The 65,973-nt window shown below is 42.5% G+C and overlaps 1 pseudogene; it reads right to left on the minus strand.

The window, feature by feature from the left end:
• Window positions 1-11,435: 11,435 nt before the first annotated feature.
• LOC131422510 (acyl-coenzyme A synthetase ACSM1, mitochondrial-like) lies at window positions 11,436-60,602 on the minus strand (annotated as a pseudogene).
• Window positions 60,603-65,973: the final 5,371 nt, after the last annotated feature.

A 65,973-nucleotide genomic window follows, 5' to 3' on the forward strand; every position in this document is an offset into this window, starting at 1 on the left:
CCCACGGAAGCTTAAAGTCATTGCTTTAAATCCCACAATTTTTTATGATTACATTTAGTAAATTTACGTGTATAGTAAATAGGAAGCATTCCATCACTATTATAGTGGAAAATCAGTGTCTTTTACCATAAATATAAGGAAACCATAAAAAACAAGCAAAACAAAAACCAAACAAGGACAACAAAACAATGGTGCATATTAAATTCTGTTTACATGTTGTTGCCTGCCTAAAACGCCCCAGAGGGGGTCTGTCCTGTTTACAAAAGGAGAGACCAGTACAGGAGGGGTGGAAGTCAGACTAGCCCAGAAGTGAATGGGAGAGAGGCCCATCCTTCTCAGGGACTGAGGACTTCTATGAAGGGTGCCAGGGTCACCCAGATCATAGTTCCAGCAGGGAGGAGGGAAAGAATAAGAAGTGACAGAGGTTAGGGGCTTGGAACAGGTGAGATCTTTCCTGCAGCCCAGGAAGCACTTGCTCCCAACGCCAGTGTCAGCCTCCCATGCAGGGGAGCCCTTCATGAGCCGTGGAGGCCAGGCCAGGAGCCTTGGGCTTAAGACCCAGCTGTGCTGCTTCCCAGCTGTGTGACCCTGAGCGGGTTTCCTTCATTAAAATGAGAGTGTCCACGCCTGTGTCCAAAGACTGTCACAAGGACAAGAAGCAGCCACTTGCTGAGCCCCTGAGCACATCAGCCTCATCATCTCCCAGGGGCATCTGTCCTCCCAGACCTGGTGCCTTAGAAGGTGTGCAGCCATTAAAGGGAACAATGATACAACCGAAGGCCCCTCCTGTTACGGGCCTGTGCTAAGCACAGCACTTTGCAGGCACCATCTGATGGCATCCTGAGGTCAGTACCATCTCTATCCCCCTTGCACAGATGGGGAATCAGGTTCAGAGTGGTCAGGAAGAGGGTTATACCGAGGCTGAGGAAAAGGTCAGAGGTGACGGGTCTTGGAGGGGATTTTAGGAGAGGGGGAGGCTGAGGCCTGGAGACTCCAGAGGGAGATGGGGCCAGAGAGAAGCTTTGCCCAGGGCCCAGCTTTGCTTGGGGTCTGCCCTGCTCTGAAGATGAGGACAATCCAGCCAGCCATGGTCACACCCTAGCTCTTCAACCTGAGACTGATGGTCAGTCATTGCTGTGGTGATGATATTATTGTCATATAATAGTCCTGCTGATGGCATTATTGTTATTGTTGTTATTGTGGGAGAGGGTGAAGCCCACTCTGACACGTGGCAGGGTCCTGGGGACGTTCGCCTCTCTCTCTCTCTTGACCTCGGGATCTTCTAAACTGGGCCAAGATCCCTACCCTGGGCCCCTGTCCTCAGAGCCACCCTTCACTGGTCACTCTCTGGTATCTCAGGACCCAGACACAGGCTTCCAGAAGGCCCTGGCATGGGGCAGACGCCCAGCACTCGGGTTGGAACCAGGGAAACACCTCCTTCCATGACAGCTTAGGTGGGGCGGGTCATACCAGGGTCTATTCACCCCGTCTGCCTGCGGTGGCCTCCACTTATTGCCAGTGTTGCTGAACCAAAATGAGTTCATTTCCTGGTGAGTTAAAAATCAGACTCTCCACCAGAAGTAGTTGTCTCACAGACTATGGTATATTAGCAGGAAATAGGAGACCATGCAGAGTCATTTCCAAAGTCATGGCTCTCCCCGAACAAAGAGAAGCAGGTCCTTTTATTTCAGGTGGGGAGTGAATATTTAAAAGGGAAGTTGTGTCATCACATGTAGAGGTGGGTAATTGCGGGTGCAGGCGCAGTCTGAAAACATGTTCTCCCAGACATCGCGTGGTATGCCAATAAGGCCTAGGCCCCTCCCAGGGCGGAGATTCTAGTATTAAGATGAGGAAAAGGGCATTTTCTGGTCATCTTCAGGTCGTCTGTGCCGGCGCTGCCCTTGCAGTGGGGCTCAACCTGGTTCGGGCCAGTTGACGCTGGTATCTCTTCCTGACAGTTCTGAAAAACAACCTCGAGGGAATGTTAAGCACCTTTCAACTTCCTTCAAGCTGCTTAGAGAAGGAACTGTGACAAAAATCCCTCCTCTAGCTTTTTTATCCTGCTTCTCAGTCTTGAGGGGCGTGGGCTGGAGGTCCATCTTTGGTAACTGCTTCCTGCTGGGTATGGGCCTTGTCGTTGTAGGGACGAGTAGAGGAGCAGAATTTTTGCCTACCTAATCTAAGATGTGTTTGTGGGTCCCCAGGCATTGCCCTGAGCTGCTCATATCCCTGTGTAACCAGCATTTGTCATTTTATTTCTTTAATGCTCTTTATCGCAAACTGCACCAGACAATTAGATATATGAGGTCCAAAGAGCAAGAGAAGAAGCGTAGCTGTTAGGGGGCCCAAAAGTGGGAGGAACCAAGCTAAGCTGGGGAGGGTTTGTTTGACCCCACTCCAGATTTGTTCTGTGAGATCTGGTTGACTCTTTTCTGTTAGCCAAGTAGCTGTTTCCAGCCACCTGGTTGCACTTTCTTCTATGGTTCCACTAGCATTAACATAGAAACAGCAAGACATGTCTGCTAAGGCACAGACTCCTCCTGGTCTGCCAAAAGATAATCTAAGGAATTCTACGATCAAGAACCATTTTGGCTAAAGAGTCAATGGACTTTTGTAACACGTTAAAGTCTAGGCCTGATTCGCTGGCCTCCATGGCCGTTGTGGCAGTGACTTCCTTAATAGTGACTGCATTATAAATGGTACCTCCCACCAATGCCACCAGTGGCCCAATTAGGGCAATTACTCCTGCCACCACTAGGCCACAACTCATTTTGTATGTCTATGGTGAGTTTCTTGTGTGTGTGTTTTATTTGTGAGAACTTTAATCTCATTTGTAGGTGGAGTTACATATCCTATCGTCCATGTACCTCTCATTTGGGTGGTATCTAGACATCTGACCTCCCATCCCTGGCTTTTTTGACCCCCAAGGAACATGAGTCCCAAGGGTGAACAGACAAGGCTGGGTTCAGGAGGGGTAGTCTTATTTGGTAGGAGAGTTACAGTGGACTGTAACCACGCTTTGAGACCAGGCATCCTGAGTGGATCACACCCAGAGTAATGACTTTTGAGTCTGGGGTTAATGTCACCATCACCTTTAATCTGGTTTACCTACATACTCCATTTGGTCCCCGTATTTTGGCACTCTAATGGCCAGCTTACAGTCACCCATTTTCCCCCGGAAGAAGAGTTTCAAATCAGAGAGCAGTTTGCAGGAAAACTCAGAGTCATCAGTTGTCTGCAACAACCTCTATTGATATTTTAGGCGTGGGCACCCTTTTTACTTGTGTGTGGTGAACCCAAAGGGATGACTCCTTCTAATTTTAGGGAAGAGTGTGTGGTTAGTAAAACCAAGCGAGCCCTACCCAAATAGGATTTATCTGATCTTGGGGTGAACTGCTTCTCCAAGTTTTAAGATAGACCCAATCTCCAGGCCCATAAGGGTGGAGTTTGACCTCTGTCGGCATGGGAGGACAGAAGTTTCCACATTTATTGAGGGCACCTACCACCTGTTTCTGATTGATTATGTGTTTGATTGCCATGGAAACCTCTGGGTCTGGGTTTATGAGTGAATCTGAGTCCTTAAGGAATGGCCTCCTATAGGTCATTTCAAAGGGGCTGAGCTTCGGTTTGTCTTTGGAGCTGCCCTCATCCAAGTGAGGGCTATTGGCAGTAGTTTTAGCCAATTTTCGCACATCTATTGGAACAGTTTAGCCAAGGTTTTCTTCAGAGTTTGATTGGCCTGCTCAGTTTTTCCAGACGATTGTGGTCTCCAGGCAGCATGGAGCCTCCATTTAATTCTTAAAACTCCGGCCACTTCAGAGGTTATCTTTGATATCAAAGCTGTCCCATTGTCATTCTGAATTGATCTGGGCAACCCCAAATGGGGAATTATCTCTTTTAACAACAACTTTGTTACCTCACTTTCCCTTTCTGACCTACAAGGAAATCCATGCAGTAAATGTATCCACAAACACAAAAGGTATTTATATTCCCTGGGGGCCATGGACATAACAGTAAAATCAACTTGTCAATCTTCCCCTGGTAAAGTTCTCCTGATCTGAGTTGCTCTGGCTAGCGTGGGTACAGGAGGTCTAGTCTGCATGTTGCTGTTTTGGCAATAAACACCTTGTTCAGTTATTTTGTCAATAAGTTCCTTCATACCTGGGGTGCTTATGACTTTCATCAGCCACAGGTATCAGGTCTCTTTTCTGTAATGTGTAGAATCATGAGCACTCTTAAGGAGCCCCCAAGCTGTTTGTTTGGGGACCCATACCTTCCCTTGTTGGTATCATCCAGCCTTTGATTATTGGGGACCATTGGTAACCCTTTGTGGTGGCTTCCCTCGCTTCATCAGAGGAATACACTGGCACAAACTCATAGAAGGGTAGAGTGGGAATTATTGGGAACTGCAGAAGCTCTCTGGATATGACCACTTTTCTCACAGCTGCATCTCCCAAGTTATTTCCTCTTATGGCCTCTGATTCTCCTCTTTGGTGGCCTTTGCAGTGGACCACAGCTACTATCTCTGGGCCCTGTACCACGTCTAGCAATCTAAGGATCTTTGGCCCATGTTTAATTTCTTTACTGCTGCTGTTAAGAAGTCCTCTTTCTTTCCAAATGGCCCCATGGGCGTGAACTATAGAAAAAGCATATTTAGAGCCTGTATATATTGTTATTGTTTTTCCTCTTCCCAATTCCAAAGTTCTAGTTAATACAGTTATTTCTGCTTTTTGAACCAAGGTGTCTGGTGTTAGCCCCTTGGCTCCTATGGTTGCATGCAGGGACACTACTGCATAACCTGCTCTTCTTTTTCCATTATGCAGGAAGCTGCTCCCATCTAAAAACCATACTTCCTCTACATTATGCAATGATTCACTCTGGAGATCTTCGCAGATAGAGTAAACCTGATCAATCACTTCTAGGCAGGCATGGGTAATAGGCCCATTGGAATCAGGGAGTGGGGTAGCTGGGTTTAGAGTATGACAAGGTTTTAAAGAAATCTGAGGAGAATCTAGCAGCATAGCTGGATACTGTAGGACTCTGTTTTGAGATGGCCAAAGATGTCCCCTAGTCTCTAGTGGGCTAGAGACTTGATGGGAGGTCCACACCATCATAGACTGGCCCATCATCAATTTCTCTGCCTTCTTGGTTGATATGCATGTGGCAGCTACAGCTCTCAAATATGAGGGCCATGCTTTTACCACAGTGTCTAGTTGTTTTGAGAAATAGGCTACCACTTTTTTTTAAGGGTCCCAACATTTGGGTTAACAATTCTATGGCTATTCCCTGTCTTTCCTGAAATATATGTTGAATGTCTTGCTTAGGTCTTGTAGGGCCAGCGCAGATGCTTCCATTAGCAAGTTTTTATGCTTATTGAAAGCTTGATCACACAACTTGTCCCATTCAAAGGGGTCCGTTTCTGGCCCTGTTTATCATAGAGAGGCTTAGTAATCAATCCAAAGTTAGGGATCCAAATGTGGCAAAAGCCAGCCACCCCTAAGAATCCTCGTAGCTGTCTATGAGTCTTTGGTGGAGCAAGTTGACACGTTGCCATTTTTCTCTCTTGAGGAAGGCTACATTGCCCCCTTGAAATGATAAACCCTAAATACTTTAAAGTTTCCTTAAAGATTTGCGCCTTCTTTTTAGACACTTTATATCCCTTATTGGCTAAGAAATTTAACATAGCTACAGCATTTTCATCAAAGATTTTCTTAGTAGGGCTGACTATTAGGATATCATCTACATACTGTACGTTACACAGTACTCTGTTCTAATTTTAATTTCCTTAAATCTCAGCCCAGAATTTCCCCGAAGATAGTAGGGGAGGATTGAAACCCTTCGGGTAAGACAGTCCAGGAGTACTGTTGCCTTTGGTGGGAGTCTGTGTCCTCCCATGCAAAGGCAAATATTTCCTGGGACTCAGGATCCAATGGAATACAGAAAAAAGCATCCTTTAAATCCAGCACTGTATAGAATCTGCTCTTTCCAGGGAGATTAGCTAGCAGGGTGTAAGGATTAGGTACTACAGGATGTATGTCTCAGACTGCTTCATTGATAGCCCTAAGGTCTTGAATAAATCTACATTCTCGCATTCCTGGCTTTTTAATGGGTAAAATGGGAGTGTTCCATGGGGATCTACATGGCCTGATCAATCCTTGTTCTAAAAGTCTGTTAATTATAGAAGGGATTCCTCTTATGGCCTCTGGCTTCAAGGGGTATTGTTTTACCCAGGGCCAATGATCTATTTGCTTTAATTCCACATTTACAGGCATGGCACTGGCTGCTTGTTCCACCTGCCCTTGTGCATATACTTCTGAATTAACTTGGCTTAAAACATTTAGGGGAAATTCTTCCTTTTCAGGTGCTGGCGTATCTTGCAATAGGGCCATGAGCTCAACTCTCAGATTTTAGGGACTTGGATCTCTGTTCTATCTCGTTCTGAGCTTACTGAGGCCCCTAGCTTAGATAATATGTCCCTCCCTAAAAGGGGAACAGGGCATTCTGGTACATATAGAAAAGAATGCCTTAACATTTTAGGTCCTATTTCACAGGTCAAAGGCTCCAGAAACCTTTTAGTTTCTCCTCTTCCTGACACTCCTTTTATATCACACGTTTTCTTAGAAAGCTTTCCCTTCTGGGTGTTCAACACTGTGAATGTGGCTCCAGTGTCTAGCAAGAATTCAACTTGCTCTCCTCCCACTGCCAAAGTTACCTGGGGCTCCTCAGGGGAGATGAGGATTTGGTTGCCTGGAGACAACTGGGGAGCCACACGGCCCTGTCACATCTCATCTGTAGTCAAGGGAAGTTGGCAGGACCCAGTCCTGTTCAATCCCCTCCCTCTCTGGGGATGGTTCTGACAGTCCCACTGCCAATGCCCTTCCTGCCAGCAGTATGCACATCAATTAGCCCCCAACTTAGTTTGTAGCCTTCTGGTCCCTCAGTGGGGGCTGGGGTTGCTCACCAATGGTGTCTTCTTCCCTCTCAGGTTTAAGGTAACCTGAGGGCTACCGTGAGTAGGGCTGCCTGTCTCTGCATCTTTTTATCATCCTTTTTTTCCCCACCTTCATCCTAGTTGTTGAACACCCTGAAAGCAGCCTCTACTAGCTGTACAGAATTAGTATCAGGACCTATAGCCAATTTTTGGAGCTTCCTGCAGATATCTGGAGCACTATGAGATATAAAATAGGTATTAAGAACCACTGGGTTGCCTTGGGCCTCAGGGTCCCAATTGGTATACTGCCTGAGGCAGTCCTGCAGCCTCTGTAGAAAGGCGAAGGGGTTTCCTCAGGACCTTGCTGGATCTCCCTCAGCTTAGACCAGTTAACGGGTGGCTGACTCACCATTCTCACAGCTCTCAAAAGCAGACCCTGAAAATGCTCTAGGTTTTCCTGGTCATCTGGGTCATTGGGATTCCATCCAGCATCCATCCTTGGTACTGCCCATTAATTAGGCCTGTGGATATCTGACCCCGGGTCATATTCATTGCCTGCTTGCTCCCATGCTTTAACAGAACAGCTGACTTTTCTTCAGCCATGAGGAATGTAGTTAACAGGCTTTGGATATCTGCCCCGGTTGGATTATGGGTGGAGAAGGTTCCCTTTGTCAAGTTGATGAAGTCCTCTGGGTCTGCCCTCAATCCTTTAGTGTGTGCCTTCCAATTATACAAATCAGAGGTGGGAAAGGGGATGTGCACATTAATAAGTCCCCCATCACCGTTAGGCACCTGTCTCACCGGGTAGATCCCAGGCTTCTAACTAGTTCCCAATCTAGTTGTACTATCTGGAAGAGGAGGGTAAAGAGTGTTGGGTTGCTGGAGAGTCAAATTCCCTGTAGGGGAATTACCTGGTGGGGACAACAATGGGGTAAGGGACTTTGGGGTTATAACTTCTGGCTTGAGTGGAAGTGAGGTCTGGGTATCAGGAGAATATGGTGGAGGCCTTGCTGGGGTCCCCGATTGGCCCGATGGTGGGACTGAAGCTGGGGTCAGAGAGTGAGGTGGACTCTGAGGTGGGCTTTCCTTGACCCCAAGTTTCCTGACTTGAAGGAGCAAGTCCTCTTCATCAGAAGGATCCTGTAATATGGGCAATATTTTTGAAACCTTTGGTTCAACTTTAATTTGTAAATTTTACGTCTTTTGGTAACCCTTCATTTTGATAAAGTGCCATAAAGCACTGGATATAGGGGATTTATTCTCATTTCTTGGTTCTTTTGCAAAATATATCTAATTATAATGTGGTGTTGAAATTTAGGGTTCCATTTTCTGACCACTTTTCCTCATCTTCCAGTGAATATCATGGCCAGGCCGTATTGTAGAAAAAGATTAACTGCTTTCAGGTCAATGAGGAATGCCTGAAAACCTTCCAGTTCTGGAGGATGGAGCCCAGTGGGCTCTCCTCTGGGGTAAAGTTTGCCCCCCTCATATTCTGGACTCTTTTCTTATGATCTGTTTCCAACTTCCTGGGGGCAGTCTATAGTAATTAGTGGTGACACAGATCACAAGATCTTGCCCAGATGATATGTTGGACTCTGTTGGCCTGGAACCAAACACACACTGACCAAGGGTGACAATCTGGGTGCCCGAGTGGGTCTGGGCAATTGAGTTGGGGGTGCTGAGTAGGCAGGGTACTGTAGGATTCACTAATCCCTTCAAAGGCTAGACAGTCCCACAGGAGGGGACTGGCTAGGAGCTCCAGATAGCCCTGGCTGGAGTGTAAAAGTTCTGATTGAATTTCCTTTTTTAAGAAAAAAAAGAAGATTAATAGCAAGAAACACCTGTGGGTTGGTCAGAGTGTCCAAAAGAAGGTCCTCTGTGTTGGTGATCAAATCATGCAGCGGGATAAGACAGACCAGTTCACCCCACTGAGATCTAAGGATGTGGTCTGGGAGAGAAAAGGAGACTGGCAGGAATTCCTTAGCAGAGAAAAAAAGAGAAAGCAGACAGGTTGGATGTGGGGTCCTCCCTAGAGATCACTGATAGAGGAGACAGGAAAAGAAAACGGGATTTTGGAGTCCAGAATGTCAGAAAGGCAGAGGAAGTAAGATCAGTGCTGGGCGTCCCCAGTCACACAAACACAGACATAACACAAACACACAAGAGGCTCAAATTCAGTGACCTCTGGAGGGAACTCCAACCCACACCTTATCAGCTCTGATACAACTAGGCAACACAAGGATGGCTCCCATCCCCTGGGCCTTGCAATCCCGGACCTGACTAGTCAACAGACTTCGAGAGACAACTTAAAGAAATAGCTCTTATAGCTATGCCATGGGCTTGGTGCTACTTGCCTCCGTTGGGAGATCCTCTGAGCAAGGCACTCGGCGTGGCTGCTGGGTCTCCCGATGGGGCAGCAATGTCAAGCCGGCGGCACAAGCGCCAGGAAGGGAGCCCCCTAGTGAGGCCCAATCCCCGTCCCCCAGTAGCGTGAACGGGTTAGTGGTGGTGAGCTGCCACTGCCCACTGCTCCATCCATTGGAGAGCAGGGTGGCTGGAGGACGTATTTATATGAGAAGTTTATTTAATATTTAATCTTTAATTAATATTCAAAAGGGAAGTTTTGTCATCATATAGAGGCAGGTATTAGCTGGCAGAGGTGCTGTCTCAAAACATGTTCTCCCAGACATCGCGTGGTATGCTAATAATGCCTAGTCTCCTCCTAGGGCAGAGATTCTAGTATTAAGATGCAGAAAAGGGCATTTTCTGGTCATCTTCAGGTCATCTGTGCAGGTGAAGCCCTTGCAGTCGGGCTTGCTCTGGTTCAGGCTGGTTTATGCTTGTCTCTCTTCCTGACGTAGTTCTGAAAAACAAGCTTGAGAGGGTGTTAAGCACCTTTAAACTTCCTTCGAGCTGCTTAGGGAATGCACTGGTGACACAAGGGCTGTCTGTTTGTCTTATGGGCTGAGGTGGGGAGTGAGGGCCTGAGAGTGTGCATGTTTGGGTGTGTAAATCTGCGTTATGGACCTGAGAGTCTGAGTTTCTGTGTGTGAGTATATCAATTGTGGATGTGAGTTTTCCACTGTGTGGCACTCTCTGTGTGTCTCAGTATGCATTTGTGTGTCTGTGTCTGTATCTCCGAATGAATGTATGTTGCCTGTGCAAATCTCTGTGTGTCTCTGGGCATGTGTATCCTTGCTGGATCATCTATGTGTGTCTGTTTTATATCTCTGTGTGTGCTGGTTGTGTGTGTGAATTCCCCGCCCCTTTGTGTGTTCCTGATTGTATCTGTGCATGTGTGTGTGTCTGTGTTCTGTGTGTGTGTGTCCACTGTGTGTAGGGTCTGCCCTGTGGGGCTGTCTCATGTGGCCCTGAGTGTGTGTGTCTGTGTTCTCAGGGGTCGTTGCCTGTGTCTGCAGTGTGAGTCTGTGTGTGAGCCTGTCCATGAGCCCTATGCCTGAGTCCCCAGGTGAGATGGGGGTGATTTTGTGCCTGTGTTTCTAGGTGCTTGTGGTGTCTTATTTCCCTGTGAGTGTGTGTCTGTGAACCCCAGAAATGGGCAGCTGCAAAGGGGATCTCTCCAAGGGTGACCCAGTGGTGGGTGAGAAGGAGAGAATATGTGCTTCTCCCACCCCCAGGCCTGGCCCCTCTGCCCCTGCTCCTCCCAGCCTCTGATTTTCCCCCCAGTGGTCCCATCTCAGGCCCCAGGGAGAGATGGAGTAAAGGATCAGTTCACAGGACTCCAGACCAGGGGGTTCAAGAGGGCTCTTGATAGCAGGAGGGAGTTATAGAACGTGGGGGAGGGGTGTGTGGGGAGGACATTGGGCGCCTGGGAAAGGGCTGGGGGAGTCCTGGGCCCTGGGAAGAGAAGAGCGGGTGGGCGCAGATGGGGGAAAGCTGAGGAGTGAAAGTCCCTGGGTATGAATGAGGGACTGGGTACCTCTGGAGAGGTCTGGAAGAGTCCTACGGGACTCCTGGGTTCCCAGAGAGCAGGTCCCTCACTCACCCATGCGGGACCTAGGCTGGGACCTAGGAGAGGCAGGTGCCTGGGGCTGCTCAGAGCATCTCTCTGGACCTCTGTGTCCTGGCCATCTACTGGGTGCACAGGGCCACCCAGGAAGCTGGGGCCAGCAGGGAGAATCAGGCCCTGGGCTCTCTCTGATGGGGACTGGGGAGAATTACAGAGGGACTGCACTTAGCACAGGTTCATCCACAGAATTAATGCACAACACAGGCACACCATTGATGTTCATATTCGTATTTTATTACCTCCAGCCCCAATCTGTGGGCTCATCTGGGCAATCCAGAAGGAATAGGAGACTTGGAGGAAGAAGAGTGACTGATATTAATTTGAAAGAAATAAAAACGCTGAAATATTGGCACTCCTGATACCCTTCCAAATCAACTCTCTCAACACCCCCATCCTCACCCTCGCCATATGGGGAAACTGAGGTGGCCAGGGATTTGCCCAAAGTCACACAGTGGTTTCTGAGTTTATTGATGGTCACAGCTGACCCAACTCCTTTTTCCGAAGTTCACTCCTTTTACTCTTGCCAGTGACGGTTTTGGGCAGCTCTGGGACAAACTCCACCTGGTTGAGCAGAAAGAAAATCCATCCTGACTTAGTCCAGCCGTCACTTCCTACCAGTCCCCCTCCCCTCCTTTGCCCCTGCACAGTCCCCCAGACAGGCTGGCACCATGTGGTGGCCTTAAGGGGGCCCACCAAGGATGCCAGGTTCCCCTCCTGACCCCCTGAAGTTGGATGCAGCCTTGGGACAGGCTTTGACCAGTGAAATGTGAGTGGGAGTGAAGTGTGCCACCTCTAACAGAAGAGCTGGGAACCAGTGAGCCTGGCCGCCAGCTCTGTCCATCTCTTACGGCACCTGGCAGATACCTGTATGGTGGCTGCTCCGTTATCCTGGTCCCGAGATGAGGGGTGTGGAGCAGAGGCCCCAGGAGAGCCTGGACATGGTGAACATGTGACATGAGCAAGGAAGACACCTTCCTCGTTATAAGCCGCTAAGACTTTGGGGGGTCTTTGTCACCCACAGTAACATCTAGCCCATCCTGCCTGCTGCGTGCCCTCTGTTCTCCTCTCTGTGAGGCCGCAGAGCCTGATGTTAGAAGCAGGAACTCCATTGTCAGATACACAGGGGTTTGAGTTGCTGCTCTGCTTTTTATTAACTCTAATCTCAGGCAATTTACTGGGAGTCTCTGAGCCTCAGCTCCTCTCTGTGAAGCAGAGTGGTGAGACCATCTCAGGCTGTGGGGACGATGAAATGAAATAGTCACGCGTGTGCAGCACTGAGTCCAGGGCCCGACCCACATGGTGCATGTTCACTAGACGTGAGCTCTGCAGCTTTCTATCTGGATGGATTGTCAGCGCTCAGACGACGGAGCAAAGCACTATCACAAAAGAAGGGAATGCGGACTTCCCACGCATGTATCCGTTCAAACTCTTTTAAACTAATAGGATAATATCATGTACATTCTTTCATTGCCTGCTTTTTTCTCTTAATAATACATTATTGCCATATTTTAATGTTAAAAATAAAAGATCTGCAATATCATTTTAAATTACAGGATAATATTAAATTTCATGAATAACCATCATTTCTCTATTGTTGGACATTTACGTAGTTTGCACACAGCATTGAAAACAGATGAAGTAGAATAAAAAATATCACAATGTATTGCATGTTGTAAGGATAAATATCATTTTATTAATTTTTGTTCATTATGTATGTGTATATATTGAGTTGCAATATAGAATGTATTTCTTAGCATGAATTATGTTTAAAAAGTTTGGAAGCTGCTGATTTGGATTTCTTTCTCAACTTTTGAAAGATTTTAAATACCCTTCTTGGATATCTTTGGGCACGTGTCTGATTTTTTTTCTTTAGGTTAACGTGCCAGCAATGGATTCCTTTTGGGTTTCTGCCACAGGATACAGCTTCCATCTAAGTTGGCTCCACCCCACCCCTATGCCAGTGATTTATTCTGAGAAGAAAAATGCTAGTTCTACTGGCTGTTTAAGCTTCAGCCCAGCCACCCGACGAGACTCGGGGCAGCGGAGCGCCAGGACGGCTCAGGGGGACCAGCCCCGTCCACCCGCCTCACTCACCTTCCTTGGGTACTTGTACGGGGCCGTCACTGACTTCACGTGCTGCTGCAGCTCCTTGGTGAGCTGGTCCCTGTCCCGGGACAGGAACTGTGGGGCCAGGACAATAAAGGCCTTCACCACCTGCCATGCAGAACCAGAGTGGAGGCTCAGGGTAAGCGCCAGTGAATTGTCTAGTTTACAAAGTGAATATTTATTTAATGAGCGAAAACACCAAGCTGACACTTGAGCCTTTGGAAAAGGACAGATCAGGTTCTAATGTCAATACTCCAGTCTCCACTCTATGATTGGAAAGTTACTCAACCTCTCTCACCCTCAATTTCCTTCCCTGTGAAACAGGGACAGTACAAGTTCATTCCTCACTGGGTATATGTAAAGATTTCACGAGATGAAACATGTAAAACATGAAGCTAGTTTAACTTTATTATTATTCCTATCATCATCATTATCTTCATCATTTTTACTATTGTTGTATGTATATTTCTGTGCCTGGAACTTTGTGGGCATTTATTAATTGTTGGTAATTTATTATTCTTAGGTTATTATTTATGTCTCGACTTAATTGCACAGGGCCTTGCACATAGTAGGTGCTCAGTAAACACCTACTGAATCAATGAATGCATGCTCTGGAGCCAGATTGCTTTGATTCCCGTTCTGGCTCCACCACTGTGTCATCTGGGCAACTTAATAACTTCTTTAGGCCCCTGTTTCCTTATCTATAAAAGGGTATAATGAGAGTCCTGAACTCATTAGGTTACTGGGGAGATAAATGAGCTGGCACATAATAAGAGCTCATTGAATGTTGGATGTCAGCAGCAGCAGCAGCAGCATTTTCAGTCACAGATGAGGCCACAGTGCCCCCTGGTGACCACACAGTGTAAGTGTACACACACACTAACTGTGCCCCCTCTCCACCCTAGGTCCTGGGTAGACATGGCCTCGAAGTTTCCCCTGCACCTGCCTTCCCAGTGCCCACACACAGGCAGGATGACCCCCGTGTCCTCTTCCTCACCTCCCCTCGAATTGGGTCCGGGCTGCTCACCACAGCTGACTCAGCCACTGCTGGATGCTCGGCCAGGGCATTCTCCACCTCTACTGGCCCGATGTGATACCTGCAGGATCAAAGGTTCCTTCTCTGGTTCTGAGCAGATACCAGGGCTGGGGTGACCAGGCCCTCAAATCTCATGTTCTGGAGGATCGTATCTTCCCTTGGCACAGAGGGAAACTGTCACAGGGGGTCAGAGGCCTGTGACAGGCTGTGTAGTGAGACCACTGCAGGAAGACCTGGACGCTCCATGCTAAGAAATACAAGGCGTAGATGCCTTCTTCTCTCCTCACTGCCTCTGGTAGGAGGAGAGGGAGAGCTCCGTCCTCCCAGAGCTCTGCGGCCTGGCTTCAGGAGCTTCCTCCAGCATGGAACCTCTTGGAAGCCCCAAACTTGATCTTAAACATTCATGAAAATTCTCCATCATATTCCCCACTACGTCAGCATTTGTTTTAGAAATTACAAAATAAAACAAACTCAATTTCTCTGAAATAACCAAGAGAACTTGTTACTTGTGTCATTTTTTCCCCTTAAATCACGTAAGGGTTAGGGACAACGGGTTGGGAGCCAGACCACATTGGTTCGAATCTGGGCTGCAACCTGTACTGTCTTTGAAACTTTAGGAAACTTACTTCACTGGCCAGTGACTCAGTTTTCTTCTGTGTAAAATGGGTGTAATAATCACATCTACTGGGTTATAGAAAGCACTGAGGAGAGTGCTTTCACCTAGTAAGCACTCCATAAAGGTTAGCTATTATCATTATTATTATTATTATTTTCTGTGACATGTTGTGCCCCATCAGAGGAGCACAGAGAATAATTTCCTCCCACTGATAGAGGCCAAAGCAAGGTCTCCCTTACCATCCCATCCCTCCTCTTTAAATTGCATGGTGTCTTATTATGGTTGTTCTTCCAGACCTTCCTGAACTTCATTTTGACTGTTTCTTCTGGATGCAGGGGTTGGGGGAGGTGCACAGACACCCCCGGGCCAGGGCCCTGTAGACATGGCTCTGTTCAGAATTAGGCTGAGGGTCCCATGGCCAATGCATGGAGGAACGTCTGGGCCAGCTAGATCCCACCAGGCGTGTGAGGGTGACACCCCCTGGCTCAGGGTCAGCCACACCTACCCAGAGGCGTTGATGACATCATCGCCCCTCCCCAGGAACCAGATGTGGCCCTCTGCATCCATGGTTGCTCTGTCCCCAGTGCTGTAAAAGTCCCCACACTCCGCTTCGGCTGTCTTCACCGGGTCATCCTGTAAAGAGAACAGCACCCCTCTGTGGAGAAGGCAGCGAGTCTAGAGACGAAGAGCCACAACCTGGGGCTCGGATCTGGGTCTGAATCCTCCTTCTCACGCCACCTGGCACCTGGCAAGTTTTGTCATCTCGCAGAGTCTATTTTCTTTACACGCAAACACTCAATGCACTCTACTGCTGAGTTAGTGGGCAATGTTACGCCAATTTCAAGGATAATTTTTTAAAATAACACCTCGCTTTTGTGTGGCTCTCCAGCAGAATACGATTTCCTAGACCATGAACTCCGTGTTCATGAACTCGTTCATGAACGCTGTGAGAAGCTCAGCATTCACACACTGCCTGCACAGACGAGAGGTGTCAATCAACATTTGCTGAATGAATTTTCTTCCCAAACACCACCTCATTTGATCCCCACAGAAAGCCTGTGAGGCTGGTATTACTTTAATTACACTTTGATTTTAGGATAATGGTAGATTTGCATGCAAGTTGTAAGAAATGATACAGAGCGATCCCGTGTGCCCTTTACCCAGTTTCTCCCGACGGTAACATCTTCCAACACTACGCAGTTCAACATCACAACCAGGATACTGACATTGATGCAATCCACCGATCTTACTCAGATTTCCCCAGTTTTTCACTTGTACTCATTTGTGTGTGTGTGTGTGTGTGTGTATGTGAGTGCATTTAGTACAGTGCAATTTTATCACACGTGTAGGTTCGTGTATCCACCACCACAGTCAAGAGACAGAACAGTCCCGTCATCACCAGGAGCTCTCATGTTGCTTTTATACCCACGTCCACCTCCCTCCTCCTCCTTCTCTCCCTCCCTCTCCATCCCTAACCCCTTGGCAATGCCTAATCTATTCTCCGTTTTTTTGCCATTTTAAGAGTATTACATAAGTGGAATCATATAGTATGTAACCTTGGGGACTGGCTCTTTTTTATTATCTCATTCAGTGTAATTCTCTGGAGATTCATCCAGGTTGGTGTGTTTATCAATAGTTCAGTCTTGTTATTGCTAAACATTATTTCATGTTATGGATGAGCCACAGTTTGTTTACCCATTAACCCATTGAAGGGCATCTGGGTTGTTTCCAGTTTTTAGAGATTATGAATAAAGCCACTATGAACATTTGTGTACAGGTTTTGTGTGAGGCTGGCATTTTTTATAGCCCATGTTACAGAAGAGGAAACTGATGTTCAGAGAGGCACAATCACTTGCTCAAAGCCACTCAGCTGGTCGGTGGAAGGGCTGGTATTTGAATTTAATTCTTGCTCTACAGCCCATGAACTTGACCACCAAGTAGTGTGTTGGGATCTTCCCTGTTGTGGAACATGACATGATTTTAAGAGGTTCCAGAAAAAAACATTTTAGAAATGTTGAATCACATCCCTTTTTAGACTCCCTTACAATCGTTCTGATTTGGCTCCAACATGTTATAAAAAGCTCGGGAACTACCAAGAGGAAGGTAAGTTTCAAGATCAGAGTTTTTAGTGGGAACAGGATGAAGCTAAAATTTAAGAAAATTGTTTTGTTTGTATTATAGTTGTGGTTACAATTGCCTTCTGCTTTTGGCAAGTGATACTGTTTTCCACTTGTGATACCAGATCAACTTTTTTTTTTTAAACAAATGTTTTAAAGTAAAATAATAAGTGGATTTAGAGAGAAAAATTAAGTAAGTGATAATATAGATGGTGCACAGATAAGGTAAAAATAGTGGATATGGACATGGATGACTGAAATTTAGGAAACACTGCATCAAGGTGTATAGCAAAGTCCCACCCCCATTCATGCACCACTTGAACTACTGTCCAGCTCAGTGTGCTGGGTGTTGATACAGTTGGCCTGACACACCCCTGTGGACAGGCCTTCCAGGAGGGAATGAAATTTCTTGATGCCAATCATCTGAGATAGGGTCAGAGACTGGAACAGGGACGATGGGACTCACACATCCAGGGAAGTAATCATGCTCCCAGGGCCAAAGAAAAGCTCCTGAATGGTAGGGGCACAGTATCCCATCTACCACACAGACGTGGGAGAGTCCACACAGAAACCCAAGTGGGTCCTTAACCTTGGCTGCTTTCAAAAACTGCTATGGAGGGTCTGGCCCTGTGGCATAGTGGTTAAGTTCGTGTGCTCTGCTTCGGCAGCCCAGGTTCATGGGTTTGGATCCCAAGCACGGACCTACACCACTCCTAAAGCCATGCTGTGGTGGTGACCCACATACAAAATAGAGGAATACTGGCACCGATATTAGCTCAGGGCCAATCTTCCTCACCAAAATAAAAAAAAATAGAAAAGAAAATAAAGTGCTACTGGGGAGTGATGTAAAGAAAATGGCCTACTAGGAAGCTGTGAGCTCTTGTTCCCCTACAAAACATCAAAAACAATGAATCAAGCAAACAAACTACCAGGAGCTGTCTGAACTGACTTTGTAGGAGCTCTGGAAGTGTCAAAGGTTTACAACAACCGTGCAAATACCCAATCAAGAAAAGCCACCTTCAAAATGGTAGGGAAGTTTCATGTCATTTTCACTCACCCTTGCCTCACCTTTCCCCAGCATGGCAGAGTTGGTCTTGAGTAGACAGCAGCCAGGTTCCCATTCCCCCAGCTCCCACCAGAGGGAGCAGAGCAGATTTTATTTGCACATTATTGTATAATCTGTTCTAACCTCTCTGGGGACACCTGAAGGGCTGATGCAAGGCCTCATTTCACACGACTCAGAATGCAGACGGGAAGAGCAGCAGACACTGCTCGTAAAAGCTACACGGTGGACTACAACTGAAGACGCTTGAGATGAGAGACTGTGGGGGAGATACACATTAGACCATCAAGGTCTGGGGGAGAAGCTAGGGTAGACTTTCCAGGAAATTGAGATATTCAAGACAGCTGTGAACATGGGGGATTTAGAAAGCCATTACACACCCAGGCAAGACGCATGCTCAGAACTTCCTGAGAAGACCTGAAGCTTCCACCTCAGGCTGATCCTCAGGCTCAGAGCAAGGCTGGCCAAGTTGTGGGGGAGCGCCTCACACAGAGCCAGTCTGCACAGGGGACGTCCTCTGTTGTTGTTGCTGTTGTTGTTGATGTTTGTGTTTGTTTGTTTGAGCTCCTGGCACTCAAGGAAATCTCTGTCAAAACATTAGCTGAGGGGATTGCCGGGAAGATGGCAGCGTAGGAGGACTCTGAACTCACCTCCTCCCACAGACACAACAAATTTACAACTACCTGTGGAACAATCACCTCTGAGAGAGATCTGGAAACTGGATAAAAAGAACCCCCACAACAAGGGACAATACTGACAGAGGTGGAAGAGGCAGAAATACCTTTCTCCTGAGGAAAAAACCCTATTCTAGCTGCAGCACTTCACAGCTGGGAGCAATCTTAAGGTAGGAAGTTTTACCTGGAGAAACAGGGGTCTGAGCAGGAGAGCTATGCCACAATAAGAAGCCTTTGAATTCAGCACAACGGAGATGCCTGTCATAATACTCGGCTTTGCTGGCTAGTAAAACCAATGGGGAATACCTCCAGAAGAGGTATGGAACATAAGAGAAAGAAAACCTTGCTCTTAAAGGGACCACACACAAATTCACCATTCTAGAAACCAACAAAAAATCACCAGAAAGAAAGGTGCATAGTCCTTTGGTAACAGAGACTCACTTGAAAAGCTCTGAGCATGCCTCAGAGAGGAAGAAGGTGGCTGGGCCACATCCCCAGGGACTAAGTCACTGGTGGCAGCCATCGCTGTGACCTAGTACAGGCGTGCTCACATAGATGCTGGCAGATGCCATTGGAGTTCTTCCCCTGGTCTGTTAGCACAAGAGTTTGCCCTGCCCACTAGAGCACTGATTTAATCCAGCTCAGCCAGGGCAGACAGCCCACCCTAGGGACTGGCGCCACCTACCAGCAAGCCCAGGGAGCTTGTGGGCTTGCATAGGCGGGGTGTGTGGGACCTCTGCAGTGGAGCAAGTGGGTCCACCTTTGCAGGGCAGGGCATGCATGAGGGGTGGGACTGCATTGGCAGAGTGTGTGGGACCTCTTCAGTGGGGCAAGTGGGTCCACTTCAGTGGGGGAGGGTGTGCGCATGGGGCAGGACTGCATTGGCCAAGTGTGTGGGCCTGCAGGTGGTGGGGCTTGTCAGCTGCAGCAGACTTGTGCCACTGGCCTCCTTAAACAACCGCACAGGAGATCTGTCCCACCTTCCAATACCTGAAATGATTGCATGCTGCCATGCCTGGGGCCGGCCCCACCCAGCTGCACTCCTGAGAGAGCTGACAACAGCATCATGTCCCAGAGGCGTGTGGCAGCTGTGAGCCCCTGAGCCTAGCAACCAGCCACCCTGGGGGCCTGACTCACTTAACACCAAATCAGTAGCAGGTGTGTGCTATTAGACCTTGCAGCCAGCTGTGCTGGGGTTGCCCCTGCACAATAAAGTGACTAAAGTGACCATAGCAGCTGCACACAGCTGAGCCTTACAACCAGCTGGCCCGGGGGTCAGCCTAGCCTACCCATGCACCTGCAGCGAGAGCAACCCTGCCACAACAGAAGGGCACACACAGCCCACACAAGGGACACTCCCAGAACATTTGGAACTGGTGAGGAGAGGGAAGCACATTGCTGGGCCCCATAAGCCACCTGTTACATAAGGCCAAATCTCTAAGATTGGGAGACATAGCTGATCTACCTAACACATAGATATAGGCACAGAGAAGTAAGCTAAATGAAGAGACAAAGGAATAGGTTCTGATTAAGGGAACAGGACAAATCCTTAGAAAAAGAACTAAACAAAACAGAGATAAGCAATCTACCTGAAAAAGAGTTCAAACAAAAAGTCATAAGGATGCTCACTGCTCTTGGAAGAAGAACAGATGAACACAGGGAGTACTTCAACAGAGAATTGGAAAATATAAAAAAGAACCAATCAGAACTGTAGAATACAATAATAGAAATGAAAAATTCACTAGAGGGAATCAACAGCAGAGTAGACGACACAGAAAAATGGATCCGTGAGCTGGAGGAAAGAGTAGAGGAAATCACCCAAGCTGAACAGAAAAAGAAAAAAGAATTAAAAAGAATGAGGACAGTCTAAGGGACCTCTGTGACAACATCAAGCATACTCACATCCATATTATAGGTGTCCCAGAAGGAGAAGAGAGAGACAAAGGGGCAGAGAACTTTTTTGAAGAAATAGTAGCTGAAAACTTTCCTAACCTAAGGAAGGAAACAGACATCCAGGTACAGAAAGCACAGAGACCACCAAACAAGATGAATCCAAAGAGGGAAGCTCACACCAAGATACATTTTAATTAAAATATCAAGAATTAAAGATAAAGAGAGAATCTTGAAAGCTGCAAGAGAAAAGCAACAAGTTACATACAAGGAAACCCCAGAAGGCTATCAGCTGTCTTCTCAGCAGAAATCTTACAGGCTATAAGGGAGTGGCATGATATAGTCAAAGTGCTGAAAGGAAAAAACCTACAACCAAGAATACTCTACCTGGCAAGGTTGTTATTCAGAATGGAAGGAAAGATAAAGAGTTTTCCAGACAAGCAAAAACTAAGGAAGGTTATCACCAATAAACTGGCCTTACAACAAATGTCAAAGGGACTTCTTTAAGTGGAAAAGAAAAGACCAAATAGGAATAAGAAAATTATCAAGGAAAACCATCACTGGTAAAGGGAAATATACAGTAAATGTAGTAAATCATATAAAGTTAATATGAAGATCAAAAGACAAAAGTACTAAAATTATCTATTTCCATTATAAGAGGTGAAGGGATACATATTCACAAAAAAAGAGGTTAAATATGATATCAAAAACATAAAATGTGGGGGTAGGGAGTAAAAGTGTAGGAATTTTAGTAAGAAGTCAAACTTAAAAGACCATCAACTTAATATAGATTGCTATTTACATCGGTTATTATGTATGAACCTCATGGTAATCACAAAACAGAAACCTATAATAAATACACAAAAAATCAAGAGAAAGAAATCCAAACATAATACTAAAGAAAGCCAACAAATCACTAGGGGAGAGAGCAACAGAAGAAAGGAACAGAGAAAAACTACTAAAAACCCCAAGAAAAAGTAACAAAATGGCAATAAGTACATACTTATCAACAACTACTTTAAATGTCAATGAACTAAATGCTCCAATCAAAGACATAAGGTGGCTGATTGGATAAAAAAACAAGACCCATATATATGCTTCACACAAGAGACACATTTCAAACCAAAAGACGCTCACAAACTGAAAGTGAAGGGATGGAAAGAGATATTCCATGCAAATGGCAATGAAGAGAAAGCTTGGGTAGCAATACTCATATCAGACAAAATAGACTTTAAAACAAAAACTGTAACAAGAGACAAAGAAGGGCACCACATAGTAATAAAGGGAACAGTCCAGCAACAGGATATAACACCTGTAAATATCCATGCACTCAACAAAGGGGCACCTAGATATATAAAGAATTATTAACAGACATAAAATGAGAAATAGACAGTACCACAATAATAGTAGAGGACTTTAACACTCCACTTATATCAATAGATAGATCATTCAAATAGAAGATAAATAAGGAAATAGTGGCCTTAAATGACACATTAGACCAGATGGACTTAGTAGATATATACAGAACATTCCATCCAAAAGCCACAGAATACAGATTCTTTTCAAATGCACACAGAACAATCTCCAGGATAGATCACATATTAGGCCACAAAACCAGTCTCAACAAATTTAAGAAGATTAACATAACATGAAGCATCTTTTCTGACCAGAGTGGTATGAAACTAGAAATCAACTACAAAAAGAAAACTAGAAAAGCCACAAACATGTGGAGATTAAACAAAATGCCTCTGAACAATGATTGGGTCAATAGAGAAATCAAAAAATACCTGGATACAAATGAAAATGAAAATATGACATACTAAAGTTTATGGAATACAGCAAAAGCAGTACTAAGAGGGATGTTTATAGCAATACAAGCCTACCTCAAAAAACAGGCAAAATCTCAAATAAACAATCTAACAGTTCACCTAAAGGAACTAGAAAAAGAAGAACAAACAAAGCCCCAAATCAGTAGAAGGAAGGAAATAATAAAACTCAGAGCGGAAATAAATGAAATAGAGACAAAAAAATAGAAAAAAATCAATGAAACTAAGAGCTGGTTCTTTGAAAAGGTAAACAAAATTGACAAACCTTTAGCTAGACTCACCAAGAAAAAAGAGAGAAGGCTCAAATAAATAAAAGAGGGGAAATTACAAAGGACATCTCAGAAATACGATGGATTATAAAAGAATACTATGAAAAGCTATATACCAACAAATTGTATAACCTAAAAGAAATGGATAAATTCTTAGACTCATACAACCTACCAAAAGTGAACCAAGAAGAAATAGAGAATTTGAATAGACCAATCACCAGTGAGGAGATTGAAACAGTAATTGAAAATCTCCCAAAAACAAAAGTCCAGGACCAGATGGTTTCCCTGGTGAATTCTACCAAACATTCAAAGAAGACTTAATACATATCCTTCTCAAACTCTTTCAAAAAATTGAAGAAGAGGGGATGCTTCCTAACTCTTTCTATGAGGCCAAATTACCCTGATACCAAAACCGGACAAGAACAATACAAAAAATAAAAATTACAGGCCAATATCACTGATAAGCATAGATGGAAAAATCCTCAACAAAATACTAGCATATCAAATGCAACAATACATTAAAAATATCACACACTATGACGAAATGGGATTCATGCCAGGGATGTACGGATGGTCCAACACCCGCAAATCAATCAACGTGATACATCACATTAACAAAATAAAGAATAAAAATCACATGATCATCTCAGTAGATGCAGACAAAGCATTTGACAAGATATGGCATCCACTTATGATAACAACTCTGAATAAAATGAGTATAGAAGGAAAGTACCTCAACATAATAAAGGCCATATATTAAAAACCCACAGCTAATATCATACTAAATGGTGAAAAACTGAAAACTATCCCTTTAAGAACACGAAGTAGACAAGGATATCCACTTTCACCATTCTTACTTAACATAGTATTGGAAGTTCTTGCCAAATAAGTCAGGCAAGAAAAAGAAATAAAAAGGATCCAAACTGGAAAGGAAGAAGTAAAACTGTCACTATTTGCCGGTGATATGATTTTATATATAGAAAACACTAAAGAATCCACCAAAGAACTATTAGAAAAAATAAAAGAACACAGTAAAGTTGCAGGATACAAAATCAACATAGAAAAATCAATCGCATTTCTACACACTACCAACAAAATAGCAGAAAGAGAAATTAAGAACACAATCCCATTTACAATCACAACAAAAAGAATAAAATACCTAGGAACAAATTTAACCAAAGAGGTGAAAGACCTATACACTGAAAACTAGAAAAAATTGTTGAAAGAAATCAAAGAAGACACTAAGAAATGGAAAGATATTCCATGTTCTTGTATTAGAAGAACTAACAGTTAAAATGTCCATACTTCCTAAAGCAATCTACAGACTCAATGCAATCCCTATAAAAGTCCCAATGACATTTTTCACAGAAATAGAACAAAAAATCCTAAAATTTACATGGAACAATAAAAGACCTCATGTAGCCAAAGGAATCCCAAGAAAAAAGAATAAAGCTGGAGGTATCACACTCCTTGATTTCAAAATATACTACAAAGCTATAGTAATCAAAACACCATGGTGCTGGCACAAAAACAGACACACAGATCAGTGGAACAGAATTGAGAGCCTGGAAATAAACCCACATATCTATGGACAGCTAATTTTTGACGAGGGAGCCAAGAACATACAATGGAGAAAGGAAAGTCTCTTCAATAAATAGTGTTGAGGAAATTGGACAGTCACATGCAAAAGAATGAAAGTAGATCATTATCTTACACCATACACAAAAATTAACTTACAATGGATTAAAGACTTGAATGTAAGATCTGAAACCATAAAACTTCTAGAAGAAAACATAGGCAGCACGCTCTTCAACGTTGGTCTTAGCAGCATCTTTTTGAATACCATGTCTACTCAGGCAAGGGAAACAATAGAAAAAATAAACAAATGGGACTACATCAGACTAAAAAGCTTCTGCACAGCAAAGGAAACCATCAACAAAATGAAAAGACAACCTAACAACTGGAAGGAGATATTTGCAAACCATACATCTGATGGGGGGCTAATATGCAAAATATATAAAGAACTCATACATCTTAACAACAAAGAAACAAACAACACAATTTAAAAATGGGCAAAAGATCTGGATAGACATTTTTTTCAAAGAAGTTATACAGAGGCCAATAGGTAAATGAAAAGATGTTCAACATCACTAATTATTATGGAAATGCAAATCAAAACTACAATGAGATACCACCTCATGCACTTCAGAATGGCTATAATTAACAAAATAAGAAATAACAAGTGTTGGGGAGGATATGGAGAAAAATGAATTCTCATATACTGCTGGTGGGAATGTAAACTGTTGCAGCCACTATGGAAAACACTATGGAGACGCCTCAAAATTTAAGAATAGAACTACCATATGATCCAGATATTTCATTTTTGAGTATTTATCCAAAGAACATGAAAACATGAATGTGCAAAGATATATGCACCCTTATGTTAACTGCAACATTATTCACAATAGCTAAGACTTGGAAACAACCTAAGTGCCCATCAACAAATGAATGGATAAAGAATATGTGGTACATATACACAGTTGAACACTACCCAGCTATAAAAAAAGATGAAATCTTACCATTTGAGGCAACATACATGGACCTTGAGGGTATTATGCTAAGCAAAATAAGTCATATGGAAAAGTCAAATACCATACAATTTCACTCATAAGTAGAAGATTAAAACAACAACAACAGCAACAAACACATAGATACAGAGATTAAATTTGTGTTTACTAGAGGGGAGGAGGGAGGGAGGAGGGCAAAAGGGATGGTAGGGTACATGTATATGATGATGGATGGTAATTAGTCTTTGAGTGGTGAACATGATATAGTCTACACAGAAATTGAAATATAATGACGTACACCTGAAATTTATATAATGTTATAAACCAATGTTACCTCAATTAAAAAAAGAAATAAAATAAGTAGATATGAAGAGAAAAGGAGCTACTTGCAAGCTGCTTTGAGCAGTGTTCTGTTTTTGAATGCTAGTGATACCCATCTTGTAATATATGTAGTGAAGTATTTACCAAGACTTGTAATAGCAATGTTTGTAACAAGCTACTTAAAAGCTACATTCAAGAAAGTGTTCTTTCAGTGAATGAAATTGCTACCCATTCTGTACTGTATGTAGGGTAGGGTTTAACAAGACTCGTAATAAAGACGTTTCTAACAAAGGTACTTGCAAACTGAGTTCAGGACACTGTTTTAAATGATGGAGATGATACTGATTCTTGTAATGCATGTAGTGAGGTTATTAAGACTTGTAATAAAGATGTTTCTAACAAACCAAAAACAAAACAAAACAACATTAGCTGAATATGACCTAAAGAAACAGAAACTTCAATGATCACACATTACAAACAATAGTCTTTGCAAAAAGAATTTGGAAAAATCTCAAAACAAAGAACTATTATAGCCTCCAACAGTCAAAAAAATCAGCAACTTCAACCCCTGGAGAGGTGAGAGAATCTGATTTCCAGAGTTACCACATTATAATAGTGAAAGGCCCAATTTTCAACTAAAAAATCACAAGGCACACAAAGAAAGAGGAAACATGGCTCATTCAAAGGAATGAAATTGATTGACAGAAGCCATCCCTGAGAAAGCACAGACATCAGACCTACTAGGCAAATAATTTAAATCAAATGTAAATATGGTCAAATAGCTCAGAAAAAAATGGACAAAACTAAAGGAAGTCAGGAAAACAATATATGGACAAAATGAGAATATCAACAAAGAGAAAGAAATTATAAAAAAGGAACCAAATAAAAATTCTGGAGCTGAAAAGTACAATAACTGAAATGAAAAATTCACTAGTGAGTTTCAACAACATATTTGAACTGGTGTAAGAAAGAATCAGAGAATTGAAGATAGAACAATTGAAATTATTGAGTCTGAGGAGCAAAAAGAAGAAAGAATGAAGAAAAGTGAACAGAGCCTAATGGACTTATGTGACACTATCAAGCAGACCAACATATGCATTATGAGAGAAGGAAAAAGAGAGAAAGGGGCAGAAATATTATTTGAAGAAATAATGACCAAAAACTCCCTAAATGTGGTGAAACACTTGAACCTACAAATTCAAGAAACTTAAAGAAATCCAAGTAGGATAAACCCAAGAGACCTACACCAAGACAAATTATAATCAAACTGTTGGAAACCAGAGAAATAGAGAATCTTGAAGGTAGCAAGAGAGAAGTGACTCATCACACACAAGGAGTCCTCAATAAGATTATCAGCTGATTCCCATCAGAAACCTTGAAGGCCAGAAGTGGCAGGATTACATACAGTGATGTGTTGCTTACCATTGGGGATACATTCCGAGAAACATGTTGTTAGGTGATTTCGTCACTGTGCAAACATCAGAGCGTACTGAAGGGGAACAAAATTTGCCACCCCAAAATGTATCTCTTTAACATGAGGATATTTTAGGCTGATTATTTTTAAGAAATAAAAACTCACAAAGCATTTCTTGTTACCTCCTCCTTAACTGCCTAAAAGAATTCAGATTAAAAAAACCTGTCTCAGAAAGCAAGCTATCACCTTAGCATAACACGAACTAGGTAGTAGACAGGGAGGAACCTAGAAAAGCCTGTTTGTTGGGCTCCCCTCTGTGTCCTTCTGTTTCTGTTCTTGTTTTCCAAACATTTGCCCCTTTTCACCTACTTTTGAATTGACTTCCTTGCCTTTGAAGTCCCTGACTTTCCCCACCACCAATAATTTCTTCTGTCTTTAGCTGAGGATGGTATTTAACGCGATGGTTTCAGCCGTTTTGGTGAGTTATTCAGGTTTCCTGGGTTTCTTCCATGTATACATGTTATTAAACTTTTGTTTGTTTCTTTCCTGTTAATCTGTCTCATGTCATCTTAATTCTTAGACCAGCCAGAAGAACCTAAAAGAGCAGAGGAAAATTTCTTCCTCCCCTACAGTACTTACACAAACCTAGATGGTATAGTCTACTACACACCTAGGCTATACAGTATTAATCTTCTGGGAGCACTGTCGTATATGTGGTCCATCGTTGACCACAATATCATTATGTGGTGCATGACTGTAAAGAGCTCCTATAACTCAACAAAAAAAAAACCCAAACAATCCAATTAAAAAATGAGCAAAAGACTTGAATAGATAATTCTCCAGAGAAGATATACAGATGGCCAATAAGAACATGAAAAAGATGCTCAACATCACTAGTCATTAGGGAAATGCAAATTAAAGCCACATTGAGATACCACTTCACACCCATTAGGATGGCTATTATCAAAAAATCAGAAAATAACAAGTCTTGGCAAGCATATGGAGAAATTGGAACCCTTGTACGTTGCTGATGGGAATGTAAAATGGTGCAGCCCCTGTGGGAAACGGTTCCTCAAAAAGTTAAACATAGAATTACCATATGATCACAAACAGTAGAAATAACCCAAATGTCCATCAAGAGATTACTGAATATACCAAAGGTGCAATATACATACAAGGTAATATTATTCAGCCTTAAAAAATAATGACATTATTTTACATGTTACAACACGGATGAACCTTGAGAACATTGTGCTAAGTGAAATAAGCCAGACACAAAATGACGAATGTTGTATGATTCCCCTTATATGGGGTACATATAATAGGCAAATTCACAAAGACAAAAAGTAGATTAGAGGTTTCCACGTGCTGGGGAGAGAAGGAGTGGGAAGTTGTTGTTTAATGGGATTGGAGTTTCTGGTTGGGAGGGTGAAAATTTTCTGCACATGCATAGTGCTGATACTTGCACAATATTGTGAATTTACTCAACACCACTGAATTGTATGCTTAAAATAGCAAAAATGGTAAATTTTATGTTATATATATTTTACCACAAAAAAAAGAAAACAAAAAAGCAAACAAATCTCAGTGGAAGAATGACAGCGTCTCAATGTCATGAGAGCGTGTGAAATGGGAGACATAGGTGTGGGCATATGTGAGGACATCTTAGCAAAATAAAATATATTATGTCCAATAAAAAAAATGTCATTGCTCTGGACCACCCCAGTTCAATTTAACTAGAATCTCTGTGGTTGGATCCAAGCGCAAATATATTTTTAAAAAGTCTCCTCAAGTGATTCTAACATGCAGGCATGGTTGGGAACCACTGATCTAAACATGTGTAACTCGGTGTTTATTTTCTCTTTTATCCAAACTTAAAGTTGTGCTGCTGAGAATTAACGATAAGGCTTGCATGTTTCCTTTTGAGCAACAGTATCACAAGAGGCCCCATGGAGGCCATCGTATGAGGACAACAGTGGCACCAAGAGACCTCCAGTGTCTGTGACTTTGGAGAAAGGAGATGGAGTCTGAGATCAATTTCAGGGTCTGTCCACTCTTCCATGGCCAATCTTGGGAGCTAAGAATTTCCTCTTACCGGCCACTACTAACCTAGGAGGGGTAGGACTTGTCTGATTAAGAGTTTCAGCAGGTTACCTTATAGCCTACCACAGTTTTCTGTAATCCCTGATTTCTCATTTAGAGTTTGGGGTCAAAACCCCTAATTCATTGGTTTGAATCTTAGACCTGCCATTTATTGACATGGGATGACACCGCTTCTAATCTGCAGTTTCTTTCTCTGTAAAGTGGAGATAATGGTGGCTCCTGGAGGCTCAGCAAGGTTAACAGATTTGTTCTCACCCTGTTGGTAAGTGGGATGACAGGATTTGAACCCAGTCAAAGCCTGCATCCTTAACCACAGGAAATCACTGGACCCCACATCTGGTGTTTCCGAAGCCAGGCTTCTTTCTACCCCATCAGTCAGCCCATATGTGCCCGATGGGCTAGGACAGAAAGGAATGTGAGAACACACTATGAGCTTTGAGACTAATTAGAACAGGCTTCATCAAGCTGGAGGGAATAAAGAGAGATGTGAAGTCTCAGGGTGCAGAGTTGAGCCTGCTCCCTTATCACCTCCACAAACACCTGCAGGGACTCTTGGGGCCTGGCTGAGGGCAGACAGGGTGCCCTTACCTGGTAGTACATGAAGAGGCCTATGGGCCTGGTGGGCTTGATCCTGATGCCAATGATTCCTTCCGTGTTGGGCGGTAGGACAATTCCCTTGTCGTCAATGATCTAGAGCAAGAGGCCTGTGAATACCAAGCTGCAGGGCTCCCCCAACACTCCTGCTCCGCCCCAGCACTGCTGGCTTATTCATGTGACACCAGCGGGGATACCTGGGGGAGGAGCCCTGTCAGAAAATAGAATAAAGCTATCAAAAGTCCTTGAAATCAGCAAATGGTGAAACCCAAGTCACGGGTCTATTTGTTTCATGGATATACGGACATCGCAAACGTGCCTTCAGGTTAGAAAACATGGGTCAGGAGAAACTGAAAGCACCAGCTGGTGGAGAGAGCTGCCAGTGCTACCTCCAGGGCCTCTTTTCCCATCCACTGTGGGGGCCTCTAGCTGTCACGGTGAACTGCATCCATTCTCGGAATACTGCAGTTCTCACATGAAACCTCCACAGCAAATTGGAGGAAAAACAGGAGCAGAGGAGGAAGGACAACTGGTGGGTACCGCTGGTGTCACACAACGGTCCACGCTGAGCCCTAACTGCTCCCTGCCACTGCCTTTAGGATCAGACCTGGATGTCGAAGGGTGGGATGGCCTTCCCCATGGAACCTGGCTTGATCTTCATTCCCCGGAGGTTGCCACAAGTTATTCCCTGTTCAAAAAAGAAAGAGAATTGGGGCTGACCAAAGAATCCAGGCTAATCACAAAGTAGCAAAAATCACACACAGCATCCCTGCTCATGATGTCATTTGATGTTGCACAAAGAACCCTTGTGGGGAAGCTAGAAGGTCTGGATGCTAGGCTCAAGGCACTGACCCAACTCTATTCAGCAGACATTCACTGCGCCTGTCATAGGCTGGGCCTGTGCCAGCTGCTGGGGCTGCAGGGTCCAGTGGGGGAGGCCAAGAGAGAAGCAAAGGGGCGAGCCCGGGGCTGTGGGCATGTAACGTGGGGTGTGGAGTGTCTGCTGTTTGCCAGGCATGCGTCCACATGCCAGGGGAAGTCCATGAGTCCACTTAGCAAACATTTCCTTGGGGCTGTTGAACAGCAATAGGAATGTTGCCTCAACTACTTCTCAGAGCTGTGTTGAGATTATTCAGATTGGTCATGGTGTCCCCTCTGCCACCACTGCCCCACCCCCATTTATCCTCCTGATGAAACTTACTCCTCCTTTATGGTTCTCTGAATTATCGTTCCTTCTAAACCTAACTGCTTTACAGTCAGGCCAGGGTTTGAATCTTGACTCCATCACTCACTAGCTGGGTGCCAATCAATCCCCCTGGATCTCCTCCTCTGTCAAAGGGGGTAATTATCACACTGACCTCTCAGAAGGCCTGTGAGTGCACGGGAAACCCTTCACACAGTGCTGGGCGCACACCAAGTTAGTTCAATAAACAACTACTACTAGTTATTACTCAGGCCAGAAAAGTCATGGGGAGATTCTCCTTCTGTAGTATTTCCCCATACTTCTATTGTAGCCAACAGGGCATTACAGTTACTCTTGCTTGTCTCTTCCCTCAGTGGATAGCAAGCATTCTGAGAATAGAGATTGTCCCATCCATCTCCGCACTCCCAGCATCTAGCACAGCACCTACCTAAAAACAGCAAAAACAACAGTAGCTGCAACGTGAGCACGTCTAGGGGTTGGACACCGGCCAGTGCTTTATACACTTCCTTTCAATGATTTGATCACAACCCAGCAAGACAGGCATTGTGGTTTCCATTTTGGAGATGGGGAGGCTGAGATTCTGGAAGGGTCAATGACATGCTATTTCTTGAAGCCTGTAATTGGCAAGGCTGAGACTTGAACTGGGATCTGAGTTCCTGGGAGAGGAAGCTCTTGCCCCTTTGCTGTGTCGCTGCTCAACTACAGGCACGTAGAAAATGTTGCACAGATAAGTGAGTAGGTGTGACAGTGCTTTGAGAAATAAAGCATGACCCGGATATAAGGGAGTATTCTGTTGTTGCAAATAGTTAATGCAAAGGGACCGGGGCCACAAGTGTCATGTAGATCATGGGTGAATGCAGTTCTCACCCCACCCTCCTCCTTGTCCAAATATAAACTGTGAGCTATGCAAGGACAGGCCCGAGTCTTAATATTTCTCAGGCCTGGAAGCAGAACAATTAACTCATTATTTATAATTTTTTTGCAAAAAATTTAGAGACAAGTATGTTAATTGAGACCAGAACCCCATTTTGCTACAGGTCCTGAGATGGCAGTCATCCCTCTGTCAGCCACAGGGATGATGGAGAGTGGGAGGAGGGGCTCTGTCCAGCCTCAGAAGTGGGTGGACAATGTGTTGGAAGAGAGATATCCGTCCACACTCTCACTGATAAAGTTCTTGAGGTTCAAGACTGGCATGATTCTCTGGACGCCCTGCCCACCTGGCTGCTCAGTGATGCTCTGTGGGATCACACTCTGTGTGTGTGTTTGCACACATGCACACACAGAAGGTCTCTGCTCCCTCCTCCACTCCTGCTAGTGTCCCACAATCAAACCTGTGTGCTGTCCTCATAAGCACCCAGAAATGGACTTCTGGGGCCAGCTCTGCCTGCCCCTGTGATTGCTGCCTTAGGACAGGATGGTGAAGAGGGCAGGACTTGTGGGTGGTGGCTTCCATGTTGCTGGAGAGACCCTCCTATCCCCTTGCCCCTCTTGGGCTCCCCTGAGCTAATCATCACAGGGATAGTGGCACCAAGTCCTTAGACCCCTTTTTAAGTTTTTGTCCAACAGTTTTCAGCACATTGGTCTCTTGACAAATCGAGGAGCTGTGAATTGTCTTTCTGCAAGTTGACTTGGGGCAAATTAGCCTAGAACCTGGAGCCTCCCATTGGCTTCCATCAACGCTGGGGGGCCTCCGCACACACTCTTGGCATGATTCAGCTCATCTGCTGGGCTCGGTGGCTGAGCACATCCTGCCTGGCCCAGAAGGGACCATCCACCTACCGTCTCTGACTGTCCGTAGACCTGGTGGAGCAGAACCCCTGTCTGTCTTCTCCACTGCTCTTGCTCTTCGGGCAGCAGGGCCTCCCCACCAGCACAGCTGTGCTCCAGGGTGGGGAACCTGAGACTTAGGGGAAGGCAAGGTGTCAACAGAGTCTCGGGTCAGGCCTTGGACCCTCTGCCCCACGCCCAGGGCGTTGAGAGCTCACAGCGTTGTCATCCGGATCCTTCCCCCTTCTGCTTCCTCACTTTCTTACTTGCCTTCTGGGTAACTTACTGATGGTCAAGGCCATCAGGTGAGTGGACGTCACTCACTTCCTGTCAGTCCCTGTTAACTCTTCTGGCAGAGGGTGGGTGGTGGTGGTGAGGCTACTGGGTTAAATCAGGGAGGTTCGGATTAAATTTGGATATTGATGTAACAAGAGGGTGAAAAATGTGTTTTTCAGACTTTGTCTTAGAGAAGCATTCTATGTGGCTAAGAGAGATATTTTCATAAACCATATAGGGGTGAGGGATAAGGCCCCAGGGACATGCTAGGACAGTAATAGAACTGTACTGCCCTCTATGGAGAGTGGGGTTATGTGAACTGAAGGGCTTTTGTGTTCCTGAGAGGAGAATGCAAGTTAGGGGTTGGAAATGAATTGCTCAGGACATCAAGGAAGGTTGGGCTGAGTATAGGAAGAGAGAGGAGGAGGGACATAGGTAACAGCCCTGAGGGAAGGAATTTCAGAGAGAACAGAAGAGTCTGCTGTGAATATTTGTAGCAGTTTTTAGGTACCTTGTGTGATGTAAATCCTCTCCTGCATTTTCCCATGAAATTTTCCATGAACAATACAAAAACAATTACAAAATAATGATGGATTCCCTGAAGGAAATGGAAGTGATTGAGGTCTGAGTAGTGCTGGCACGGGGCTGAGCCGCGCCAGCTCTTGGACATGAAGGAGGTGGCAGACGTCTGGTTCACCTTTCCACCCTTGTCACCCTCACCCTCACCTTTCCACCCTTGTCACGTACAGAGTGAGGAGTGATGGACAGGAGGGCTGGTCTCATTGAGAGTGCCTTCCTCATTCTTCTGGAGCTTTATCCAATCAGATAAAGTGCGCAGAGTGTCTGATGGAGTCGTTAGTTATGCCCTGGGTGGATTTTTACTGGGTTTGGACAAAGGTCATCATCTGAGGAATGTTGCAAAAGTTGGCTGTAACATGAGCTTTGAAATACAGATGGAAACAGAATCCAGCCAGATTGAGGCTTCGTGAATAAAATCAAGTTGTGTTTCAGAGTTAGCTTCATAAGGGTAGTCATTGAACTCCTTGGTATTTTAACTCTTATATATAAAACATGCTAGCTGTGATTTTTGAAGTAGCCATTTCAATTTCACAGTCTTTAAAAGATGCATAAATGCCCATAAGGTTCAAAGAACACATTTCAGTTTAGCTAAAAATTAATCCACAAACACAGCAAAATGCAAAAATAAAACTACAGTAAGATGACACTGCACATCCATCAGATTGGCAAAAATTAAAAACTTTGACAATAACAAATATTGCTAAGCATGTGGAACAATGGCTATTCTCCTACCCTGTTGGTGGGAGCATAAATTGGTTCAATACTTTGGAAAATAGGGTGGTAGGGTGCAGTGTCAGCGTGACCTAGCAATTCCTCTCCCGGAAAAACTCTACAGAAATATGCGCTTAGATGCCCCAGGGTGCACGTGCACGAATTCGGTGCAGCATCAGTAACCAATAGCCCAAACTGTAAACTACCCAAATGTCCATTAATGGTGGAACTGATAAAAAATGGCGTATGTTCATAAAATGGAATATTATACATTAAGGAAAATCAATCACAGCAACATGGACACATCTTAGAAACAGAATGTTGAAAAAAGAAGCCAGGTGTTACAGAATGATGTGATTACATAAAATTCAAAAGTAAGTAAAATAGAATAATTTGTTTAGGGATAGTTCCTTACAAGGTTAGCTATAAGGGAAGGGAAAGAAGGAAACAGTATAAAAATCAAGATACTGGATTCCTTTAGGGGAGATGGAGAGGCGTGAGGAGGTCTCTGGGATGCTGGAAATGTTCTATTTTTGTGACATAGGTGATTGGTTATACAGGTGTTTTATTTTCGATAACTAATCTGTAAATTTATGTCATGTATTTTTCTGTACGTTTTTTCACAATAAAAATTTTTTAAAAAGAATAAATCCACAGTGATGCAAGCCTCACTGAGCGTTTCACTCAGATTTCTGAGTCCCAATTTAATGAACTAATTAGACTGATAATCCTGATAATTATCCACACCACTTACCACACGTGCGCACACACACACACACCCTACCCTCAAAGAATCAGAGCTAAAAACAGTCAGACCAAGGTGCATTGGATTCCTTAAAATCCTACCCAAAGATTGTTATTACCAGCTACAGCCATTTCTGCCATACCTGGTTAAATTCTGCCGCAGAATCATTCGAAATACGGATGGTGCAGCCAGGCATTGGGTGATGGGGTATTTGAAGAGTGTCTAGAAGGTGAAGAGAGAAGGAATTTTATTTTTATAGTTAAGATTAAAAATATCAGCCAATTATTAGCATTTTAATTCTAATCCCTCCTCTACGGAAGCCCATTTATTCATTTGTTAGTTCTTTCAATATACATACACTGAGCGTGAATTTTGTACGTGGCGTTTGTCAGGTACTGCTGGGGGACACAAGAAGAGTAACATAAAGTCCCAATTCCTGTGGAGAGTAGGTACTAATAGAGGAGATAAGTCAGGACTCAAACAATAAGGCAGAAGTTGGGAGATGTCATAAGACAGATTTGAAGAAAGTTCTGAGAGAACATAGCAGAGGGAAACATTCCTTCTGAAGAGCTGGTCCAGGAGCATCAATGGAACAGGTGGTGTTTAGTTGGAGCATTTAACAAATGGCTACAGTGTCTACAGGCAAGGAATGGGGGAGGGTCTTGAAGATAGAAGGAATAGTTTCAGGAGCTGAAGAAACATTGAAGCAAAGTTAAATAATATCATATATTTAGACACATAGGAGAGGAAAAAGAAGTAAATTTGAGTAGATTGGGATTAGTCAGAGCCAGATTATTTAGGGTCTAAAATGTCTGTTTTTCAACATTGTTTAGCTAGAGGTGGGAGTTCTTCAGAATTTTGGATCTGGGTGGAGATATGCTGGGAGAGCTAGGAATACTAAAGGGAAGAGAACGTGGGTTTGGGGGCCTGCCTGGCCTGAATTCAAATCCTGTTACTTCACTTCTGTGCAACTCTGTTTCCTCAGCTGTAAAGTGGGAATATCCACATCTTCCATATAGAACCATGATGAGGTATGATGGGCACTTAGGGGAGGTGTGCCTCCACCCTGTGTCCCTTGCTTTCTGAGTCTAAATCTCTGGCTTCTACTTCTGCAACATCTCACATTCATATTCTATTTTTTAAAAAAAATTTAGTTCTATCCTCACTCCCAGTCTCACTAAAGAATATCTCTCTATGCCCTCATTCTACCCCACTCCAGCCACGTTGGTGTCTATAACCCCGACCTGGGCACAGAGCATTGGATCTGTGACCTGGTGACAGACAACTGACTTAAACTGGGCCACTCAGCTTCTAGTTGGTGTGGCCTGGTCATCTGGAAAGGGAGAATATCAACCTGGGAAAGCTGTGGCCGCCATGTTTGGCTCAGCTCATGGCAAGAAACAAAGTAGATCAGCAGATAAAAAGCAGGGAGCAGATAGAGAAAAGCAGGGAGGAGATGCAGAAGCTGCCTCAATTCCCAGTGTCTTTCAGGTTCCTGTTCCAAACCATTGTCAGGCTCAGCATCTCCTCCTCTCCTCCAGCATCATGGCATGTCCCAATGTCCTCCCTCCATATGTTCCTTTTTCCATTAAGCTACTTTGAAGTGAGTTTCTAGTACTTGCACCCACGGGAGCGTTGCTTAGTACGTATGGATCAGTAGGTGTCATGGTCTTGCCAAGAGCCTGGTGCTTAATAAGTCCTCACCAAACCTTGGCTCTGGTTGTTATTGTCTAAGTTGTAATTTTTGACTCATCTTGGTGCTTTTCAGCTTTTGGTAGGCATGTGGAGCTGGGAACTCTTGCAACAGATCTGGCAAGAAAGTCCAAATTGTGGGGGTGGGAAGAGAGAAAATATAGAGGGGAAGTCTTGTTTTGTGAATCTTTTTTCTTGTGAGGAAGATTGGCCCTGAGCTAACATCTGCCAATCCTCCTCTTTTTTGCTGAGGAAGACTGGCCCTGGGCTAACATCCATGCCCATCTTCCTCCACTTTACATGGGACGCCGCCACAACATGGCTTGACAAGCAGTGCGTCAGTGCCCGCCCGGAATCCAAACCGGTGAACCCTGGGCTGCCGCAGCGAAGTGCACGCTTTTAACTGCTTGCACCACCAGGCCGGCCCCTGTTTTTTGAATTTAAATTGTAAATTTTTAATTTAACATTTTTTGTTTTAGTCAATATCTCCCATCTTTCATAAGAGGGTCTCAATAAAGTAAAATTAATTTAAACTAAATTAAAATTTTATTATTAAAAGTTCACAAAAGTGAGGAGAGTGACGTCAGCATCATGGTGGAGTGAGCTTTCCTGTAAACTCTTCCCCTGATAAGATACAACAAAAGGAACGGTCACAGACCAACAACGGAATCCTAGACAGTGAAAAGCAAGATCCAAAAGATCCACATTGCCACGCATCTGAAAGTGGAACGTGCTGGGCCCCCAGAGGAAGTGGGGAGAGGTAAGGAGAACTCCTCTCCCTCCCCATCAGATCAGCGATCCCGGTCTGTGCAGCTCCCAGAGAGGGGGAAGGGGTGGCCCTCTGCGGGGAAACCATAGCTCTTTGGGCTCTCTCAGCCAGTGGGAAACTCCCACACAGAGGACTCAGAACTGCTACGGGGTACCATCAACATCTGAGCACCCCAGGAGAGTGGATAACGAGGGGTGAATGAGAAGCCCCCCACGCCAGGGACCCAACAGGCAGAAGAGAGAGCACCCCCCTCCCTGCAAGCTGGACCCTGCAGCTCAGCTGACCAGACCAGACCAAGCAACCGGCAGATCGCAGCAAATAGCCGGGGCGGAGTGCAGGGGGCTCAGATTACACAGCCCTTTACCCCCACACAGTGGCGGCCAGTGGAGATTGCAACCAGATATTTCCAGGATGAGGAACAACAAAGCCAATACAGGAACCAGAATGCAAAGGTACATGAAATCACCAGACCAGAAGGAAAATGACAAGCACCCAGAAACCAACCCTGAAGACACAGAAATCCATAACCTAAATGACAGAGATTTCAAAATAGCTATGATAAAAAAACTCAACAAAATATGAGATAACACAGACAAACAATTCAATGAGATTAGGAGTTTCATCACAAAAGAAATGGAAATCATAAAGAAAAACCAATCAGTGCTGATGGAGAGGAAGAAAACAGTGCAGGAGATAAAGGAGAAATTGGAATCTTTAAAGAACAGAGCTGAAAATATGGAGGAAAGAATTAGCATTATAGAGGACAGGAATACAGATATGCTCCAGATGCAAGAGGAGAGAGAACTAAGACTAAAAAGAAATGAAGAAAGTCTCCGAGAAATATCTGAATCTATTAGGAAATGTAACATAAGAATTATAGGTATTCCTGAGACAGAAAAGAGGGAAAGAGGAACAGAGAGCCTATCCAAGGAAATAATAGCTGAGAACTTCCCAAATCTGGGGAAGGAGCACGAAATACGAGTAAGCAAAGCCAACAGATCACCTAAATACATCAACAGGCAAAGGTCCACTCCACGACATCTAGTGGTAAGGCTGGCCAAAGTCAATGACAAAGAGACAATATTAAGGGCAGCTAGACAAAAACAAAAAATAACATACAAAGGAACTCCCATCAGGCTCTCAGCGGATTTCTCAACAGAAACTTTACAGGTTAGGGAAGACTGGAATGATATATTCAAAATACTGAAAGACAAAAACTTTCAGCCAAGAATACTCTATCCAGTAAAAATATCCTTCAAATATAATGGACAAATAGTAACTCTCCCAGATAAACAAAAGCTAAGGGAGTTCATGGCCACAAGACCCCCACTACAAGAAATACTCAAGAAGGCCCTCAGGCCTGAAAAAAAGAAGAGAAAAGGAATACCAAGCTTGGAGCAAGGAGAAAAATAGGTAGATAAACTCAGAAAAATAGTAGATCTTTACCGGAATAGGTTAACAACCACTTAAATACCAAAATCAAAGATCAAAGGAAGGAATTCACCAAAAATAAATTTAACCTCATCACTGTAAACACAGAGCCACAACACAAGATAGAATAAGGTATAACCAGAACGACTTAGAAGGGGAAGAGGAAAGTGATTGAATTGACTTAGTATAAGGAAATAGGAGGCCATCAGATAATAGACTATCTCATACACAAGATTTTTTACGCAAACCTCAAGGTAACCACTAAACAAACAATCAAAACAAAATCACATATGATAAACAAAGAGAAAACTAGAAGAGTCAAACGACAGAACAACCAAACTGAATTGGCAATCCGAAACAAATGGGACAAGAAACAAAGGAAATGCAAAAGAACTGGGAAATAAGTGACAAAACAGCAATATTAAGCCCTCATATATCAATAATTACCCTAAATGTAAATGGATTGAACTCTCCAATTAAAAGATACAGAGTGGCAGGATGGATTAAAAAGCAAGACCCAAAAATACACTGCCTCTAGGAAACACATCTCAACTCTAAAGACAAGCACAGGCTCAGAGTGAAAGGATGGAAGACAATACTCCAAGTTAATGGCAAACAAAAGAAAGCAAGTGTTGCCGTACTCATATCAGACAAAGTAGACTTCAAGATAAAACAGGTTAAGAGAGACAAAGAAGGGAAATATATAATGATAAAAGGGACACTCCACCAAGAAGACATATCACTTTTAAATATATATGCACCCAACATAGTAGCACCAATGTACATAAAGCAACTATTAACAAAACTAAAAGGAGACATTAACAACAGCACAATAACAGTAGGGGATGTTAATACCCCACTTACATCAATGGATAGATCATCCAGACAAAAAGTCAATGAAGAAATAGTAGACTTAAATGAAAAACTGGACGAGACGGAGCTAGTAGACATATACAGAGCACTCCATCCAAGAACAGCTGACTACACATTCTTCTCAAGCACGCATAGAACATTCTCAAGGATAGACCATATGTTGGGAAACAAAGCAAGCCTCAATAAATTTAAGATTGAAATCATAACAAGCATCTTTTCAGACCATAATGCTATGAAACTGGAAATGAACCATGAAAAAAAAACTGGGAAAGTGACAAAAATGTGGAGATTAAACAACATGCTACTGAACAACCAATGCATCATTGATGAAATTAAAGGAGAAATCAAAAACTATCTGGAAACAAACGAAAATGAAAATATGCCATACCAAACCCTATGGGATGCAGAAAAAGTGGTCCTGAGAGGGAAACTCATAGTGATATAAGCCCACCTTAACAAACAAGAAAAGGCCCAAATAAGCAACCTCAAATTACACATAACAGAACTAGAAAAAGAAGAACAAACAAAGCCCAAAGTCAGCAGAGAAGAGAAATAATAAAAATCAGAGCAGAAATAAATGAAATTGAGATGAAAAAAACAGTAGAAAGGATTAATGAAACAAAGAGTTGTTCTTTGAGAAGATAAAGAAAATTGACAAACCTTTAGGCAGGCTTACTAAGAAAAAAAGAGAAAAGACTCAAGTAAATAAAATTAGAAATGAAAGAGGAGAAATTACAGCAGATACCATGGAAATACAGAGGATTATAAGAGAATACTATGAGAAATTATATGCCAACAAATTGGACAATCTAGAAGAAATGGATAAATTCTTAGACGCATACAACCTCCCAAAACTGAACCAAGAAGAAATGGAGAATCTGAATAGACCAATCACAAGTAAAGAGATTGAAATAATAATCAAAAACCTCCCAAAAAATAAAATCCCAGGACCAGATGGTTTCTCCCGTGAATCTTACCAAACATTCAAAGAAGATTTAATACCCATCCTTCTCCAACTATTCCAAAAAACAGAGGAAGATGGAACGCTTCCTAAATCATTCTGTGAGGCCAACATCACCCTGATACTAAAGCCAGACAAAGACAATACAAAGAAGGAAAATCACAGGCCAATATTGCTGATGAACATAGGTGCAAAAATCCTCAACAACATATTGGCAAACTGAATACAGCAATACATTAAAAAGATCATACACCATGATCAAGTGTGATTTATACCAGGGACACAGGGACGGTTCAACATTCGCAAATCAATCAACGTGATACACCACATCAATAAAACGAGGAATAAAAACCACATGGTCATCTCAATAGGCACAGAGAATGTATTTGACAAGATACAACATCCATTTATGATAAAAACTCTCAACAAATGGGAATAGAAGGAAAGTACCTCAACATACTAAAGGCTATTTATGACAAACCCACAGCCAACATCATACTCAACAGGGAAAGACTGAAAGCCATTCCTCTGAGAACAGGAATGAGACAGGGCTGCCCACTCTCACCACTCCTGTTCAACATAGTACTGGAGGTTTTGGCCAGAGAAATTAGGCAAGAAAAAGGAATAAAAGGAATCCAAATAGGTACAGAAGAAGTGAAACTCTCACTATTTGCAGATGACATGATTTTATATATAGAAAACCCTAAAGAATCCGTTGGAAAACTATTAGAAATAATCAACAACTACAGCAAAGTCGCAGGGTACAAAATCAATCTACAAAAATCAGTTGCTTTTCTGTATGCTAATAACGAACTAACAGAAAGAGAGCTCAAAAAGATAATATCATTTACAATTGCATCAAAAAGAATAAAATATCTAGGAATAAATCTTACCAAGGAGGTGAAAGACCTATACAACGAAAACTACAAGACATTATTGAAATAAATCAATGATGACATAAAGAAATGGAAAGACATCCCATGCACATGGAATGGAAGAATAAACATAGTTAAAATGTCTATATTACCTAAAGCAATCTACAGATTCAATGCAATCCCAATCAGAATCCCAATGACATTCTTCACGGAAATTGAAAAAAGAATACTAAAATTCATATGGGGCAACAAAAGACCCTGAATAGCTAAAGCAATCCTAAGAAAAAAGAACAAAGCAGGAGGCATCACAATCCCTGACTTCAAAACATTCTACAAAGCAATAGTAATCAAAACAGCATGGTACTAGTACAAAAACAGACACAGATCAATGGAACAGAATAGAAAGCCCAGAAATAAAACCACGCATATACGGACAGCTAATTTTCAACAAAGGATCTAAGAACATACAATGGAGAAAGGAAAGTCTCTTCAATAAATGGTGTTGGGAAAACTGGACAGCCACATGCAAAAGAATGAAAGTGGACTATCTGCTATCACCATTCACAAAAATTAACTCAAAATGGATCAAAGACCTGAAGGTGAGACCTGAAACTATGAAATTCATAGAAGAAAATATAGGCAACACACTATGTAACATTGGTCATAAAGGAATCTTTTCGGATGACATGCTTACCCAGACTAGGGAAACTAAAGAAAAAATAAACAAGTGGGACTTTATCAGATTAAAGAGCTTCTACAGGACTAACGAAACCAGAATCAAGATGAATAGACAACCCACCAGCTGGGAGAGAATATTTGCAAAACATATATCTGACAAGAGGTTAATCTCCATAATATATAAAGAACTCACACAACTGAACAACAAAAAAACAAACAAACAATCAAAAAATGGGCAGAGGAAATGAACAGACACTTCTCCAAAGAAGATATACAGATGGCCAATAGGCACACGAAGAGATGTTCAACATCACTAATCATCAGGGAAATGCAAATCAAAACAACACTAAGATATCACCTCACACCCGTTAGAATGGCTGTAATCACCAAGACAAAAAACAACAAATGTTTGAGAGGATGTGGAGAAACAGGAACCCTCATACACAGCTGGTAGGAATGCAAACTGGTGCAGCCTCTATGGAAAATGGTATAGAGATTCCTCAAAGAATTAAAAATAGAAATGCCCTATGATCCAGCTATCCCACTACTGGGTATCTATCCAATGAACCTGAAATCAACAATCCAAAGATGCTTATGCACCCCTATGTTCATTGCAGCATTATTCACTATAGCCAAGAAGTGGAAGCAACCTAAGCGTCCCTTGACTGACGACTGGATCAAGAAAATGTGGTATATATATACAATGGAATACTACTCAGCCATAAAAAAGACAAAATTGTCACATTTTCAACAACATGGATGGGCCTGGAGGGTGTTATGTTAAGTAAAGTAAGCCAGAAAGAGAAAGACAATCACTATGATCTCACTCACATGTGGAATATAAACCAACACATGGACAGAGAAAACTGTATTGTGGTTACCAGGGGCAATGGGGGTGGGTGGTGGGCACAAGGGGTGAAGGGAGACATGTATATGGTGATGGACAAAGAAAAATGTACAACCCAAAATTTCACAATGTTAAAAACTATTAAAACATCAATTTAAAAAAATGAGAAAGAAAAAAAATTCACAAAAGTAATAAGTGGAAATAAATAAAAATAACTAAACTTTCAAATGCTAGGGGTTTTTTGGTGAGTTTGTAGAATTAACACTTTGAAATAATTCAAGCTTAAAACACACTAGCACTTCTGGGACACCCCATGTAGTGGAGGGAGAATTAGACCTGGAAGGGTGGGAGGCAGGGAGGTGGGTTCAGTGTTGTTTGTGCAGCTTTAGGCCTCAGGGACTGGCAGAATGTGGGCAGTAAATAATGACGGAGAGGCTGGTATTGATATGGGGGCAGGAAGGAGAAATGGGAAGTGCAGTTTGAGGTGCTGCAGGGACGATCAGATGGACTTGACCCACCAGATCAACATGGGAGAATTCGCATGGAGAGAGAAGACTAGACCCAAGGTGCCATTTTGAGAGCCACCTGAATTGATGTGCTTGCTGGAGAAATGGACGTGGAGGAGATTGCTTAGGAGGGAGAGGAATGGTGAGGGCAGACCCTCGGAGGACTGCAATGTTTCGGAGTAAGCTGGGTGAAGAGGAAGCGGCTGCAGCAAGTGGAGAAGGTTCTATGGAGAAGTTTGATATTAAGAGAGGAAAGACGAGTTGGTCCAATGTGTACCTGGGTGAAGGGAAGTTATTTTTAGCATGGCAAACTTTGAACATGTTTATGGACTGAGGGAGTAGAGTAAATGAAAAGTTAGATTGAAAATACAGGAGAAAAGAGTTAATAGATTAAAGGTTAATAGAGAGGGCCTCCTAACAGAAGGGAAGGGAAAAGAAGTCTCCAGTCGTTGTGGGGAGGGGGGTGGACTTGGAGAGGCGAGGGGCAAGTCTGCCTCTGAGCAAGGGTGCGGGTGGAGAGGCAAAGAGAATTTTCAGGTGAAGGGAAATACATTGAAGGAGTTCATGCAGGTGACCTCAAATATCATCATAGCGTTTGCACAATAACAGCGACTGCTACCACTTATTGAGTGTTTTCTATGTGCCAGCCTCAGGACTAAGTACTTTATACACTTTGCCTGTATCATCTCATCAATATTCCCAACAATTTTATGAGGCAATAACTATTAACCAAAACTCCCATTTTACAGATAAGGAAACTGAGGCTCAGAGTGGCAAGTAAACCACTAATCAATGTCAAACGTGGGATAAGAAACTAGATTGTCATATTCCAAGGGCTCTGTTTTTAAACACTTCATTAAATTGAGCAGCCACACACACACACACACACACACACCAGCTGCCTGGCCCTGGCAGGATCTAAGAGACCTGAGCTTGTTCTGGTTGCTTCAATTTCTCAAAATGCATATTCTGGGTCCCAAGTCCACAAAATTTGATCCACAGGTCTGGGGAAGGGCTTGGAAATGTGTGTTTTCTTCATGGTTACATCCTGATGTGATTCTGATACAATGATTGATTCAGTTCTTCACACTTTGAGAAACCCAGAACCAGGGTTATATTATGCCCATTGGCTTCTTTGCTAAATAAAATATTTCTCAGCAAGGTCTAGCTTTTGAGCTTGAAACTGAGTTTCTTCTGGGAGCTTGTTGATTCTGGAAGGTTAGTCTTCTTACCTGGACAATGACGTTGGGGTCAGACTGGGGCAGATGATGGACAAAGATTGTAGACCCTGCTGTCCATGGATCAAACAGGGACCCCACGGCAGCCATAATCCAGCCTGGGTCTGACAGGCACCAGAAGACATCAGACATCTTCAGCTCCTGCATTTTCCTGCTAACTCCAAAATACAGTGGCCTCAGCTATGTGATCATGGGGGGATGTGATCAAGGGATGGGGACTATGGTTTTCAGGGGCAACCCATCTGTGTCTCTCAGACACCTCCCCCTGAGCTGATCCTAATCTCTCCTGCCCCCCTTGGACTAATTCTCTCTCCTCCAGTGTTTTCTGTATCTCAGTGAATGTCATTACTGTCCATGAAACTGTCTAAGCTCAAAATCTGGGCGTCAACCTTGACTTCCTACCTCTTATCTCCCACGTCTAGTGAGAAGATCCTGTCTATTCTATCTCCTAAGTCTCAAATGTATTAACTTCTTTCATGTCTCTGGCACCTTGTCCAAGCCACTGCCATCCTGGATTATTCGAAGACCCTCTTACTGGTCTTTCTAACTCCATTTTAACTTTTTACAGTCCATTCTCCATCTTGCAGGCACAGTGAATCTTCTCAAAATACAAATCTGATCAGGTTTCTCACTTACTAAAAGTCTTTCAATACCTTCCCCCTTGTTTTCCTAATAAACTCCAAACTCTACACCAAGGCCCACAAGACCCTGCATGATCTGGGCCCCACTGACTTTCCCGAATCCTTCCACCTGTCCCTCACCCGACACCCTGAGCACCAGCTATTCCCAAGTCTCTGTGGTTCCATGAATGCTACTTTTTGTATCTTTGTGCCTTTGACTTTATTTCTCAGGCTGCACAGAATCCTCCCTTTCTTTCCACCCCCATTCCTCCAGGGTTTTGCTACTCAGTTGTTATCATTAGTGCAGATACCTAATGTCCACAAGAAGCCTTCTCTGCCCCAGTCTGGTTAATAAGTTAGAAAATATATAGAACTTGCTTTAGTCTAATTATTACTAGTTGGGGGAGGGGCAGGGCAGAGAAGATGTTTGGTTTAAAATTGATTAAATGATTAACCCAAGGCTACAGCTTCAGCCTCTATGATTGTTTGTTCTAGGTTAGGGGCAGGGGCTTGGTGTGGCTTGGTTCTAGGTGGGATTTTCCCTAAGAGCTCATGATTGAAAAACTCCAAGTCTGATTTGTCCATAACGGGAGAAAAGAGAGGACCCATCACCTCAGGTCACATTGCTAGAACATTCTGTCTTTTCCCACCAAACCCTGGAACCACTGACAGGGACACAATGGCTTGTCATTTGTGTGGTTTGCAGAGTGCCTACTGCCTCCACCCTCATTTCCTCCACACCTCCTGTGAAGGTGCTCAGGCAGGACCCAAATGTGCCTCATGTGTCATCCAGAGGCCTCTGTCAGCAAACACTGAGGATTCCCAGCCTTCACCCTGTAGGCCCTCAGGGGTCTGAACCAAAGAGAGCAGAAGGGAGAAACAGGATGGAGTCAATTCTACTCAGAGCTCCTTTCCCAACACACATACACACACTCAGACACCCACACCACCCCAGATCTGTGGCCCAGCCTCTAAGTCTGTGCCCTCTTTCTTACCATGCAGGGAAGCAGGATAGTAAGGCAAGTCCATGACTGTGTTTTGCCATCTTGGGCAAGCCCGTGGTCCCACTGGTGAAGAAGATGACCATTGGGTCCACTGTCTTTGACTTAATACAGGTGTGATCTGGGGATGCTGATCTGCAAAGGGATTCAAACAAACAGAGAGAAGTCATGTTTCCTGCATCCTCTAGGGAAGCAAAAGTAACAACATGAGGCTTGAGGTTGAAAACCATGGGTTTGTAATACTAGAAGAAAGACTGGTTCTCCCAGTATAAGGCATCAAACGGAGTTTATGAGTGCCTTGGAAAAGAGGACTGACATTTCCTCATTTAAAAAATGGGGACAATAGAGCGGATTATTTTTTAACTGGACAAATACTGAAATGCCACTGACTATTTTTCAGACAATGCTCTAAATGATTTACAAATAAGAGCCCATTCAGTCTTCAGAGCAACCCTGAGAGGGGAGTACTCCTCTTATCAAGCCCATTTTGCTGATGAGGAAATGGAGGCTCAGAGAGGGTAGGTAACTTACCTGAAGACATATAGCCAGCAAGTGGCACAGCCAGGGTTCAAACCCAGAGAGTCTGATCGATGGACTGTGCTCTTTATCACACCGCTAAGCTTGTTTTTCATACAAGCTAGCTTTATAGGAATTTAACTCCATAACTGGTGATGAGGGGTGGGGAAGAGAAAGTCAGGGAGAGTGAGAGTGAAAGAAACACATCCATGCATCTGCCCTGGCGTGAGCTTGAGATGTTAGATAGAACCTGCACTTCCCTCAGTCAGCCTGGAGTCCTGGGTGCTTCTCTTAGACCGGGAGTCTCTTGGGGCGTCTATGATGGCAAACGCCAGCTTTCTATGGTGTTCAGTCAAAGAACTGCAAATCATCCCAGTACTGGAGGAAACAACAGCTCCACTGTTCTTGCTGAGAAATGGTACCATACTGACTCTGAGCAATTTAAGGGATTTTTAAAAAGTATTCTTTATTTAACTATTTCATTTAATTCTCTGAGTTCAGACTCTGGAATAAGATGTGAATTCACCATAGTGTTTGCCTTTTGGGGTTGAAGTAAAGAGCTTTAAAAACTGAAGGGTTGCCTCAAGAAAGCAGACCCAGTGTGGTTTGTGTGTGTGATATGAGAAGTGCCTGAAGGCTCACAGATTCAGAGTTTTGGTCGCGGAAGTGGTCTTCCTAACCTCCAACACTTCCCTAACTTTTCCTGCAATGTCCCTAAGGGCACCCAGCCCCAGGGAGATGGAAAGTGTTTGCTCCCAAAGCTTCCTGCCAGCCACTGCCTCAATTTTCCTTGCAGTTTACAGTTTCACCTTAAAAATTCATTTTAATCTTTCATCCAACTCCTTCATATATTTACCTCTTATATAAAAATAATATTTTAGATTTCCCACCTACAAGGAAGATGTAACACAATAACCATCTGACTTTACACACCTCCTTTGCACAGTCCCAGGGTGATTATACTTTAGTGAGAGAAGCCCAGAAGTTCAATTTCCTTATATTACAGATAAAGCAACCACAGCCAAGAGAGGAGAAGGAACCAGCCCAGGGTCACACAGCAAGGCAGTGGCATAGCCGGGAAGAGAAGTTTTCTGGTCTTAGACCTGGTGAGCTTCCCACCACTGGCTGCTCGTCTACCAGCACTTGGGAGTGGAGGGCCTTCTCCCGCCATTCCTCAGAAAGCACATTCATCAGACCAGAAACTCACTCAATCAGTGATCGGAAGTCCAGCCACCCTTTACGGCTGTGGTCAGACACCAGCAACTTGATTTTCAGGGTGGGACACTCAGAAGCCACAGAGTCCACCTCTGGGGCAAGGGTATCAGTGGTTACGATGCCCTTGGCTTTAGACACTTGTAGTCGGTAGAGAATGTCCTTGGTCTTCAGTAGGGTGGTCCCTGGCATGAAGACAATCCCTGGGGATGAGAAAGGAACAGTTTTGTCTCAGTTTCTCTTTCACAACCATGGGCTTCAGGTCTGCATCATCTGCATAGAAATCCCCTAACCACTTGCTTGCAAAGTACAGTCTGCAGACCACCAGCATCAGCACCAACTGATACACAGAATCTCACACCCCACCTCAAACCTACTGAATCAGAATCTGCATTTTAACAAGATGCCCAAGTGATTCTCATGCACGTTAAAGTGTGAAAATGCTGCCCTCACCTTTCCTACACTAGATGGATCCAGCTGGTAGACAGATGGACCCTACTTTACACAATTTCACATGGGATCTGGGAATACAGGTGCAAGTAGGACAGTGTCCCTGACATCAGGACTAGCACATCCCCATCCCCGTCTTTCTCCTCTCACTTCCCTCTTTGTCAGTTCCCTGTTGTCATCTTGAATCTCTTCTCTTTCCTTCATTCCTCATATCCAAATTTAACCTCATTGTCCTTTGAACTTTCCTCCCTTCCTCTCCATCTTCCATCACCAACAATTAGGTCAAGCCTTTGTGTGCTCCTATTGGATTCTAATCTCTCCACCAGATGCCCTGCCCTGAATCTTCCCACCACCCATCTTTCATACTATTACCTGCTTAAGTTCCACAGAGCACTGACTTTTCCCTAACACACTTCTTCTCTGCACTGACACCTGTGCCCTCTCTCCAGGAAAGCACCACACTCTCCATCCTGACATTGAAGGTGCTGTCCACTCTCCACCTTTCTCTCCTACAACTCTAATCTCTATTTCAAAATGGTCATTCCTCATCTAGGCTACTCCTGACTCTAAGCCTTCGCACGTGCCATGTCCATTCACGGAATTCCCTGCCTTTCCTTCTACTCCTCTGTAATTCTGCTCATCCCAGGGGGCTCTGCTCATGTCTTGGATTTCCCATAGGCCTCCTCTTAGATCTACAGATGACACAGTTTCTCTATGCTCCCTCTGTTGTTGCTGTTAGTTCTTGATTCCACATGACCTTGATAGATGAACCAACTATTTATTTGTGAGAGAATATGAGTGAGACAGAGAGAGAGAGAGAGAAGTATAAGCAGGAGTATGATGGATTGTTATATAAGCATGCATAGAAGAACTGAAGTGATTTTAAAAATCCATGAGTCCCAGACTGATTCTAAATTATATAGCTAAATAGATAGGTATTTAAAAGGGGAAGGGAAATCTCTACAGAAAAATGCTAACTAATAAATGTAGAGGGAATGATATAAATAGAAAATCTTCATATAAAACCACCATAATAATAGTCAATTCAGTCAAGAGTCATCAATGGATACTCAAACCATAAGGTGAAGGACTGTTGGGGAAAAAGATATTCACACAGTCTCATAAATATTGCACCACAGATTACTTATTAATTACAAGGGGGAAAGGTGCCTTTACAAAGGTGGATACCACCTCACTAGAGCGATAAAACAATATCACTGGTGATGGGAGAAATCAACTTATATACCCCCTGATGTGATGCACTGAGAAAGACACTACATTGCTGGTCTACTACTCCTGCTAAAAATGTTTAACCTGAATATAATCATAAATCAAGAGTCAGAAGCACAAATTCTGAGAGACACTCTGTAAAACAACTAGCTTCTGTAAAACAAAAACAAAAATGTCATTGTCATTCAGAAAAGGCTAGGAAATCGTTCTAGATTAGAGACTGAGGAGACATGATAACTAAATGCAGTGCATGATCCTTGATTAGATTTTGGATTTAAAGAAAAAAAAAGGCTATAAAGGACATTATTGGGACAACTGAGGAATTTTGACTATGGATGTATGTCAGGTAACTATATTGTATCAATGTTAGACTTCTTGTATGGTAACTCTATTGTGGTTCTGTGAGGGGAATGTCTTGGATCTTAGCAGATGAACACTCCAGTATTGATGGGTATTTATCTTGTATTTATGGGTGTCACAATGTCTGCAACTGATTCTCAAATGACTCAGTGGGGCAGGGGGCCTTAAATATGGTAAAATGTTAACAATTGATGAATCTTTAAAAAAAGTAATAGTATCTGAGACTGTGCAAGTGTGTGTGTGTATGTGTGTGTGAATGGGAGAGAATTACGATATTGTGTTCAAGAGTGGATGAGTGTGAAGGAGAGAATGAGTGACAAAGAATAAAAGAATATATGAGGGAGTGTGAGAAACAGAAAGACTGTAGAGAAGAAAGAAGGTAGAGAAAGAGAAAGCACCTAATATTGCAGGACCAATTGACTCTAGTCCAGCCCTAAGGTCTATAGGGGTCTCTCCAAGCCACTGACCTGTTCGGATGCAGCCCACAGTCACCAGCCACCACTCAGGCACTCGAGGCAGAATCAAGGCTAGACGGTCTCCCTGCTGCAGGCCACAGGTCTGCGTGAAGACGTTGGCTGCACGGCGCGTTAAGTTGTCATCTCTCTGAAACTCCACTTCAGTTCATCCCCTTGGTTATTCACCCACCACAGGGCTGGGTTTGGACCTCTCTTGCCCTCCTGGTCAAGATCATATACCATGTGTTACTTCCTTCAAAGGAAAGGGCACTTATTTGGCCAATCCACTGCCATAGTCATATTCCAGTGTGAGCAGAGCTCAGGCAATGAGACACCATGTTAAAGCAATTAAAGAGCCAAGAGAAGTTAGCAGTGGGTGTGATGCAGCCGAGTTCTTCTGGTCTACCGTAGCCACCTCCTCTCAAGTCACATAAAACCATGAATAGCCTTCATGTCTCCTACTGAAGACTTAAAGCACCATTCCCCCATGTGTCTGTCTTAGTTTCATATAGACAGTGGATTCCCCTCTATGCCTCAGTTTTCTCATCTATGAAATCCCAACAATAACACCGCCTAGAAGGTAGTGAAGTTTAAATGAGTTATTTAAATTAATAAAGTGTATACTAACAGTGCCTGGCCCAAGTAGGTGCTCAATGAATATTACTACTGTTATTATTGCTACACAATAAAATAAAAGAGCCTAATTTAGTTCCTGAATATTTGGGGGGAATTTATTTTTAAATAAATTACTTCTAGAGGTGAAATCAGCAAGAAGACAGACTAGGAAGCTCCAGGCCCTTGTTCCTTCAGAGAAACATCAAGTAAACAAGAGACCAAAATGGTTTTGTGGGAGCTCTTGAAATAGTCAAGGATCTACAGCAACCAACAAATGCCCAAACAATAAAAAGCATACTCAAAATGGTAGGACATTTTGTGATGTTTTTGCTCACTCTTGCACCACTCCCTCTCTGATGTGGTGTAGCACGGTCAGGAGGAAGCCACCCAATTCCCAGCCCATCCTTGGGACAGAAGGAAAAGAGTGGAACTTGTTTACGACATTCTGGCTTGTCTGGGGGCTGCCTGAGGGACTGGTTTCTGTCTCGTCTGACTTGGTGCTCAGATGGGAAGGGTGGCATGGTTTGAACATCAGGTTGAAAGTCTGAAAGCAGTGGCAGATGCCAGGGTGTGTGAAGATTGTAGACCTGTAGCCACTTAGAGGCAAGAAACTACAGACAGAGGAATACAATAGAACATCTAAGACTCCAAGAAGAAGCAAGGATGATACTTTTATTGAAATTAAGGTATATAAGATCAGCCATGTGCATGGGAAAATTAGAAAAAAGAACATGCACAGGCCCAGGAAAGAAACATGCCAGAAAAGACCTGAGAAGGCCTTAAGTTTTGACACTGTTACTGAAGGTCTTCCCCTGCATGGAGCCAATCTGCATAGACTGAGAGAGGTGGCTGCTGTTTTCAAATGTCCAATTTTCAACAAAAGATCACAAGGCCTATATAGAAATAGGAAAATATAGCCCATTCGAAGGAGCAGAATAAATCTCTAGAAATTGACCCTAAAGGCACCCAGGCTCCAGTTACTAAAAAAGACTTTTAAATGACTGTCTTAAATATGCTGAAAGACCTAAAGGGAAACAAGAAAAAAGAACTAAAGCAGATCAGGAAACTGATATATGAACAAAATGAGATGATGAACAAAGAGATGGAATTTACAAAAAAGAACCAAATAGAAATTCTGGAGCTGAAAAATACAATAACTAAATTTAAAACCTTACTAGAGGGGTTCCATATCTGACTCAAATAGGCAGAAGAAAGAATCAGTAAACTTGAAAACAAGTCATTTGAAAGTATTGAGTCTGAGGGGCAAAAAGAAAAAAAAAATGAATAAAAGTGAATAGAGCCTAAGGGACTTACAGAATAATGCCAAGTAGAAAAATATACACATTCTGGGAGTCCTAGAAGAAGAGAGAGAAAAAAAGGGACATAGAGATTATTTGAAGAAATAATGGCTGAAAACTTCCCACATGTCAGTAGAGACATGGATATACACATACAAGTGGCTCAATGAACTCTAAACAGGAAAACCCAAAGAGAACCACACAGTGACACATTAAAATCAAACAACAAAAGCTAAAGACGAAGAGAGACTCTTGAAAGCAGAAATAGAAAAGTGACTCATCATGTATAAGAAATGCTTAATAAGGTTGTTAGTGGATTGCAGGCCATAAGGTGGTGGGATGATATATTTAAAGTGCTGAGGGGGGAGAAAACTGTTAACGAAGAATTCTACATCCAGCAAAATTATCCTTCAAAAATGAGGGAGAAGTTAGGATATTCCCAGAGAAATAAGTTGAGGGAGTTCATTTCCACTAGACTTTCCCTATAAGAAATGCTAATAGGAGTCCTCAGGTTGAAATGAAAGGACAATATAGAGTAACTCAAATATGAAAATATGATAAAAGGAAATGAGAAGAGCATTAAAACATATCACTACAAAAAAATCAACCAAGCACACAGGAAGGCAGTCAAAGAGGGAATAAGGGACAAAAAAAAAGCTATGACATCAAGAAAACAATTAACAATATGGCAATAGTAAATCCTTCCTTATCAGTAACTACTTTAAATGTATGTGGACTAAATTTCCCAATCAGAAGACAAATATTGGCAGAATAGATAAAAACAACAGGATCAAACTGTGTGCTGTCTACAAAATGATAGAATATGATAAAAGCAATAAAAATACTCTCAGAGATTTTCTTGCAATAAAAATGCTCACAATATAATATCAATTTTAAAAAGCAAAACCATACTTACATTATAATCCAAATTTATGTTAGTAATATTAATTAATTCATTCAATATTACCTAATTCTCATTATTTCTAAGGCTAAATGTTTTTAGATGCCATTATGTTCTTAGACCAAAAAGATACAATGGTGAACAAGACACACATATAGAAACATACGTAAATGGTTTTAAATATTTATGGCCAATTTTTGTTTTCTTGTTTAAATCAACTTTCTTATTTTCCCCACATTTTCTATAATGAGCATGCTTTTTTTAAAGATTTCATTTTTTTATTCCCAAAACAAAACATGTTCAGAGTAAAAAATCAGGCAATGCAGAAGCTTATGAACAGAAAAGTTTCTTATAAACAGAAAAATGTCTTCAAATTTCTAAATCACATATTCACTCCCTGAATGTTAACACTGATAGTTTTTGGTGTATATTCTTCCAGGAATTTTTTTCCACATATGTGCAAACATGATCCTACTACCTTTGACTCAGATGATTGGAACAAAAGAGTGTGTTTCATGTATTCATATCTGTGAAAAAAATCAGTGCTATGAAAAAAACTCTTGCCCAACACATAAAAGAATCTTAGCAAGTGTAAATGACTGCTGTGCACTGCCCATATAAGGGGAGCAGAGCATGGAATGTTCCTGTAGGAGTTTAAAAAATGATGGAAGATCTGGTGTATCAAGGTAGAAAACAATTGTTGCTGCTCAGAATTCAGACAGTATTTTAGCCCTTAACTTTCACAGCTCGAAGAAGATATTGCTTAAGTAGTTATGGATTTTTGTGCTAAGGATTAATCTGATAACATGATATTGAGAGAAGGGTGGAAGAAAAAATACAACCCTTACACTGGATTTGAAATTTAAAGTTTTATGCAGTGAGGTTTGAAATTGAGGGAAATTGAGAAATCATTTTAGAAGATAAAATGCTGAATAAGCAACTCAGCAATAAAAAGAAACAAACGACCAACTAATACACAAAGCAACATGGATGAATCTCAAAAACATCATGCTGAGTTGCTGAGTAAAAGAAACCAGACACAAAAGGGTGTATCCCATATTATTTCATTTCCATGAAACCTTAGGAGAGAGAAATGTAATTTCTAGTGACAGCAGATCAGTGGTTGCCTGGGGCTTAGGGTGGGGATGGGTGAGGATAGACCGGGAAAGGACAAAAGGAAACTTTTGAGGTCATAAAAATGTTCTAAAACTCATTAAACTTTACACTTAAAATGTGTGCATTTTATTCTATGTAAGTTATACATCAATATAGTTGGTTTAAATAAACAAAAACCTACATAGCTACTCCCTGCTAATCTCTAACTAAAATATACTTTGAAGAAGGAAAATTGGAAAGGCTTATCCAATCACTTAGGTGATTTCATGAGTGAGAAGATTCTTTCTGAATATTAAAACACATAAAAGTTTTTTGTCTATAGAAAGGGTTTGCCTCAGTATTAATTAAAATGAAATGCAAGTTGAAATTTAGTGATTTCTGTAAATTAATGATAGAATATGATAGACTGAGAGAATTTAAATCCTAATTGACATAGATAAAACACTTTCCTCACAGTGATATAATTCACATTATTTTCCATTGCATTTGGAACAATTACCAACCTCAAGAAATTACAAAAGTTTAAAATAGAATATGTTTTCTGACCAGAATGGAATTAAGCTAGAAATCAGTAACAACAAGACAATGAGAAACCCACCCAGCCCACCCCAACTATCTGGAAACTAATCAATACACTTCTATGTAATCTACGGGTCAGAGAAGACTCAAAAAGGCAAATAGAAAATATGTTGAACTGAATGATAATAAAATATGACATATCAAAATTTGTGTAATGCACTTAACAGGAGTGTTTAGTGGGAAATTTATATTTTTAAATGCATGTACTAGAAAAGAAGGAAGGCTGAAGAGTAAGGATGTAAGCTTCCATCTCCTGAAGCTCAAAAAAGGCCAGCAAATCAAATCAAAGGAAAGTAGAAGAAAAGAAATAATAAAGATAGGAGCATGCATCAATGACATGGAAAACAAATACACAATAGAGAATATCAGTAAAGCAAAGCTTGTTTTGAAAAGATAATAAAATTGGTAAACTCTTAGATAGACTTATCAAGAAAAAAAGAGGAAGTAAACATATTAACAATATCAGGAACAAAAAGCATACATTATTACCATTCTTACAGACATTAAAACAGCAATACGAGAAAATCATAAGTAACTTTTTGTTAATAAATCTGACAATTTGGATGAAATGGACAAATCGCTAGAGAAAAAAAAATACAGCTTGCCAAAGCTGATAGAATCAAAATCTTAATAACCTTGTATCTGTTAAAGAAATTAAGTCCATTACTAAAAGCTTTTCTACAATGTAAACCTCAGACTTTACGTCTAAAATTTTTGGTACGCATACTAGTGTGTTAAGAGTTTGACTTGAAAAACTGATGCTTTTTGTGTTTTTCAAGAAAATAGTGATAGTTATATGTCATTTATATCTCAACAAAACAAGAACAGCAAAAGAAATTGTAATAAACTTTTAAATTCTATAGGAAAGCTTTCAGAAGAGCACCTGGAACATTGTAAATGTTCAGTAAATATTTGTTGTAGGAATAAATAAAAACAACTCTGGGATATAACTAATGAATGATAAGGTTCTTTGGGGTTAAATTAAATCTAAAGATGGGATCAGGCCTTTATATCTTTGGATAAAGAGAATGATTTGTTTTTCTAAATTGGCCAGTGATCAAATTTTCTGGATGCAGATTATGACCAAAGTTTCATTTTAAATACGGCTACATATAAGAATGATTGTAATTTAACTAACAAAGAAAGTGGTTTAAATGCAATTTAAAATGATAAATGGCATGCTATTCCTTTGTAGATTGTCATTGATAAAAAGTGGATGAACTCCTTACAGTCTCACCAAATGACCAATATGTAGTCTGATATGTCAAACTGGGAGGCGCAGTCATGGAGAATCAATTCACATGGATTAACCAGTAATTGATTGACACCCAGACTTTAAAAGAATTTACCATGGAAGATTACTCTAAAGGTCTGGAAGTCAAAACTTTTTGCATTATGTTTAATTGGGAAATAATATGTATTATGCCATTAATATTTAGATAAGTTGGGATAATCTTGTTTTTACACCAGAGGTTGCAAACTCAGAGCCTACAGGGACCAGGAAAGTAAGCCAGGTTACTGGGGCAAGGTTGTGAGAGAGAAGCCTGCCAGGTTCCTCCAGGGCAAACTGGAGAGCCATGCGCCTCCCAAGGGGGCAGCAATTATTTAGCTCCACCGATTGCTGCCACATGGGAATGAATGTTTAGTTATTTTGAGATGTGATTTTTACATAAGAAGCCCCAAAGCCCAATCCTGGTTCCTGACCTCTGTTGTGCCTTCTCTGCCTGAGGCCTGCCTGTGGCAAAGCTTCCTGCATTTCCTTATGCATGTTTACAATACATCCATGAGAAAGTAAACAGCCCTTTGCTAAAATACAACCAAGTCACGGCCAGGCCCCAATGTTGTGTTTCTTGTGCTGGTTGTATTGCTGTCCAGGGTCTGCATGCATTTAGATTCTTTCAACAAGTAGTTAATGTGCCAGGCATGTTCTGTACTCTGGGGATACAACAGTGAACAAAACAGCAAAAGTTCCATGATCTCATGGAGCTTACATTGTAGTGCCAATGACACTACGTGTGTAAGAATTACAAAAGATTTAGACTTTTTGTGAATACCATGGAGGAGTCCTTTATGGGATGCTGGGACAAAAGTCTAATCGTTTCAGAGGAACATGAGGTACCTTTTAAATTGTATAGGTCCTAGGACTGTTACTAATTATTTATGTAAAATTATGGAATTAAATTCAGGAGCCACAAAACACATCCACTGGCTCAAAGAAATCTAGGCAGACCTGACTACTGGATATTAAGGAATTTGGAATGTTTGGCAGCATATAAATTAATTTCCTTCAGCAAACATTATAGGACAAAGAGCCAGACATTATGTATCAATGATATTCAGCTGGGTTTTTTTTTATTATTTTATTATTTTTATTATTATTATTTTTTTTGTGTGTGAGGGAGATCAGCCCTGAGCTAACATCCATGCTAATCCTCCTCTTTTTGCTGAGGAAGACCGGCTCTTAGCTAACATCTATTGCCAATCCTCTTCCTTTTTTTCCCCAAAGCCCCAGTAGATAGTTGCATGTCGTAGTTGCACATGCCTCTAGTTGTTGTATGTGGGACGCGGCCTCAGCATGGCCAGAGAAGCGGTGCATCGGTGCGCGCCCGGGATCCGAACCCGGGCCGCCAGTAGCAGAGAGCGCGCACTTAACCACTAAGCCATGGGGCGCACCCTGGGTTTTTTTTTTAATCTTTGTGGTTAATATATTTTTGGCTATATTTCTTGAGCAATGTTTAATGTTAAATTGCATCAGAGATTGGTAGGAAGAATTTGCTCTTGTCACAATTTTTCGACAAAACAAATAGAAGTTAACATCCCAGATGCTGTACTCAGCTCTCTTAAGACATAAAGTGGGGAATCACATCATTTAAAGAGGAAAAATGAAGAGTTGTATCTTTTGTTTACTTTTCTATTTCTATTATCTAGAATAATGCTTGGCATATGTGAGGTGCTCACCAAGTCTAAGCTGAATGAATGAATATAGTATTAAGGAGACAGAATGAATGAATTTGGACACGAATGTGACCTCTCCTGAATAGATTTGGGAGGTTGCTCCAGGAATCAATTGAAGTTGAGTATAATATCCTAGGAGCCTAGAGTAACATAGGGTTTAATTTCCAAGGACAGTCAGGGGTTACAAGTTGGTGGCCTGAACAAGCAACTGTATTCCACCCATGGACCTAGACTGTCTAGCTTATAAGGCATTTTCTTTTGTTTTATAATGAATTCTTTGTCAACACTAAAAAAATAATCAGAAGAGTTCACATAAAATGGTTGGATTTCTAACTTACATTTTCTAGGTAAAACGTGTTGAAAAGTGAGTCAAAATAAATTCTGTCAATCTGTTACGTTTTGGGCTGTGTTGTTGGTTAGCCATGGATCAGCTTCTGGGTGATGCTTCTTAAGTTGTAAGGGGAGTTCCAGGAAGCCAGAGTGGACTGTGGTGGCATGCCCTCTGGAGGGTCTTTCATAGCAGCAGCAATAAAACCTATGGTGCTTATGATGAAAGTTTCAAAATTAATTTATTCCACAAACATTTATCAAGGGACTGCTAGGTGCCAGGCACCATGCATCACTAGAAAGACACTGACCATCATCAAGGCAATTGGAAAAGTGGAAACAGACAGATCAGAAGTGTTGTAAGAATGAAAATTAATGGGATGGGGACCTTGAGGGTGGGAGAAATTTGGATACATGGAGGAATTGACCATGACTGATAACGATGATACAAAACCCAACAAAGACTGGTGTTCTCTGGGGGGATTTACTTGGTGGTTATCTCCATGGGTTGATGCGTGAACTAACTGATAAGGACTTTATGAAGAGACACGAGGGAAAAGTGATGGCATCACTTCCTCCTCTCTACCTGCTCCCTCTCCAGCCCATCTCGTGATTCAAAAGGTCTTAACCAGATTTCTGGTCTAGACAGTGATGAAAGTCAGTTTATAGTTTGAAGGCAGAGATGTTTTGGCATCATCAGATTGTGAGATGAGGTTAAATACATTCATGCATTGCTTAACAATGAGAATACTGCTCTGAGTTCTGAGAAATGCATCGTTTGGTGATTTCATCATTGTGCAAACATCATAGAGTGTACCTAAACAAGCCTAGATGGTATAGCCTACTATACCCTTGGCTATATGGTACTAGTCTTATGGGACCACTGTCGTATATGCAGTCTGTCATTGACCAAAAAGTCCTTATGTGGTGCATAACTGTAATGGATTATAGAATCAGACAGCCTGGACCCAAATTCTGTTCCTTCACTTATTAGGTATGTGATTTCCATAGGTTATTTAAACCTTTGGAACCTCAGTTTCCTCATATGGAAACTGAGGATAATAAAAGTGCTCATCTAATCAGAGTAGTAGATGTAAAGTGCTGACATGGCACATAAAAAATGCTCTCCATAACTGAGGGCTCTATTTTCCTTGGGGTTATTATGGAAATTCAGAGGAAGGAAAAAGGAGGAGGTCAGGAAGCTCCCATGAAAGGCATATAAATGTTGAATACTAACATATGAATACACGTTCATAGGAAATTTAAAAATTATATCAACTCTGTGACTCATCTCAGGTGAATTCTCTCTTCTGTACAGAGAGAATATTGGGTGAGTTTTCACACTGTGCACATCACCAGCTGGAACTTAGTACCTGGAACGCCGCCCATCATCTACTCCAAGTCCTAGTGTCACCAATGCTGCTCTCTTGGTCTGTCTCTGGGGAAAAGGCAAACCAAGACCTTGGCTTTTTCTGCAGAGATATGTAACCTCTAGAGGCCACAGGGACTGGTTTCTCTGGACATACCCTAAAGCCATGTTCCCACAGGTAGTTGATAGGGAGGACGCCAGTTGGACTTGCCATCCTCACAGGAAGATGGATGACATGACTTACCTACATGTGTCAGATGCTCATGTGCACAATGAGGTGGTCTGTCCCCTCCCTCTGAGTGTAGCCTGAAGTTAAGCCCAAGTTTGATGAGATGAATTCCAGTTAGACTCACAATCCCATTCGTTGAAGACTAAGAGACTCAGGCTAACATTAACTTGTGCACCTTGTGATTAGAACTTTGTACTTGTTCCCTATTATGGAGCACTGACTGTGTACCTGCTGTCTTATTTCTTAAATGAGATTATCCTCATTTCACAGATGAAACCACTGAGGTTCAGAGACGTGAGACAGTGGCTAGGCTGAGAATTGAACCCCAAAACATAAGTTTTTTCCATGACACTGGTAAGCTGAGGCAGAAGCTGTTCTTGGTTCTGTGCCCCTCAGCCTACTAGGAGCAAGATAAGGCCAGTGAGGCCACTCCTGTACTCACCCCCCCCATCACAGATGCCTCCTCACCTTCTCCATTTGAGTCCAGTAGTCCAGTATATCGCTTGCAAAGTTAAATTCCTCGGGTGTATCGTGGTCATTCCATCTCGGGGCTTCAGCTCCTGATAAAGGCTGGCAGCGCAGGTGCCAAGGGGCAGGGAGGAAGCCATGGCAGGATTTTTGGATGCCCCAGAGGACCCTGAACCTCATCAGCCACTGCATGGTGGGGCAGTCCTCAGGAAGCAGGCACAGAATTCTCCAGTCACCACCTGCCTTGGGAAGAGATGGCTAATAGATTGGTCATGGAGCAGGAATTTCCTTCACCAAAAGGAGGCACGTTCCTGATTAATTGCTAGAGTTATAGCTTTGTTTCAGCTCACTGGAATTTGGAAGGCACAACTTATTGATTTAGGTGGGGATGTCTCTTCCCAGCTGAGGAATGACGGGGCAGAAAGTGACGGGGAGAAACTCAAGATACTAGATGAAGTTGGTACCTGTTTCTGAAGGTCTTCTCCTTCTCCTTCACCCCCTGGGATTTAAGCTCAGGATGGCAGCCATGTGGACATCCCATTTGTGTTAGAAACTCACAAATTCCATGATATCCTTCCTCTGGAGACCTGTCTCCCCACTGAGCCCAAATGTATGGTTCTCATGGAAGCTGTCATATTTTTAGATGGTTCCACCTCCTGTCTAAAGTTGATTGGTCCAGGGTTGAGCAGTCATTCGCCGTGATTTTTAAATCCAAAGTGGGCTAATCATAATCCCTCTCCAAAATTTTTGTGTATGTGCTTGTTACCAAAGAGTATATAAGGCAGTCTCTCTCTGGTGGAAGCCATTAAAACGCACACTTTGGGAAGTGACTGTGGTTATGATTTCCGTCATGTGGAGGTATCCACTCTACATGAGGGAAGAAAACTGATGTGCAGTGACGTGGAGATGGGGGGCAGAGAGTATCTCAGAGGAGTTCAAGTCACTGGTTCACATTGTTCCTGAGGCCCATCTACATCTCTACTCCTCTCTTGTTAATATCCTGTCCTGAATTCTATGAGCCAACCATTTTTCCTGCTTGATATTAGGTTTCGGTCTCTTGAGACTATAAGGATGTTGACAAATATACACCTCCACGCTCAGGAATGCCAGGTTAATATCACAGCACTTCTTTACTGGACTGGGATCTGGCTTCAGGGTCTTCCCCAGGACAGCTTCCGGGCAGCTATTACCAACCATTAGAGTTGACACATGAGATGAAACTTCTGTGCCACTCCAGATCCCAACAAATGCCCCTAACATCGGAAAATAACTCTCATTTATTAGGTTGCTTTTTGAAGTTTGATTGCAAAAATTGGCTTAAGCTAGAACTATCTTTCCATGAGAATGTTGCCTGAAGAAAGCCACCTTGCAAACAGCTTTGAGATTCAAGCACTTTATCACCACAAAAAATTAAGCCCCCTCCTCCTCAGTTTCGGCAATAAGATAATCCTGTTTCACAATAGACTCATAGACTGGGTCAACAAAACTTGACTCAATTTATTTTTAGGCAGTAAAGACCCATAATAACCTAACCCCAATTAGTTTGGATGCTATCCCCAGAACTCCACTACATATTTCTAGTGGAGGAGGCAATGCTAAACATGCAATTGGGTTACTGTCTGCAGAAAAGAGGATAGATCTATGAAAAGTTCATCCCTTAGAGTTTGCTTGTCAGCATGGATCCTTGGGCCACATGAACTGAAGTATACCCTCTTCTCTTTTAATGCCTGTCAATCAATCAACAGTACCATCTTTGGTTTTGTCAGCACTTTGGGGCAAGAAGACCCTAAGATATCAGCTGGCCCAGACCTGGCCCTTGGACATATTCCTTTTGACCCTCAGTCTTTGGAAATAAAATTTGAACTGCCAACATTTAAAATTTGGGAGATTTCATTTAAAAGTCTTGAATGAAGGTTTCTCTTGTAAACTTAGGAGGTCTAGCAACACGGCACATTTAGTTCAAGCTAGCACCAACTGGTTGGAGCTGAGAATTTTCTGCTTCATTTAAACGGGATGTTCTCCAATTTGACACTGCCCCCACCACTCCTTATTTTGTCACACCTGTCTGCTTCTCCACTTACTGCACCTGTCTAGCTCCTTTGGACATTTGAGCTTAAAATCCCTGATCCAAGCCAACATCCCAGGAGAGACAGGGATTTCCCAAGGTTGCAAGGCAAGTTTAATAGCAGAGCTGGTTTCTAGAAGCCCACCTTCTCTGCTATTTCTTTCCAATACATACCTCCCTTTACAGGCAGGAGCCAATTTAGAGTAAGAATACCAGCCTCAGTTGCCATTTTTACACATAGGTAGATAAATGACCTCAGGATCTTCCTTAAAATACCCAAAGACAGTGCAAACAACCCCTTAATAAGTGGCTAGAGACCAAAACAAGACAGAGAAAAATAATGAGGAAATTAATTAATACTTTATTATGGACTGAATTACATACCCTCAAAATTCATATGTTGAAGTCCTAACCTCCCGTTAGCTTGTATTGTGACTGTATTTGGAGATAGGATATTTAAAGAGATAATTAAGTTAAAGTGAGATCATTAGATGGATCCTAATCCAATTTCACAGTTGTCCTTGAAAGAAAAGATTAGAACACAGGCACATCCAGAGGGAGAATGCCATGTGAACATGAAGACAGCTATCCACAAGCCAAGGAGCGAGGCCTCAGAAGAAACCAGCCCTGCCAACACATTGATCTCAGACTTCTCACCTGCCGAATTGTGAGAAAATAAATTTCTGTTGTTTAAGCCCCTCAGCGTGTGGTATTTTGTTACCGCAGCCCTAGCAAAATTACATACCCCTCTTTTTTAAAATTTATTTTGTTGAGATCACGTTGGTTTAATCAAGTAAAAAAGAAATGACTTTGACATCATCTTACAAATGTGTTTGCAATTCTAATTTAATCCTCATCACATGAGAGGGCCAAACACAGTGCCCCGCTGAGCACTGTGGTAGCTGAGATCCTGCCCTTGGGGGTCACACAGCACAGGTCCCAGTTCCACCCCCTTCACTCACCACCTACGTAACTTTGGGCAATTTTCTTAACCTCTCTCTGAAATATGAACATACGGGCAGCACCTATTTCCTAGACCTGTGGTGATGAATGAATGACATCCCGTATAAAGCATTCGGCACAGACAGCACAGATAAGTGCTCCAGAAATGGGAGCCACTATCAGTTAGCACTCTCTCTGGGGAAACTGCCATTGAACAATTAGGCCTCACAAAAAGAAACGGCTACTTAACCTTTGGAATTAGAGTCTAAAGAGAAGAATCAGGAATAAATTCCCGAACATGGACACTGCAGGGTCCAGTTCCACTAATAAGTAAGAACCTAATCTCACAGTGTGTCAAGAGGACTAAAAGTCAGAGATATCTATATGTCTATCCTATGTATATCTATCTTTAGAACTAAATCTATTTCTGTATCTATATCTATAATTATGCCAATATCTATAGCTATATCAATACCTGTCACTATATAACCTGTAACTACATTTACATCTACATCTGTATTTATATCTATAGCTATATCGATATCTGTATATCTATCACTATATATAACTATATTGATATTTATAACTATATTTATAACTACATCTATATCTATATCTATATCTATATCTATATCTATATCTATTCCTCACAATACCTGACACATGATAGGTACTCAGCCAAATGTTAGATTCTTCCATTTTGGTCATAATTCAGAAAACGAGAAAATAAAAGTTGGGGAGAGAAAAGCCAGTGTGCCTACAGAATGTGAGAATTATAGAAAAATGTATTTTGCATTCACCAGCTATTTATTGAGGATCTAGTATATGGCATGTATGGTTTTAGATAATCAGAGATTAATTAGACTACAGGATTTTCTACTCTTTTGGAGTTTATAGTTTAAGGACACCCTATGAAATAGGTTTAAAGAACAATCTTTTGAAGTGCTTTAAGGTGCATTTTGTAATCAATTTGGCATTGTGGCTTTGGGAGGTGGCTAGGATCACCACTCTATACCCAGGTACACAGCAGCTTTAAGAATTCCTGCAACAGAGCTTTGATTTCACAAGAATTCGCACAGAAAGAGCCATTTGTTTTATGAGGCAACATACCTAGTGTGCTCTGGAGGATCCGAGAGTTACAGAGCGAGGTTAGGCTCCACTGCCTGCCAGCAAGGTGATCTTGGCCACTGTTTATGTCTCTGAACCTGAGGGCACAGGAATAATACCCACCACCCAGCTTTCCACAAGGATTAGTGAGATAATCTACATAAACCACTTTGCCATCCCTGTGTCTAATCCATAGTAAGGGCTCAACATATGTTGAGGTGCTCTCTAACTCCCAGAAAATTCTGAAGCCAAAATCCCCCAGTGAGATATTTAAAAAAAAATTTTTTTTTTAATGAAAGGCATTCACTTTATATAATGTGAACCAACTTCTGCATAATGGAATTTTCTTTCAAGTGTTCACCTTCTGGGTCTCTTTTGCTCCCCTCCATACCCTTCTCCCACAGCCCACCACATTCAGAGTTGCCTAACATGAAATCAATCACCTTCTATGTACCAGCCACTGTCCTGGGCATATCACAAGTTTATTCCCATTTGTCCCTCTCCCTCACTATCACCATCCTCATTTTTCAGTTAAGGAAATGAAGTGTCAGAGAAGTTAAGAGACTTCCCCAAGGTTAGCCAACCTGTAAGTGGCATTGCCAGAACTTGAAACAGGGTCTTCAGATTTTAAGTACAGCACTCTTTACTGCCCTGTGGCAGATACACACACCTACACACACACCTACACACACACCTCAAAGAAGCTGTCACTTGCCTCTGTCTTACCTGGTAGTTCTAGGAAACAGTTGGGTTAGGTCTTGGATTGGTCTAGAAAGGGGGATTTGGCATGTCAGGTCTCTCTGATCAGAAGTTCCCAGGAATGTGCACACAACAGAACTTGTATCCTGGCACCAGCTGGGGTGGAGAATTTGGCATGAATTGGATGATCCAGAAGGGGGAGGAAACACTCAAGTACGACAGGGCAGAAAGCAATCACAGGCCTCCATGGAGAGACAACTGGTTAGAAAAAACTACATGAAGTCACCTCCAATTCTTGTGGGATGACTTGCAGTGTGAATGAACATATAAAGTCAAATGTAGCACTTTCACTAGTTCCCTGTGGCTAACCTGCTCCCCTTTACCAGCCCTGTACCTCCAATATTTTCATTTAAATGACATCCAAGTGGCAGTGTGGCTTACTAGTTAAAGCCTGTGCTCTGGAGGCAGAAAGATTTGGGTTTAAGCCTCAGGTCTGCCACTTACTATCTCTTTGACCTTCATTGGCCTCCTTTCTCTACGCTTCAGTTTCTTCATTTGCAAAATGGGAATGATAATAGCGACACCTATATCCTTGGTTATTTCGTTGTTGTTGTCATTGTCAGGATTAGATGAAATAATTCATGAAAAGCATATAGCATAGTGCTTGGCATAATCAATGTTGGCTGTTTTTATTAATTTGGGATTCTAAGAGAAACATTTTGGTGTACTAGCAAAATGCAGGGACTTTGG

This window comes from Diceros bicornis, chromosome 26 (assembly GCF_020826845.1).
Source record: "Diceros bicornis minor isolate mBicDic1 chromosome 26, mDicBic1.mat.cur, whole genome shotgun sequence".
Classification (NCBI taxonomy): Eukaryota; Metazoa; Chordata; class Mammalia; order Perissodactyla; family Rhinocerotidae; genus Diceros; species Diceros bicornis.